Here is a 72,089-nt window from a genome sequence, read left to right on the forward strand (position 1 = left end):
TGATTGCATACAATTGTATGTACATTGTTACATTATGTACGTACTTGACAACTCACTGGAACCCTGACAAAATGGTTTTATTGGGAAAACAATACTACTGGAAGTCATTCTAAAAGATAACTTCCCAGGTAAACCAAAAATGTCAAGTCTGTCCAAAGCACTGCTCTGGAAAGCCCAGTCATACCTCTGCTGGGCGTTTCCCCTTCCATAGGCCCTTTGAGGTCTGGCAAGTGGACTCGATTCAGTTTCTCCTTTCCCAAGGATATAAATATGTGTTTGTGATGACTTGCATGTTTTCTCATTGGGTGGAGGCATTCCCATGGCACAGAACCACAGCCTCCACAGCCCCTACACCCTTCTAGAGCAGACCTTCCCCACTTGGAGCATCCCCATAGGGCTCCATAGTCACTGAGGAATTCACTTCACAGGACAAATTGTGCAATCTCTTTGTAAGATCTCACTGATTTTGCAATATTTCCATTGTGCTTATCATGCCCAGTCTGCCAGCCTTGTAGAACTAATGGGGCAATTAAAACCCAATTGACAGAACTGGTTGAGTCTTTTAATTTGCTTTGGCCTAAGGCTCTTACCTTGGTATTGCTCAATCAAAGACCTCCCTTCCACAAACACAGATTGTCTCCTTTTGAAATGATTACTGGCAGACCTATGAGATTAGATCAAGAAATTTATACCTGCACTACTGAGTGGAGCCATCCTGATTTACTGTAAAGAACTTATAAGGGCCCTTAAGACCAACTCCCAGTCAGTTCACAGAGCAATCATTGTATAGGCCCGTGATGGCGAACCTTTTTATAAAAACCGCCCACTTTTGCAGTGCTGGTCAACCTGGTCCCTCCTGCCCACTAGTGGTCGTTCCTGCTTTCATGGTAGGCTGTAGCACCAAACGGCGCAGCAATTGGCCCACCATGAAATCTGGAACGCCCACTAGTGGGCAGGAGGGACCAGGTTGACCAGCACTGCAAAAGTGGGCGGTTTTTATAAAAAGGTTTGCCATCACGGGTATAGGCACTCCCATGAGATGAAGGTCAACCTCATGATCTCCATTCAGACTTCATCTCCATATGGAAAGGGCTGTATGAGGTATTACTTACTAACCTTGTGCTGATATAAGGGTATTGACTCATGAATTCATGTTTTTCATATGAAAAGGACACCGACACCTGAGCGTTCATCTCAACCTACGGGAGATCATAAGCTGAAAGTCTTTGAACAACCGAAGACCACCACTAGAATTCTCATTCCAGGATCAAATCAGATGGCACTTGATGTAGATGGCTCTCCCAAGATCCCACACCAGGCCAGTAATATGTGATTCTACTCAGCAACCCTTACATTTGGTCTTTTCCCTTTGACCACCTTTCATTTACTGAGTATAAAAATGTATTATACTTTTTCATGTGATTGAGATGACAGCAAAATTCACACTTCAATCGGCCTTAAGTAACAATCTTACTTCTTATGATGTCTCCTTAATGTGGGGAAATGAAGGGAATAACATCACTCAATCCTGGAAAGCAGGAGTCGTTCCGCTCTAGAATTCTGCTGGGGGACTAGATAAAAACCCTGGTCTTTGGTGGAAAACAAAAACTGCTTGAGGAATCCCAGCCTGGAAAACTTGGAACAACCAAACCCATACTAATCTTCCAATCTTGACCCAAATACATCAAAATCCTGGGTGCTCTTTTAATCACTTGTGATAAATCACATGACTTTAATATCTTCAATGTTGACAACTATTATAATTGTCCAACAATTGGAGGATGTGAAGTCCCTGTGCTTGATAAACAGGACTTAATACTGCCCTCAGTATCTGTGATGAAGGGCCTAATAACAGGCTCTCACTTGAGGGCACCTGGTGTTTCTTCTTATGTAGGACCCAAATATATGTCATCTTGCCAAGCTGATGATGAGATGAAGTAAAAGTGGTATTGTTGTTAGTACCTAATGCTGTCACCAGAAAAATTCTTCCTCTGCCATCATCATCATCCCTAATTTTTTTTTTTTTTTTGGTTTGGTCTATAAACTTTGACCAAAACAAACTAAATGAAATTGGGATATTGAATGTGGTCTTTTTGGTCCTCTCCACCCCAAACTGCAAACTAGATAAGCAAGGCTTTGGGCGTGCCTTTGCTAGAACTCTCTTTGGTATAAAATAGTTGAATTAGAAAAGTCCATCACAAATCTATTCTTGGGCTTGACCAGTGGTGGTGCAGTGGATAAAGCGTCGACCTGGGATGCTGAGGTTGCTGGATCAAAACCCTGGTCTTGTCTGTTCAAGGCACATAAAGAAGCAACTACTGTGAGTTGATGCTTCCTGCTCCTCCCCTTTCTCTTTTCTCTAACACAGTAAATAAAATCTTTTAAAAAAATCTATTCTTGGAGGACAAACATGGAATGCTTCTGCCATGGCTCTTGATTGACTGAGTAGCTTGCTCTTGATTGACTATGTAGCTGAGTTAGTACTATAAAACTTTAAGGCTCCAGATGTGTTACCTGCCCAGCAATGTGGGACTTTTGCCCTACTGGAAGAGCAGTGTTGTTTCTATGTCAACAAATCAGGTAAAGTGATACAACAGCTTGAGGTTCTGAAATTAAACATTACAGTCCTTGGACAGAACATGAGCCCCTAAATTGGAATTGAATAGACTTATTTAGCTAGCTGCCTGCAGGAATAGGGAGCTGGCTTTGTTCTATATCACAGGCTCTTCAGTATAGTGGTTTTTATGATTATACTGTTTGCTACATTAATCAGGTGTCTTACCAGATGCATTGAACAACCAGAAATTGCCACTACCAGAATAATGGTAGCCCAATACCTAGAGATGTTACAACAAACATATCTGAGACCACCTATACCAAAGAACTTTCGATGTGAGAAATATGATTTAGCTGTACTTCCAACAAGCCTCCCTGTGGCTTAAATGTGGCCATAAGCTCTTCTATTGAACACTCAGGAAACTACTTTCCTTCCTATGCGAGACATGATATACTGGAAATGAGCCTTCATGGAGATGAGAGGTCAATGTTGCTTTTCAATGACAGATCAGTGATACTTCCTAATGGTTGATCATCAATGCTTTCTAAGAAAGATTTTGATAGAAAGTGAGAGAAAAACAGAAAAACGAAGTTGCTATTACTGTGAGCAATCTAAAATGGAGCTGGAAACCTCTGGGAAGCAGAGCGAAGACACCCCGCCCTTAAATACTCAAGGTACTCTCCAGTGGAAACCTATTTCTAACGAGCTGAGGCCATGAAGTTACACTGATTGGTGGAATGGCTATAATATATGTAAAGTCATAAAAAGCCCAACTATGATGTGGTTTCTTAAATTTTGTTTTGTGACAGGCCATGGTACCTGAGCCCGGTTATTGGCTACTTGAGAAAGCTACTCTAATTTCTTTAGTTATGTACCTTCCTGACCCAGGCTGGCTCCTTATCTTACTCAGCAGGTTTGGATCAAAAACATTTACTATTGCAAAACATTTAAAGGTAATCTTTCCTTACTGAAGCTATTAAAAAAAAGTTGATTATAAGCTCTAAAGCCAGTTCCAGAAACACTTTTGAGAAACAATAGCCCTACTAAGTGAAGGATGATGTTCATCGGATAGAAATATTACATAGCTTGCATTTATTATTTTATAGGCACAGCTTATGCATTAACTCCCTACCTCAATTCTACTATTTTAATACTCTGAATATGGTTTTTTTTCAATACGCTAACATGACTTTTTCTTTTGGATGTAGCATTCATAGGTTGCTCTAGAATATAAGCACCATGTTTGTTCTAATTTTGACTACAATCTGGATCTAAAATCTCAACATAATTAGGTTGTGACATTGGACTATTCAGATTTTGTGTTGGATTCCCATTAAAACAAAAACAAAATATATTGGCTGATTCAAATGGCAGCTGTAAGAAACTAATACAATATGTAGTTGCAAAAATAGTTTAAATTATGGAAAGACAAAAATTGTCTTTGATGATCAGAAAAAAATTTACGTTCCAACTCAAAATTATACTTGAGATATACAGACCCTTCAAGTTTTTTAGAGCAGAAGTACAGTACTCAAAAGTAAAATATACTTGATAAATGTGCATCAAAATTTACTATACCACCTGACCTGTGGTGGTGCAGTGGATCAAGTGTCGACCTGGTTTGAAGCCCTGGGCTTGCCTGGTCTAGGCACATATGGCAGTTGACACTTCCTGCTTCTCCCTCTCCCCCTCTCAAATAAATATCTTTAAAAAAATTAAAATAAAAAATTTACTATAGCCCTGGCCGGTTGGCTCAGTGGTAGAGCGTCGGCCTGGCGTGCAGAAGTCCCGGGTTCGATTCCCTGCCAGGGCACACAGGAGAAGCACCCATCTGCTTCTCCACCTCTCCCCCTCTCCTTCCTCTCTCTCTCTTCCCCTCCCGCAGCCGAGACTCCATTGGAGCAAATATGGCCCAGGTGCTGGGGATGGCTCCTTGGCCTCTACCCCAGGTGCTAGAGCGGCTCTGGTCGCAGCAGAGCTATGCCCCGGAGGGGCAGAGCATCGCCCCCTAGTGGGCAGAGCGTCGCCCCCTGGTGGGCGTGCCGGGTGGATCCCGGTCGGGCGCATGTGGGAGTCTGTCTGACTGTCTCTCCCCGTTTCCAGCTTCAGAAAAATACAAAAAAAAAAAAAAATTACTATACTTGGAGTTAAGATCCTACTAATGTATTAAAAAAAATTCTAACAGGGATCTAGGCCAGTTGTTATCCTTAGAACTAATCACAAGCCTTATTTCATGATGTAAAACAAGACTCTAATTAAAAGATTTTAGACAATGCTGGGAGAAAAGTCGTGAAGTTTACATTTTTATCCTAAGCTGGCATCTTTCACATGCTTCTCTAAAAACTGAAGCAATAGATCCTATCACAAATAAAGGTCAGCAGCACATAAATATGTACCCAGATGAATGCAAAGTGGGGAGGCAGAGAGACAGACTCCCACATGCACCCTGACTGGGATCCACCCAGCAAACCCTCTATGGGGTGATGCTCTGGCCATCTGGGGCCCTTGCTCCATTGCTGGGCAACTGAGCTATTTTAGCACCTGAGCATCCTCAGCACCCAGGGCCGACTTGCTTTGCTTGGATGAGCCATGGCTGTGAGAGGGAGGGAGGGAGGGAGGGAGAGAGAGAGAGAGAGAGAGAAAGAGAGAGAGGGGGGGAGGGGAAGGGGGAGGGGGAGGGGGAGGGATGGGGAAGCAGATGCCCACTTTTCCTGTGCTCCCTGACCAGGAATCAGGAACTAACCTGGAACTTCCACACACTATGAAGATGCTTTACTGCTGAGCCAAATGGCCAGGGCTTAAAATATTGTCTATTAAAAATGACTGTAGGGATCCAGTACTAAAGAGGGGAAAATCTAATTCTGATGCATCTGGGTCCTCTGAAAGACATAAACACAAAGCTTATAGAACAGTTTGATGATTAAGACTGTAAGTTCTATCCCAAAGCAACTTAAAAATGTCCTAATTATGGCTCTGGCCACTTAGCTTAGTCAGTTAAGAGTATTGTTCCAAAACAACAAGGTTGCGGGTTTGATTCCCGGTCAGGGCACACGTGGGAAGCAACCAACGAAAACACAGCTGAGTGGAGCAAATGAATGCTTTCCTTCCCTTCCCCTCTCTCCCTTCTTTTCTGGTCTCTCTGAACATCAGTAAAAACTAAGCCCTGGCAAGATGGTTGGTTGGAACATCATCCAGAGCACAAAGGTTGCCAGTTCAACTCCCCGTTCATGGCACACAGGAGCAACTTGATGTTCCTGTCTCTTTGAAAAAACAAACAAAAAGAACTTGGGTGCTCCTGGCCAGACAGTTTGGTTAGAGCATCATCCTAATACTGAAAGGTTGCTGGTGTGAGCTCCAGTTAGGGCATGTACAAGAACAGATTGATGTTTCTGCTCTCTTTCTCTCTCTTCCCCTTCTCCTTTCTAAAATCAATCAATAAAAATATATTTTTAAAAAGTGTAGCCTGACCTGTGGTGGCAGAGTGGGATAAAGCTTCGACCTGGAACACTGAGGTCGCTGGTTCGAAACCTTGGGCTTGCCTAGTCAAGGCACATATGGGAGTTGATGCTTCCTGCTCCTCCCCCCTTCTCTCTCTATTTCTCTCTCACTCCTCTCTCTCTAAAAATCAATAAAAAAAAAAAAAAGTGTGGGTGGGGGCGTACCAACTAGGGAATGTGGAGGAAGAAAACCGAACATTCCACAGGGCATTAAAAAACGTTTTAGATACATGAAATGGACAAATAAATTACATATGCACCTAATTCAGGATAAGTTAACTAAATTAGAGGATGAATGAAAAATGAGTTTCAGGTTGACCTGGCATTACATATACTGGCATGAAAACAGCACTTAACTTTCTCTTTATATCAACAATTACTGATAACCATAGCTGAAGTTGCATTTTTTTTGTCAGCAGGCAATAGAATCGGTAAGAATCCTAAATTAATCTAGTTAATACATTTAGTACTGATGTGTAATACTTAATGCCCAATCAAGAGCAGCAAAAGGCCCTGGCCGGTTTGCTCAGTGGTAGAGCGTCAGCCTAGCGTGCGGGAGTCCCGGGTTCGATTCCCGGCCAGGGCACACAGAAGCGCCCATCTGCTTCTCCACCCCTCCCCCTCTCCTTCCTCTCTGTCTCTCTCTTCCCCTCCCGCAGCTGAGTCTCCATTGGAGCAAAGATGGCCCAGGCACTGAGGATGGCTCCATGGCCTCCACCTCAGGCTCTAGAATGGCTCTGATTGAGGCAGAGCAACGCCCCATATGGGCATGCCGGGTGGATCCCGGTCGGGCGCATGCAGGAGTCTGTCTGACTGCCTCCCCTTTTCCAACTTCAGAAAAATACGAAAAAAAAAAAAAAAAGGAGTAGCAAAAAGTGAAATGTGTATGTGTTTAAGGGATGCAGCAAGAAAGCCATTTTCTCTTATTTATAATTCTACAATCTAATCACCAGTAATATTGTAATCTTGAATTTAAGCAACATCCATAAACACAGTTTTGTTTGCTCATAAAAAGTGGTAAATATCACCCAATAGATGTGCAATTTCCTAATTCCCTAGATGTGAAATTAAGGCCTGGTGACTTGTTCAATATTACATTGGCTAATTAACTCAAGATATCAGACTTTCTAACTCTCATTTGGTGCTCTAATAATATACCAAAATACTTCTGGGCGAATATTTGTTTAAACAAACCATTAGGTACAATATTTAAGAGTTTATCCCAATAAAAATATAAAACTTTAGCACAAATATGACTGATCTGAAATTAAACCACTTATATATTGCAACTAAAATATCATATAATCGATGGCATCTATTGATTTCCAGATAGTCTTATCAAACTTAGATATAACCAATCAGAATATCAATTAAGCACTGCTAAACTGGGGTACATCCAAGCTTTGTTAATTTGTATGAAATTTCCTCTATATAGAAATTACTAGGATTTTTTTTTTTTGTATTTTTCCAAAGCTGGAAACGGGGAGAGACAGACTCCTGCACGCGCCTGACCAGGATGCACCCGGCACGCCCACCAGGGGGCGCCGCTCTGCCCACCAGGGGGCGATGCTCTGCCCCTCCCGGGCGTCGCTCTGTCGCTACCAGAGCCACTCTAGCGCCTGGGGCAGAGGCCAAGGAGCCATCCCCAGCACCCGGGCCATCCTTGCTCGAATGGAGCCTCGCTGCAGGAGGGGAAGAGAGAGACAGAGGAAGGAGAGGGGGAGGGGTGGAGCAGACGGGCGCTTCTCCTGTGTGCCCTGGCCAGGAATCGAACCCGGGACCCCTTGCATGCCAGGCCGACGCTCTACCACTGAGCCAACCGGCCAGGGCACTAGGATTAATTTAATCGCTCTTCAACCTTTTCTTTTTGTGACAGAGACAGAGCGAGTCAGAGAGAGGGACAGATGGACAGGAAAGATGAGAAGCATCAATTCTTCGTTGGGGCTCCTAGCTTGTTCATTGATTGATTTCTCATATGTGCCTTGACCGAGGGGCTATAGCAGACTGAGTGACCCCTTGCTATAGCTAGCAACCTTGGGCTCAAGCTGGTGAGCCTTGTTCAAATCAGATAAGCCCGCACTCAAGCTGGTGACCTTGGGGTCTGAAACCTGGGTCCTCTGTGTCCCAGTCTGATGCTCTATCCACTGCGCCACCGCCTGGTCAGGCACTCTTCAATCTTTTTTTGGGAGGGGGGTATTTTTCTGAAGTTGGAAACGGGGAGGTAGTCAGACAGACTTCCGCATGCGACCAACCAGGATCCACCTGGCATGCCCATCAGGGGGCGTTGCTCTGTTGCAACCAGGGCCATTCTAGTGCCTGAGGCAGAGGCCATGGAGCCATCCTCAGCACCCGGGCCAACTTTGCTCCAATGGAGCCTTGGCTGCGGGAGGGGAAGAGAGAGAGGAAGGAGAGGGGGAGGGGTGGAGAAGCAGATGGGCGCTTCTCCTGTGTGCCCTGGCCGGAAATTGAACCCGGGACTCCTGCACGCCAGGCCGACGCTCTACCACTGAGCCAACTGGCCAGGGCCACACTCTTCAATCTTGAACAGCAATTTCATCTTATCTCTCAGTATACAGTATTTGTACTAATTTGAAATAATAATTGATAAACTTAGCAAGATGACTAAGATGACAGGTCCATGAACAGCAAGATGTCTCTAAACATATCTCTTTTAATATGAGCCAAATTTACTGCTTACAGCAAATTGTATTTCTCAATATCAGTAAAATTCTTCTAAAGGGGACCGTTACCTGTCAACAATTGCACAAAAGGTAAGCAATCTGGAAAGCAATAAATAATCTTGACAGTATAAAAATGAAATATTAACTGAATTAAAACAAAGGATTTTGTGGTAATACTTTCTGTGCAGAAAAAAGTATCGAGGAGACTTGCCCATACTTTAAAAAGTAAACTAAATTACCAAGTGTCAAAAAGCCGGTAAAAAAGTCTCAATGCTATATAAAATCAACTCTTAAATTTAACCAAATAAAAATCTCTGCTATTCAATCATATGGCAAGATATCCTGAAGCAAATAGTTTCATGAATCCTCAGAAAAAAGAGAAAATTAAGGCTAAAAAGATCAAACACCAAGTGTTCATCAAACCTTTCAGTCAACAGAGCCTTTATTAACATGCAAGTATCATTTGCCACAAGATATACAAGTTTTCCTAATCTTTCGGTTCTTTTTCAATATTTTAACGTGAGGTCCCTTGTGGATCTAACAAAAAGTAACCTACTAAAACCGGTCAAAGTCAAACTTGATTCTAGCTATCATCTTAGCCTTTAAGATCATTATTTAGGTTTATAATTGGCATTATTTGTCCTCAAGTAGCAGAATATAATTCTTGTACTTGATAATCTTCTATACTAAAATATGTACCAGTATGTTTTAAGAAGTTACTAAAATATATGCAATTAACATATATATATATATATATTTGCTTTCCATAAGCTGGAAAGTACAATGTTAAATCTTCTAAGAGGAAAATTATTTATTGATCTTGGTTGTTTATGGTTTTTGCAGTTTCCAGAAAAACTGGTCTACATTAAACCAGTCCTGAACAACTAAGCTGAAAACTAAATTCACAGACTCTGACGACAGCTTTGATTTACTAAGAGAAACAATAATAAGCCAAACGAGTGCTTTTTTTCCCATGCCTAAGCAGAGAGGCTGTAATAGTTATTGAAAAAATTTTTAATCTGCTTAGCATAAAAGCTGAATGACCTCTTTAGAAGTTAAGATTTCAGTAGAAGACCCACAGATGATGGGCATATTTATTGGGACACATTTTAATTAATAGAAGATAATTCATAAACTATATCAAAGTGCATTATAAGACTTGCACTGCATCTCTCCACGTTTGTCATATTTTATAACATTTCAGTTGGATGCAGGAAGACTGGAATAATTCAGAAAAGTCTAGCTTTTAAGATCTTGGTAAAGTTCATAGTGAGTCTTTTAAAACTTTTAAAGAACCAGAAGTATAATCACAACAGAAGACTATGTAAGAAGAATGAATATTGCAAAGGAAGTTTTATAGTCAATGAAAGTACAGTACTTTGGATTGGCCAAAATGCACAGTACACATGAAATCAAGTCATGTAGTTTAGTTTTTGACCGTGTGGCTACAGTTCAAAAAGTCATTGCTCCAAAAGCCGTACCTAGTAAACCTTCCAAAATTGCTTTTAAATAAAGCTCTTAAAATGTACCAATAAACAAAAAGACAAGATACACTGAAACAATACTGAAGTTTATCAAAAGACAGGTAAGAAATTTCAACTCTTATGTCTTTGACAGTTATAAAAAAAATCATTATTTGGCTAAGTTATAAACATGTTTATAATGTAATTATTTGCATAATTCTAGTAATGCTTATGACGGCTCGAAGACCAGAATAGGTAAAAAAAAAAAACACACTAAAAACATAAAAATATGTAGCCCGAATATTTTACCTGTAGAATATGTTCATTTATGACTAAATTGCAGCATTTACTATATCACCATCACTCTAATTTTAAAAATCACATCCAAAGGATAAGGCAAAACTACCTATGAACTGGCATATTTGTTTATTTCTTAATTTGTGAAAGTGTCCTTAATTTGTTGGTGTAGCAAACAAATTCCAACTTTGCTATGCAAAAGAAGAGAATAATCTGCTTGGCAATGAACTTTAAAGTTCAGTAGCACACAGGCAGCATGCTATAGATGAAAAATTACTGACTGAACTACAGGTATTAAATACTGAAAAAAGTTAACAGTTTATTATAATTTATTTTATTTAACAATCTAGGAAGTTCGCGGCCATCAGCAGTTCCAGTGCAATTTCTGGTGCAATTGGGAATTCAGGAATCTCCGTGGAGCTGTTAGTGTAGCGAACCTTGTAAGTAAAATACATGCATACTTTTGATAGCACATGTGAAGGGATCTCTCTAAAATTGACTTCATTAGTTTCGTTCTCAGCAAACTGACCTATAAAAGAAAAAAAGGTATGTTTGTTATGGGTGGGTTCCAAAATTCCTATGTTGAAGCGCCCCCTCCCCCCAGTACATCGCAATGTGACTGTATTTGGAACTGGGTGTTTTCTTTCCTGTTCAGGAAGCATTTTAAATATGGAACGTTCCTACAAATTAGCATGTCATCCTTGCACTGTAGCCATGCTATCGTCCCAATTTTAGTATACGTGCTGCCAAAGCGAGCATCGAGGCAGGGTCTTTAAACTGGTAATTAAGGCACAACAGGGTTGTTAGGGCAGGCTCTAATCTCATATGACTGGTATCCATACAAGAAGAGGAGATCAGGTCACAGAAACAGAGGGGAGACCATGTAAAGACACAGGGAGAAGACAACCACCTAGGAGACAAGCCCAGAACTTCTACGGTCCAGGGCCAGGAGAAAACAACGTTCTGGGGTTGAAATCACCCAGCAGCCTACAGTAGTGTGTTATGGCAGCCCCAGCAAACTATTATAGCATGAAAAAAATACATATACCCAACCAGCATCAAACAAACTAACTCTGATTTTTTGGTATAACCATAAAAATCTTATATTAAGATAGCATTTGAGATTCACTAAGACTGCATTTTAAAACTCTATCTCCGAGAACTTTGAACACTTTGGGAGCTTTTTCTAAGACTGTTGATGGTGGGATCACTGAAGGGTAAGTAGGGGTCAAGTCTTCACGGGCCACCAGGAGAGCCCTGTGCTATACGGAATTGCCATGAAACAGTATTTTAGAAATCTTTTCAGGAAAGTAAATCTACTGTTGCCCCCTTTAGCTTTTAAAAATATGATTATGTTAATGAAATCTCCTTATAAGTACTTCCCTTTATTTCATAACACTTCACGAACAATTTTTAGTAATTCCTCACAATTTTTTAGCTATATAAAGGTTTTATCACTTAGCTTTTATTATAGGGATAAAATATTTTCTTAGGAGTCAAGGAGTAGTACTATGACCTGATTGCAAAAGGCAGAGAAACATACTTTTTGAGAATGTAGTATTTAAATTTTTTTTTTTTTTGTATTTTTCTAAAGTTGGAAACGGGAGGCAGTCAGATAGACTCCCGCATGCCCCCGACCGGGATCCACCCGGCACGCCCACCAGGGGGCGATGCTCTGCTCATCCGGGGCGTTGCTCTGTTGCAACCAGAGCCATTCTAGCACCTGAGGAAGAGGCCACAGAGCCATCCTCAGTGCCCGGGCCAACTTTGCTCCAATGAAGCCTTGGCTGTGGGAGGGGAAGAGAGAGACAGAGAGGAAGGAGAGGGGGAGGGGTGGAGAAGCAGATGGGCACTTCTCCTGTGTACTCTGGCTGGGAGTCGAACCCGGGACTCCTGCATGCCAGGCCAATGTTCTACCACTGAACTGGCTGATCAGGGCTAAAAGTTTTTTTAATAATTGTGTATTGGTTGTGGGGAGGGGTGAAAGAAAGACAAGCAGGCTTCAGCAAGTAATTCACAGTAATAAGGGTTTGTTTTTTTTTTAGGTAAAATTCACATCATAAAATTAACCATTTTAAAGTGTACAATTCAGTGTATATTCACAATGTTGTGTCACCACCCCATCTATCTTGTTCCAAAACAGTTTCATCACCCCCAAATAAAACCCTGGACCCTTTCAGCAACTACTCCCGCTTTCCCTCCCCCAACCTCTACTTCCTACCACACCAATCCACTTTCTGTCCCTATGGATGTATCTACTCTGGTATCTCACAGAAATGCAATCACAGCATGCCCCCTCTGTGGACGGCTTCTCTCACTCAGCGCGGTGTTCTGGGGCTGCAGCTACATCGTAGCTTGTATCAGTACTTCACTCCTCTCTACGTAAACATGAGTTTTGGGCTGAAAGTTCGGTCTTCAAGATAAAAGCTCTTATTTTTATTTATTTATTTTAAAGATTTTGTTTATTCAGTTTTAGAGAAAGAGGAGAGAAACAGAGAGAGAGAAAGGGGGGGAGGAGCAGGAAGTATCAGCTCCCATATGTGCCTTGACCAGGTAAGCCCAGGGGTTCGAACCGGTGACCTCAGTGTTCTAGGTCGATGCTGTATCTACTGTGCCACCACAGGTCAGGCCAAAGCTCTTATTTTTAAATTAAAGGAGACCAAGCTCACAAAAAAACAAAAATCCTTTAATTTTAATTTTTAATTAAAATTTTCTTGGTACCCATGATTGTTCCCCCTAAAGTATGTCCTCGCTCTGTCCAGGAGAAAAGTTTAAAAGCAACTCAACCCAGGAGCACAAGCCCTGTTAACACCCAGACTGATGTCCCCTAAGTACCATTTCCCATGAAAAGAAATCAGGGCTCTTTGGAAAAATGGCTGTTTCCAGGATTGACAAGTAATGTACAAAATGAGCCTGAGAACTCTTGTTATTACAGAAAGTAGTATAGCTATCCAAGATTAATGGGGCCCATCAAAAGAACACAGGAGCCAACCTAATGTGGCTCCTTCTGGCATAAAAATGGAGCAATTTGAGTACCAGTGAGAATGACTGCACTGGATTAGAAGCTATCATATATATAAAGCCATGAATTGATAATGACATGCAAAGACAAACAAATAAACAAACATACAAAACACTGCTATTGGAGGATGCTGGAGAACCAATTCATTATTTTATTTTATTTTTTTATAGAAAGATATGAAAGTCTCCTGTCTTACAAGGATGACTAGGGTCATTTGGTTTTAATTTTTTTTTTTTTTATTTATTTATTCATTTTTAGAGAGGAGAGAGAGAGGGAGAGAGAGAGATAGAGAGGGAGAAAGAGAGGAGGGGGGAGGAGCTGGAAGCATCAACTCCCATATGTGCCTTGACCAGGCAAGCCCAGGGTTTCAAACCGGCGACCTCAGCATTTCCAGGTCGATGCTTTATCCACTGCGCCACCACAGGTCAGGCTCAATTCATTATTTTGAAAAATTATATGTAAAGGAGGGGACAATCAAGCATTTAATCTTTTCTTTCTTGTACAGACTATTATTTCAGGGTAACCAAATAGCTCTTTAATGGAGAATTCTAATTAATAAATTCAGAATAAATTATGCAATTAGAAAATCACTGTTTTATAATTCCAATTGAAGTATATCTCAGCAATAATCACAATAAATGCTAAAACCATTGTTTGAAAGTCAGTCTAGAGAATTATTCATGGATGAATCAGCTTAATAACCCTGAACTACTAATTGATCTTGACATTGCTAAAAGATGTGATACAATAGTAACACCTATGAAGTCTTGCCTAGTAAAATGAACCAGATTCGATTCAAGTCTCTGGGGTTCTAATTATGAGTTGAGAAGATGTAACATTAAGTCTAATCAGGATGTGGAAATTATAGAAATAGCCTTGTAAATCTGATGGTCTGGATAAAAGGGAGGGGGCAGGGGGCTATCAGAGATTTTGTAAATGAAATGACAACACCAGGGATTTGCTTGAAATACTTGTTAAAAAAAGTGAGAAGCAAAATGTCCATAACTATTTACACTGCACACATGGAAGTGTGTTATTCTCTACCTCCATGTATGTTTTGAAATCTCCATAGTAAAAAAAATCAGAAAAGACATTGCAAGGGACCCCAAATAGCCAAAACACTCCTGAAATGAAAAAGTCGGAGGCCTCACATTTATCAATGTCAAAAACTTACTATAAGGCTGCAGTAATCAAAACAGTTTGGTACTAGGACAGTATAGATATGTAGATCAATGGAAGAAAAATTAAGAGTCCAGAAATAAACCCACACATCTGTGGTCAACTGATTTTCTACAAAGTTGCCAAGACCATTCAACAGGGTAAAGAATGGTCTCTTCAACAAATGGTACTAGTATGCCCACATGTGAAAGAATAAAAAACTATTGGTTTACACCATGTACAAAAATTAACTTAAAATAAAAAACCTAGCTGTAATAGCTATAACCATAGAACTCATATAAGAAACATAAGGGTAAATCTTCATGACACTGGATTTAGCAATGGATTTTTAGACAGGACTCCAAAAAGCACTAAAAGATAAATTGGGCTTTAACAAAATAAAAAAAACTTGTCAAAAGACACTATTAGGAAAAAGATAACCTAAAAAATGGGAGAAAATATTAGCAAATCATGTATCTGATGAGAATCTACTATCCAGAATGTATAAAGAAGTCTTACAACTCAAAACAAAAAAGATAAACAACCCAATTAAAAACTGGGTGATAGACTTGAAGGGACATTTCTCCAGAGGATACACAAACAGCCAGCAAGCACATGAAGAGATCCTTTAGTCATTAGGGAAATGTTAATCAAAACCACAATGAGACACTAGCTCATGCCCACTCGGGTGGCTAGAATATAAAAAGGCAAATAAAAAGTGTCAGTGAGGATGTGGAGAAAACCACAGGGGGAAACCTCATACATTGCTGGTAGGAATGGAAAATGGTTCAGTCACCGTGTCAAATTTGGCATTTCCCCCCAAATTACCCTACGTTCCTGAAATTCCACTTCCTAGGAAAAAATTTTTTCTTGTGTTAAAATAAATCACCTCAAAGAAAATGTTACTAGCAGTTTGGGAAGTGGTAATTTCTACAGATAAACTTTAGAAGTCGGAGCAGAAATGGAAGCAGGAGCACAGATCAGCAGTGTCCTGTGTTGAAGCTGACCCTGAAACTCACCTGGGAAATGAGCCTTCCTATTACAAAATCGCCAGTCTGGCCTCACTGAAACTAGGGTCAACACTAAAAACAGGATATGGCAGAAGCCAACTTTTCCCAATGCAACATAATATTGCAATGTTCAAATAGTTATTGTCTTTTAAATGTTATGAGTCATTTAATTCAACTTAAAAATATATTCATCAAACACTGAAAGTGAAGTTACATGAAGAGCAAATAGCATTCCTACCTGGGCCACTCAACATGGCTTTTATTGTTCCTGATGTCAGTGCATGTTCTCTTTTCACAATAAATTCGTGACCATCCGAAGATATCAATTTGACATACATGGCATCAGGGCCTTCACAGCCACCATAGGTTTTCTCTTCTCCATCTAAAGTCAAGTAGTAAAATGGTTTTGAATCACAAAATTTATTAACAACAAATAGGTTTACCAGGGTCAATATTTGAAGAACTTAGACCAGCAAGATTTCTGAAGGGGAATAACTACCAAGATTTGAAAGTTTTTTAACATCTTATTTATTATTCTCTACACATTTTCCAGTATCAGAATAAACTCTACACTCAAGAATGTTGTCTTAGACAAAAATTTACCAGCATTTCTCAAAAAGTATTAACAATATTTTTGTGACCACAGCAGCACATTCAAATTTGAAGACTAAAACAAATTATCCAAATAGTAAAACTTTAATTCTATCACCTGAAATATGCATTCTACAAATAAGATGCATAGTGTGTTTACAAATGAATGTTTACGTCATGTGAGCTCAATTTCTGACAAGTCCAAATTCTAAATGTCAGGGCTTCCTTTACTTAGCATTTTACTCTGGATCCATAATTTGATAACAATTATCAAACTTTTTATTGCTTAGTTTAAATGACTGCACAATGAAAGTAATGAATACTGACAATACCTGAAAGTAGAGGAGAGGGGACAGGGAGAGTGTGCAGGTGTCACTCTGCTCCTGGCTTTGGCCAGTGACTAGCTCATAACTTTCTGGGGGAGTATATATTTTTGTATATACCTTTACGATCTTTCTCACACATGTAATTTTATAGTACTGAACTGGTGGAAATTTAATTTTTATGGTTACCAATATCTGAAACAAAGTTTCTTCTGGATTACTCTAAAAATTTATAGTGTCCTAGAGAGAAGTACAGAGGATGAGACTGAAGTAGTGTTCAGCTACTAACACCCATTACTCATTTATTTTTTAATAATTTAGAAACCTTAAAATTAAGATTAATAAATATCAATATCACTTATGTACTACAGCTGCTCAAAATGTTTAATCTGAATGTAATAGGTGAAAACACTGAAATCTAAATTTAAAATAGCCATGGACGACCTCCCTCCCCACCCCCACTCCCAGGTAGGGAACTATTTAAAGGAGACTAGAGACAAATTAATGCAGTAAATGATCCCTAATCAGTTCCTGGATTTAAAATAATAAACCTGTTAATAAAGAACACTATTGAAACAACTGAAAAACTCTGAATATGAACTGAATACATGCTGATATATTTAGATGTGGACAATTAAATCTTAAATGGAGAAAAAGGTATTTCTTAAGTTTATGTGTGTGTGTATATATATATATATATATATATATATACACACACACACAAGTATATGGGTGTATAAATAACATACACACAGAGGGAAGGCAAATGTGGCAAAAACAGCATTAGCTGGTAAAAGCCATATAGTATATTACTCTTGCAATTTTTTGTTATAAAAAGCTGGGCAACTCATAAAGATGCAAGTAACTTCTACATTATAGACTATCCAAACATAAAGATTCTTAGCAGTTTTTGCCAATTTCTCGAACAAAAACAATTATCAATTATTTAAACTTACACTTCTAGTACTTTTTGCAAGCTGAACCATTCTGTATGTATGTTGGGAAAGTTTCTAATATCTTAAAGTACAATTTACTCACTAGGAATCACAAATTTTATTTGGTACAATAACGTTACTGTTCTGTCTTTCAAGAATATACAGTAAATATAAGCTGTTAATTTAAACAACTACTTTTGGTGTACTCTGATCATTTAATAGCTTTCACTCACTGACATCGAAGGCCTGTCTTTGAGAAGAAAAACCAACTTCTACTAGTTGAAATACTTAACCTGTTATTTTTTTATTATGAAACTTACCCATTATGTTATAAAATCCTACTCGCTTCCACAGGAAGTTTAGTAGTTTCCTGAAAATATAACAATGCTATATTAAGACTAATGCTGAAATAACATGTTTTCACCCATTATTATTTAGTATGTCTTTGGTATTACAAGTTTAAGAACTCTCTGTGCTAACCAAGTATTTCCCAGCCATCGTAACATGCAACAGTACTAGTTTCTGAACACTGGAGAAAAGATGATCACCTCCAGGACAATGAAGTCGACATAAAGATTTGTTCTTTTATTTTTTCTTTTAAGGCAACTATTCTGACAACAGTTTAAAATACAGAGACTGGACTCTCTCTTCCTGGAGCATGCCTGCACCTTTCCCTTTCTTTTCTTTTCTTTTCCCCAGTTATGTTTTCCTTGTCACTCTCCTAACCTTTAAGGAGCCCCAGGAGACTTGCATCCAGTGAGCAGTGGGCAGAGGCAGCTTATCCTGGGCTAACCCCCTGAACCTGTCTCCAGGGTTCCCTCTTCTCCTACACGAACAGTAAGTACTGTCTTTACTAACTTCTTTCTCTTAAAAAAGACACAAGAATCGAGGTCATGTCACTCCCTCCATAACATCTCCATTATTACTTGTGCACATTCTTTTGTCTTTCATTTTGAAAAAACAAAAAACAGATGCTGTTCCTTAGGACCTAAACTGAACTTGAAGGGGATCCTTGGCCTTAATCATCTTTGAACACGGTACTACTTGATACTGGTAGACATGAAAATATCTGCTCAATGAGGCCCTGGCCGGCTAACTCAGCGGTAGAGCATCAGCCCAGTGTGTGGAAGTCCCGGGTTCGATTCCCGTCCAGGGCACACAGGAGAGGTGCCCATCTGCTTCTGCACCCCTCCCCCTCTCCTTCCTCTCTCTCTTTCTCTTCCCTTCCCGCAGCCAAGGCTGCATTGGAGCAAAGTTGGCTGGGCACTGAGGATGGCTCCATGGCCGCCGCCTCAGGTGCTAGAATGGCTCTGGATGCAATGGAGTAATGCCCTAGATGGGCAGAGCATCGCCCCCTGGTGGGCATGCCGGGTGGATCCTGGTCAGGTGCATGCGGGAGTCTGTCTCTCTGCCTCCCTGCTTCTCACTTCAGAAAAATACTACAAAAAAATAAAAAGGAAAATATTTGCTGAATGAATAACATGATAAATCCAAGGACATGGGGTAGCTTTCATGAGAACAAAAGACAAAGCAAATGTGTACATTTATAACACATTTTACTTTTTCATCCCTTCAGAATGCAGGCTACCAAAGTTCTGATATGTAACAGAGTGGTAAAAATTTATAATTTTAGAAAAATTTAAGAAATTTTAAATATTACAAAATAAGGCAATTGCTAAATGAAAAGGGCTCATTTTTACAATAGTTTTTATTTTAACAGCATTTCCTCAAAGGAGGATTTTATTTTATTAATACCAATATTATTTTTTGTGTCACTATCAGGAAAACAGCATATTCTCATTATCTTTTTCTCTAAGAAATTCCTGACCAATAAATGTTTTAATTCTAGCCTTAAGGAAAGGGTCAAGAAATAAACCATAAAATTTTAGAAGAAGAAAGGAATGTGGAGATAACCTATGTCATCTCTCACCTTAAGAAACGGTAACGTCACTGATGTACAGAGAGGATGAATGACTTACTCCATGTGGTGACAGAGCAGGAGCAGAAATCAAATCTGTTAGTCTAGAACACTTGCTAAGCACAGACAGAGATATTTAAAGTACCATTTCTAATGTGAGATTAGGGCTGCAGTGCTGATGTAGCATTGTTACCAGAAATCCAAGGGCCTGGTAAGTGATAAACATTGCATGAAATACCTTACACACATTATCTTATTTTAAAATGACACTTTCTCAAGAAAATAATTGCTCACATTTTAAAGAAGAGGAACTACTGTACTCACAGGCTGCTCCTTGTTCAAGAATTCTACAGCTTCAGTGGCAGCCTGAGGATTTGAACCTAGGTAGGTAGGGTTTTATGGCCCATACTCCCTTCCACTATTCCATATCGTAAGGGTAAAAAAAAATCCTGGCTCCAGTTAAAACTGCTCATTCACTACTGCTGAGAGCTGTTGACACATTTCCTTAGAACAGTCTTTACAATTAAAAAACAGCACTATGTCATTTTATATTAGTAGGCAATTAAAAATATATCAGTTATTTTCTTCTGTTCATACTATTTTGTATCATTCTTCTAAAAAACAAAACAAAAGAACAAAATCCTAGAAGAGCTAGAAGAACAAGCATTTCAAGGGCCAACTTTTCTATCTGGAAAAATTTTCAGAGCTAAATACGAAAATGTTTACTTAACTCGCAGTAGCTAGGCAACCATGCAAAGTCACATCATAAAAGCCCTTTGGGTAGCAACAGTTTCTCCACAGACTTCTTAATATAGTAAATTAATTCCACCATTTCTACAGGGTTAAAGGGGGAGGGGGAAGATTCCCCATCACTAACAAAGAAAGAGCAAAGCTATAGAAAGAATTTAGAACAATTCTAATTCCCAGATAGAAGCTAAAAATATTTGAAATAAGATTCAATTTGGACTTAACCCACTAGAAACCTAAGTTTGGGGCAGCAAAAATCTGTTTGAATACTTGAGCATCTACTCCATAATTGGAATAGTTACTCCGAGTTCTGGAAATATGAATTAGGCAGGTAAAAGCTAGTGGTCAAGGAGCAGTGAGTGGGTTGAGTACGTACAGGCAGAAGTCACAGTGAACAATGGGCTGACCGAGATGTCATCATGCTCTTAGAGTATTATATGTAAACATTACTCTTTCACAATTTTTAAATTTTTGGTAACAAATACAGTGTGTCCGTAAAGTCGTGCACTTTTGATCGGTCACAGGAAAGCAACGAGACGATAGAAATGTGAAATCTGCACTAAATAAAAGGAAAACCCTCCCAGTTTCTGTAGGATGATGTGGCAGCATGTGCGCATATGCAGGTGATGACGTAACACCGTGTATACAGCGGAGCAGCCCACAGCCATGCCAGTCGAGATGTGAACAGTACAGAGGAAAGTTGTGTGTCCTGTGGCTTGCTAAGTTTGAATTTGTGACCAAAGTGCAACGTGAATATCTGTGCGTTTAAAATGAAGCACCATTACATAGGAATAACACTACTCGGTGGGATAAGCAGTTGAAGGAAACCAGCAGTTTGGTGGAGAAACCCCGTTCTGGTAGGCCATCAGTCAGTGATGAGTCTGTAGAGCAGGGGTCCCCAAACTACGGCCCGTGGGCCACATGCAGCCCCCTGAGGCCATTTATCCGGCCCCCGCTGCACTTCTAGAAGGGGCACCTCTTTCATTGGTGGTGAGAGGAGCATAGTTCCCATTGAAATACTGGTCAGTTTATTGATTTAAATTTTCTTGTTTTTGATTTTAAATATTGTATTTGTTCCCATTTTGTTTTTTTACTTTAAAATAAGATACGTGCAGTGTGCATAGGGATTTGTTCATAGTTTTTTTTTATAGTCCAGCCCTCCAACGGTCTGAGGGACAGTGAACTGGCCCCCTGTGTAAAAAGTTTGGGGACCCCTGCTGTAGAGGCTATATGGGACAGCTACCTAAGGAGCCCTAAAAAATCTGTGCATGAGCCCACATCGAACTGCACTGGATAGGTATAAAACTGGGAGTTTTCCTTTTATTTGGTGCAGATTTCATATTTCTATCATCTTCTGTTCTTTCCTGTGACCAGTCAAAAGTGCACCATGACTTTATGGACACACTGTAGAAATTCTAACCCAGGGTGTACACTGAAATCAGTTTTGAATCTAGTATCATCTAACACTGAAAAGATCTTTGAATAGCCTGTCCAATTCCTGATTTGAAATTTTACCTGTTTCATATACTGCTGTTATTTCCCCATGTATAAGATGCACCCTTTCCCAAAAATTTGGGGTCTAAAATCTGGGTGCGTCTTATACAGTGGTTGTAGCTTTTTTTTTTAAAGTTGCATTTCCCGCTTTTTTGTGCAGATGAGTTGTATGAATTTTATGATGAATACAACTTGAGTTCAATAACTATGTAATACATTTTCCCCTAAATTTCAGGCCCCCAAATTAAAGTGCGTCTTATACATGGGGAAACACGGTGTATTGCTACACGGCTTTCTAGACTATATTCTGTTCCATCAACCTGCTGATGCCTGCCTAATTTCCCCCCCACTGTTTTAAAATAGAACAGCCTGATAAAATATGTTTTGCTAAATGGTTGGACAATTCCCTTTTTGTTATTACACATTTCTTATTAGGTCTACTTTTGGGTTTATTATACTTTCTGAAAGGTTATTGCTCATGTTTTTTAAAAAAAGGTTTTTAATTCAGTAAGTTGATTTTCAACTGTACCATCTTTGGAAAAGTCTCTCTTATTTTTTTTGTGACAAAGGCAGAGACAGAGAGAGGGACAGATAGGGACAGACAAGAAGGGAGAAAGATGAGAAGCATCAATTCTTTGTTGTGGCACCTTAGTTGTTCATTGATTGCTTTCTCATATGTGCCTTGATGGGGGAGGGAGAGTAAGGTGGGGCTAAAGCAGAGCCAGTGACCTTGGGGCTCAAGCCGGATGAGCCCATGCTTAAGCCAGCAATCTTGGAGTTTTGAACCTGGGTCCTCTGCATCCCAGTTCAGCGCTCTCTCCACAGTGCCACCGCCTGGTCAGGTTTGAAAAGTCTCTTAATAGTTCTAATGGTTTTTCAGTTGATTTGCTTGGATTATTTAAGTAGGATTATTGCAACAGCTGAAAGTAAATCTACTCTTTGTATTTCTCTCTCTCTCTCTCTTTTAAAGTGGATATTTACTTGAAAAAAATGTTAGATGTCTGATGTCCTTCACAAAATATACTACAGATTAAAGTAGCAAATGTAAAAACACCATTCTGGAAAAATAGCTGGAAAAAAAATACAAATGGCTCAGAGAGACCTGCAAAAATATGCTCAGTCTCAATGTAATCAGTAAAATGCAAACTTAAATATTCAAACTTGCTAAGAATCAGTATTGGAGGGGAGGGAAAATGGGAGATACTGAATAAATGGCACACCGCAAAGGCAGCAGTTCTTCTTGCTATCTACTTTAAAGATACCCTAGCACACACAGTGTGCAAAGGTAAGAAAGCTCTTTCTTCACTGTGACATGCATACAAATGAAGAACTGAAAATAATATCTGTATTTGTAACAATTCAGAAATCCCAAGATAAACCTTTTAAATTGTATTTTTCAATTACAGTTTACATTCAATATTACTTTGTATTAGTTTCAAGTGTATAGCATAGTGGTTGGAAAATCATAAACTTTACAAAGTATGCCCCCAATATTACCAGTCAGTACCCACCTGACACCATACATAGTTATTACAATTGACTATATTCCCTATCCTGTACTTTACATCACTGTACCAAGAGAAACTTCAGTTTTTAAAAAGCAGATTAATATTTGCTGCCATTATGTAAAATAAGTGACTTCTTGTCTATTAATCTAGTGTTTTCTGAAGATCAACAAATGAATAAAAATACACCTTCAAAAATGTAAATAACTAGAAAACTATGGGTTAAAACTGATTTTTAAAAAACAACAGGTTGGCCCTGGCCGGTTGGCTCAGTGGTAGAGCATCAGCCCAGCATGTCAATGTCCCAGGTTTGATTCCTGACCAGGGCACACAGAAGAAGCACCCATCTGCTTCTACACAGCTAACCCTCTCACTTCTCTCTCTCTCTCTTCTCCTGCAGCCATGGCTCAATTAGAGCGACCTGACCCCAGACGCTGAGGATGGCTCCATAGCCTCCACTTCAGGCACTAAAAAAATGGTTCTGGATACAAGGCAGCAAGGCCCCCAGATGGACAGAGCATTCACCCCCTAGAGGGCTTGCTGGGTGGATCCCAGTCAGGGTGCATGTGGGAGTCTGTCTCTGCCTTCCTTCCTCTCACTAAATAAAAGAATAAAATAAAAAAGCAACAAGTGGCCCTGGCCAGTTGGCTCAGTGGTAGAGTGTCGGTCTGGTGTGCAGGAGTCCCGGGTTTGATTCCCAGCCAGCGCACACAGGAGAAGCGCCCATCTGCTTCTCCACCCCTCCCCCTCTCCTTCCTCTGTCTCTCTCTTCTCCTCCCACAGCCAGGCCTCCATTGGAGCAAAGTTGGCCCGGGTGCTGAGGATGGCTCTATGGCCTCTGCCTCAGGCGCTAGAATGTCTCTGGTTGCAACAGAGCAGCGCCCCAGATGGGCAGAGCATCGCCCCCTAGTGGGCATGCTGGGTGGATCACGGTCGGGCACATGTGGGAGTCTGATGCCTCCGTTTCCAACTTCAGAAAAATACAAAAAAAAAAAAAAAAAGCAACAAGTAAACGTGTAGAACCAAGCAGCACATTAAAGGAACAATGGTCAGTCAGCCTGATGCTTGGAAAGCAAAGTAAATCACATTAACCAAGAATTACACAATGCTCAGGTCTATTTGAAGAGGCTTCAGCCATATTATACAAATTGACAGAAGTTATGACACAATTCCAATTTCTAATAAGACATCAAAATATACTGTTTCACCCTGGCTGGATGGCTCAGTTAGTTAAAGCATCTTCCCGAAGCACAGAGGTTGCTGGTTCGATCACCACGGGGTCAGGGCACAATACACAAACAGCGCGATGTTCCCTTCTGTCTGTCTCTTGCTAAACTCAATACAAAAAAAAAAAAAATCCTGCGTAGAATGTGGCTATAGTCATTGAATCCATGTCTGTGACGATGAGTTAAAATTCTCATTCTGGCCATTCACTTATAACAATGCTCTTATATTTAACTCTAAGGTAGATAGATAGTCTTAATACTTTTAGCAAACTGTGTCCTTTCCCATCTTCTCCTCCACTGTGAAATTTATAGTTCTCACTATTAGACACAAATGTTTCACAGTAACCTGTAAGTGCGTCTTTTTAGATCTACCTGTCACCCTACCTTAGCTGTTAAGTTTCCACAAGGCCAAGTTCTTTATTTTTATAATCCATATATTAAACACACAATGGTAATTATGTGGTCCTGTTAACAAAGTCTCATACAGTAATGTATCTGCCACAGACACAGGTAGTATTATTTATCCTGAGCTTTCCAACAAAATAGTTATTCAGGCCTTGGCCGGCTGGTTCAATGGTAGAGCGTCAGCCTGGCGTGCAGGAGTCCGGGGTTCGATTCCCCGCCAGGGCACACAGGAGAAGCGCCCATCTGCTTCTCCACCCCTCCCCCTCTCCTTCCTCTCTGTCTCTCTCTTCCTCTCCAGCAGCCAAGGCTCCACTGGAGCAAAGTTGGCCTGGGCGCTGCTGAGGATGGCTCTGTGGCCTCTGCCTCAGGTGCTAGAATGGCTCTGGTTGCAACAGAGAGACTCCCCCCCCCCCATGGGCAGAGCATCGCACCCTATTGGGCGCATGTGGGAGTCTATCTGACTGCCTCCGTTTCCAGTTTCAGAAAAATACAAAAAAAAAAAAAAAAGTTATTCAATAGCACCAAGCTTTTGACCAAGATTGATTCTTTTCATGTTTTGTCCTCAATGTTGGTCTTTAAGAAACGTAGAACTTTCAGACAACCACAATAAAAATGGTTCTTTCTAGGAAACATCTATTTAAGTTTGAAATATTATGGGTTATATTGAGGGAAGAGAGTGCCTAAGGAAGGAGATGGTATTCCATCTTTCATAATAGAATTATGTCAATATGAATTTTAATTCTTTATTTTAAAGATTTCCAGGGCATGGACATATTTTATGAAATTATGATAATCAAAACATCAGTCTCACAATATTTTACCCACTACTATATTCCTCTATGTGATTTCTGGAATTTATGTTTCCTAGAACTAATTCAGTTATCTTCACATTTCTAGCTTGAGACCCAAATAGATTAAGTGATAAGACTTCTGTTTCTTCACCTCCTAAATTAAAAATGGGCTAAGTCGTATCTTCAAGTCCCTTTCAGCTCTACCATTTCATGACTGAACCCACTGGAAATTCATCCTCCCTCTACAACAAATGCCTGGAACTCCCACTTTCCCATCTTTATAAAGCAGAGCTGTGTTCCCACTGAATCTATCCCATCCCTGTAAACTACCTAACCTCCCTTAGGAAATGATCTCCAAACTCCTTTGCTTAGGTTTAAAAAGTATGAGCAAATATTCCCACTCTATAGTATATATTTAAGTAGTATAGATTCTTACATTATTAAATGATTTAAAAGAATCTTTAAAATGCTGGGCTAAAAATAAATATATAGAAAATAAACATTTAGGATAGGTTAGCTAGACGGATTAAGTCATATCAGTGTAACTGCAAAGATTTTTCCAGATTATTTTCTAGTACTGAAAATATCTACCAAAACCCTCCAAACAAGCCTTTTATAATATTAATTTAGAGCCTGATATATAAGGCTAATTATAATTCTGACTACAAACTATTACCTGATTATATTACACAATTACCATAAGGTAATGAAACTGTCATCTTCCATTCAAAATGGATTTATATATCTTGATATATACTATATATATTTTTTTGAATGGCAAATAATTATTTTTGTTCTATGCATGTTTTATTTATTTATTTATTTTAGAGAGGAGAGTGAGAGAGAGAGAGAAAGAGAAGGGAGGAGGAGCAGGAAACATCAACTCCACTATGTGCCTTCACCAGACAAGTTCAGGGTTTTGAACCAGTGACCTCAGCATTCCAGGTTGACGTTTTATCCACTGCGTCACCACAGGTCAGGCCCATGCATGTTTCACTGCCCTTATATCCCTAACTCCCTGCCCTCCCCTCTGACGTATGTATCCCCCCATTCCCCTCCCAATCCCAACTCTACCAAACCCAATTCCCTGCCAAGCTCAGGCCTCAACCAAAGAGCTGAATGTGGCTGGAGAAAAGACACAACCACTTTGGATGATCTTAACTTTAAATTTATGCCCACATACTTTAAGCAGGAACTTGGCATTGTATTGATCCTCCTAGCAAACAGGCTTTTCTACTGTGAGAAAATTTACAGCTTCCTCGAAACCTCCAACATCCCTCTCCTCCCTGCCCTAACTACTTATTTCATCAAGAAAATGGAAACAATCACTTCAATTGCTTGTCTTTCCTCCTTCATTCTACCTGCATGTATATAGCATATAGTATCTACCCTGTTTCAAAAGTTAAATAGAAACCATCCTTGCATACAAGGCCAACCTTTCCACTTAAGCACATCTATACTGTACAAGGATTTTGCTGCCATTATTCCTATCCACACATGAAAATGCAGTAACATCATCACTACTATCCATTTCTTCATAATCCACTCTGATCACTTTTGGCCCACTAGTTCATTGAAGGGTTCTAATCAAATTTCAACTACTTGATCTGGTATCATGATCAATTTTTTTTTTTCATTTTTTCGAAGCTGGAAATGGGTAGGCAGTCAGACAGACTCCCGCATGCGCCCAACCGGGATCCACCTGGCATGCCCACCAGGGGGCGATGCTCTGCCCATCTGGGGAATTGCTCTGTTGCGACCAGAGCCATTCTAGCGCCTGAGGCAGAGGCCACATAGCCATCCTCAGCGCCCAGGTCAACTTTGCTCCAATGGAGCCTTGGCTGCAGGAGGGGAAGAGAGAGACAGAGAGGAAGGAGAGGGGGAGGGGTGGAGAAGCAGATGGGCACTTCTCCTGTGTGCCCTGGCCTGGAATCAAACCAGGGACTCCTGCACGCCAAGCTGACCCTCTACCACTGAGCCAACCAGCCAGGGCTCAATCCATAGCTATAAATACCATCTATAAAATCTGACTCCCAGATTATCTCCCTTGCCGGACATCTCATGGATCTCCAACTTGGCTCCTGCACATATTCTGAGCTGTATACTAGGGATCAGACTCTTTTACAGAGCTCCTGATTTATTCCTCAGAAACCAGTGCACCCTCCTCACTTCTCATTTCAGTAAATGGCACTACTGTTCACCTACATGCTCAGAAAAACAGCTGATTTCTGAAAAAATAAATAAAAAAAATTTTTTTTGTCCTAGACGTAAAGGCATTTGCTCCATCTTCAAATTACATTTCCAATCAAACCACTTCTCACTAACTTACAAGTCTGTAGTTCCAGTTCAAGCCACCATTTCTCAACTGGACTACCACAAGCCTCCTTAGGAGCTGGTTTCCCCACTTTCTCTGAACTGTCCATTCTCCACCCAGCAACTAGTCATCAAAAGCATAAATCAGATTTCACTCCCCTGCACAAAATCCTCTAATGGCTCCTCATTAAAGACAGGAAAAAAGAGTATCAAATTCCATCATACTTAGTCTCTGTTAATCACTCTTCCTTCACAATGCACCAGCCACATGGGTGTCTTTAGAATTACAATAGGTCAAGTTCATTCCTCCCTTAAGGTCCTTGAATTTGCAGTTACTGCTATCTTAAATTTCTTCCCTCACATCTTCCTCATTTAGGTCTGCAGGTAAAACAGCAACTCCTTAGAGAGGAAGATCTTTGTTCATGTCCCCATCAAAATTAGACATGCACCCGGCCACTCTAACTTAATCTGACTCTACTCCTGCTATGTCATCTTTACATTTATCACCACTTTGCTCACTTACTGTATATCCTTTCTCTTTCTTTAAGCTCCAGAGGGCAGGCCTAGTATAATGCCTGGCATATAGCAGTTGCTCAGTAAATGTTTCTGGAATGAATGGTACCATTTTTTTCCTTAATAACCAAGGCCTAAAACTTCAGGCATCTCTGGATGAGTTTGTTCTGATCTTATGAACAGTAAACGTTTTACCACAGGTTTGCTAAAATGCATTAACACATTTTCCAGATTATTTTCTAGTACTAACCCCCCCAAAAAACCCCCCAAACAGCATTTTTTATAAGACATAAACTAATATTACTTTACAACTTGATGTATAAGGCTAACTATAACTTCTGACTACACACTATTGCCTAATGAAACTGGCATCTTCAGCTTGAAATAAATTTATATATGTATGTAAAATGTTTTTTAGGGTGGTAGATAATTAGATAAATCTCATACATTAGGAAAAAAGAATAATCATTTAAAAATTAAGTGTGAACCCTAAATCACTGGCAATAAACAATATCCATGATGACTAGGATCACAGCTGTTTCCTTGCCCTTGTTACTCCAGAATGAATGAATCCACGTGTAAACTGTGATCTTTCAGCATTGTGAATTACAAAACGTAAACTAGGTCAGAAATTTATCATTTTAGTCCACTAAATTGAAAAAGAAACAACTCTTAGGGGATCCAAAGGCAAACGTGGTAGTTTGAAAATGAGGTTTTAAAACTCTAAAAAATGTCGGTTGTTTTCCACGCTGAAAACGATGCAGAGTAGAAATGCTGGCGTCAATGACACGAACTCCACAGCTATAGTTTACTAAAAAGGTTTTAGTTCCCCAAGAGAAACTCAATGGCCACTGTACTTGACACTGGATACCTCCTTTCAGACAAGACTGGGAGGCAGGTAGACAGCCTCAAACCACCAAGTCGGCACTGATCGCCCAGTAAGTTGCCCAGAGGTAAACTTCTCGGGGTCCCGCAGCAAAACGAGGGCCTCTCCTATCACTAGGGACTGCCTCCTAGACAGAGAAGGACGAATCTCAGTGCACACGGGGAAAGCAAAGAAGAACAGCGACAGGGCTGCCATGCCCCTAACTCCACCCTCCCCGCGCTCAGCCCAGAGAAGGCCCAGTCTCCCCGGCCACCGCCCCTCCTTCCACCCTTTTCCGAGCCCCCCGAACGGCTCCGGGAAAGGTCCCGCCGCCCTCTTCTCCCCTCCCCCAAACTAGGGGCTGAGGAGGCTCGGGGAGGATGGGAGCTTCCGTTCCTTCCCCGCCCAAATGGGAAGAAGTGGGCAGTTTGGGGCAGCGAGCGCGCCCTGGACAAGCCCCCGTGTCCCACGCGGACTCAGAGCTCCGTCCCCACCCCAGCCCGAGACTCACTGGTCAGCCCCGCAGCCACCGCGCCAGGTCCCCGCGCACCGCCACAGCCCCCACTCCAGGGCCGCCCCCCCACCCCTAGAAGCCTGCCGCCGTGGGTTCCGGGGCAGTTGGAAGAATCACTTCCGTCGGGTCACGGACCCTTTCAACGACGCGCGGGAGATTAGTATCTGGTGAGGCGGCACGCACTGAGTCTTTCGCCCACTTCCGTCCTGAGGAAGTGCACAGCGCCCCCTTCCCTTCTCCCTGTACCACAGTACCCCAGGACAGCGTGGGGGACAGAGATCTCTGGCAAACCTCAACCAATCTGATAAGTCTTCTGATTCTCAGCAGACAGCGCCGACCCTCATCCAATTTCTGCGGGGACAGCCGCCTCAAAGAAGAGCTCGTGGGTCCGAGGCCGCACTGCACCCTGGGATTTGTAGTTTCTCGGGCGGGCCTGTTGTTTGGACGAGGTAGCAGTGCATCCTGGGACTTGTTGTTTCTCAAGCTGGGTGTTAAAATTTGGGCGATTTTAGAGGTTGTCCCTACCTCTCGTTTAGGATGGTATGCGAGGAGGCCGGAGACTGTGTGCAGAGGAAAGATCGAAAGGTGGGAGTGCGGTTTCTAAGCTAACAAGATAGTGTACTCGAGGAGGCAGTGTCTCTGTCTTTTGTGAGAAGTTGCAGTGAGTGTTGAAAGCATAACTGCTGGAGCGATCGGCCGGCCTCATTTCCTCTCTTCCCGGTACCGTTCAATGTTTTCCGAAAACTAACCACGCCTCACCTCTGCCCTACCCCCCTCCCCAGCCCTAGAGTTGCGCAGCCCTTCTCGATTCTGAGGTCATTCGTAGAAATTCCAGGCGACTGAATCAGTGCTCAATTCTGAGACCATCTTTGTCACTCCACGCCCGCTGTGCCCCCGCACCCTCTCTTGCTGTGTCTCACTTGCTCTCTCTCGACCCGCCTATCCTTTTTACTTGCTTTCCTGTGGTTAACATCAGGCACCTTTCCAAGAAGGCTGAAACAGCTAAATATTCACCCTCTTTACAGGACTGTGGCATGTAGGGAACGCAAAGCCAAGAAGCTCACCATTGCAAGTTGCTCAACGAGGCACTGTTGTGTAACGATGTCCATAAAGGGAAACATACAACTATCCAAAGTTTGTTGACCTACTTAATGACTTTTGCCTGGAAGACATTTTTAGTTGATTTGGCAGATAAACTGTATTGCTTTTTACAGAAAGACTGCCCTGGATTAATTTATCAAAGCCTTTGCAAAAACTTAAAATTTTTTTGGTTGTAACGGTACTCAGTTTGGTGGGGAGGAGATGCAATGGGGTGAGAAGAGGAGGCTGTGGGCCTATTTTAAATAAGACTTTTTCTTTTTTTTTTTTTTCGTTTTTTGAGAGAGAGTAAGGGTAAGAAACGTATCAACTCGTTCCACTTAGTTGTGCACCCACTCATTGCTTCTTATGCCTGCCGATTGGGGCTGGTGCTGGCGACTTCAGGGTGGAGCCAGCGTCCTCGGCGATCCGGGAGGATACTCTTATTTACTGTGCCACGGGCCAGGGCCCTTCTTTACTTCTGAAGCGTCCTTTACTCTCCTACATTGCCCTATTTCCCACGCCTTTTTTTTTGCCTCTAAAGGGTGAGAGTTGTCTAGATGATAGAATTTTCCAAGTGAGGTTACTGAGGCTAGCTAATGCCTGAGTCAAGGCAGGAATCTAATCTAGGACTTTTTATAAAAATAAAATTTTATTTTAAAATTTAGTTTATGTAATCAATATAATACATGCTTATTATAAAAATGCAGAAGTTGCAGGTAAGTTTTTTTTTTAATGAGCTTTTTCATAGATAATGCACTTGAACATTCTGATGTGTAGCCTATCCTGATAGGAAGCCACTGCCAGGGTAGAATATGGAGAGACAGATGGTTTCCTTATAAGCAAAGGTGTCAGACACAGTGCATTTTGTCTCCCTATTGATTTAATCTGTATGAAGACCATATCAGATGAAAAAGTGTGCTAGAGTCAGAGGAAGGAGGAGTAAAGTTGGTAAAAGAAGTATCAATAACTTAAGATATGCAGATGACATGACATCATCTTACTGGCAGAAAGTGCAATGATTTGAAATGACTTTTGGTAAAAGTGCCAAAGCTGGACTGCATTTGAACATACAAGAAACGACTACAGAAAAAAAGACACAACTTTAACATAGACAATAGAGACATTGAAATTGTTAGATTTTGTTTACCTTGGTTCTCTCATCAATTGAAATGGAGACTGCAGCCCAGAGATAAAGAGAAAGCTGAGACTTGGAAGGGCAGCAATGAAAGAATTTGAAGAAATCACCCCGAATAAAGATGTGTCATTATAAACCAAGGCTAAGACTATTCACACCCTTGTATTCTTAATTTCTAAGCCTGATTGGAAAAAAATTGATTCTATGAAATATGGTGTTGGAGCAGAGCTCTATGGATACCCTGAATTGCCAGGATGAACAAGTGGTACTAAAACAAATTAAGCCTGAAACATCACTGGAGGCAAATGACAAACCTGAAGCTGTCCCTGCCTTGGGCACATCATGAGAAGGCTGGGTTCTTTGAAAAAGATAAAAATGCTAGGGAAAATAGGAGACAGTGGTAACAGAGGAAGACCAAACAGGAGATGATAGATTGATTCCATAAAAGAAGCCATCGGCTGAGTCTACGGGAGCTGAGCAGGGCTGCTGAGGACAGGACATTGTGTATGTCACTTATGCATGGGATTGCCAGGAGTCAGAGCTGCCTTAACAGCATGTAACACACACTATATATTTATATATAGAAACATATATATAATATCTAAATAATATATATGGTTCTGTATACTGTTTACTTTTCAACTTAACAAATCTCAGAAACCCCCAAACCTCTGTAATCAAAATCTCCATGAGCATCATTTTAAAAGTCTGTATTGAATTACATTACCTAAATGTGCCATGATCTGCTTAAGTCTTTCCTTAATGTTGGCCATTTATCTTATTTCCATTTCTAAGTAATTTTAAGTAATGCTGTGTTCATTATCTCTGAAGAAATATTTGACTATGTTCCTGAATATTTCTTTAGAATGTGAACATTTTAAAAGATCTTGATAAGTTATTAACAAATTCTTTTCTAGAAAGATTCTCCCAGTACGTGCTTTAAACCAGTAATGTATAAAGAGGTATTTAGGGTTCTTATAAATATACTAGCTTTACCAAAATGTTTCTTTTCTTTTTTTCCATCATGCCTTTCTACCCTTAGTCTTACCTTAAAGAATGGAAAGGGAATTGGAGGATGGGGAGGAAAGACAACTAATAAAAATTACATACAGTAGTGATGGCCATACAGTCCACAAGTGATACCCATTTTCAATTTTTCTATCAGCCTCCATTATTCGTTTTTGTTTTTAGTTTATTGGGATCAGACTTCTTTTTTTTTTTTTAGCATAAGAGAGAGACAGAGAGGAAGAGAAAGAGTGAGATAGAGACAGGGACAGACAATATAGGTGAGAAAGAGAAGGGGGGACAGACAGAGGCAGAGAGGAAGAAGAAGAGAGAGAAATAGAGACAGAGGAAGAAAAAGAGGGACAGGGACAGACAGGAAGGGAGAGAAATGAGAAGCATCAACTCATAGTTGTGTCACCTTAGTTGCTCATTGATTGCTTTCTCATACTATGTGCCTCGATGGGGGGGCTCCAGCCGAGCCAGTGACCTTGGGCTCAAGCCAGTCATGTAGGGCTTCAAGCCTACATGACCATAGGGTCATGTCTGATCCCACGCTGAAGCCAGCGACCCTGCACTCAAGCTGGTGAGCCTGTGCTTAAGCCAGATGAACCCACACTCAAGCCAGCAACCTTGGGGTTTTGAACCTGGGTCCTCAGCATCCCAGGCCAACACTCAGTCCACTGTGCCATCACCTGGTCAGGTCAGCCTTCATTTTTAAATAGAACAGATGATACAATTGGGGAAATCAAAGCTTTTATTTATTGGGGTGACACTGGTTAACACACTTATATAGGTTTCAAGAAGCCCAATTCTACAATACATCTTGGTACACCACATGTGTTAGATATTATATATATGTTTCTATATATAAATATATAGTGTGTGTTACATGCCGTTAAGGCAGCTCTGACTCCTGGCAATCCCATGCATAAGTGACATACACAATGTCCTGTCCTCAGCAGCCCTGCTCAGCTCCTGTAGACTCAGCCGATGGCTTCTTTTATGGAATCAATCTATCTCCTGTTTGGTCTTCCTCTGTTACCACTGTCTCCTATTTTTCCCAGCATTTTTATCTTTTTCAAAGAACACAGCCTTCTCATGATGTGCCCAAGGCAGGGACAGCTTCAGGTTTGTTATTTGCCTCCAGTTATGTTTCAGTTACCATCCATCACCATTTATTCCTGCTGTACCCTCCTTCACCTCCACTGGCAATCACCACACTTGTCCTGAACATGAATAGGTTTTTGTTTCTTTCCTCTATCCCTTATTTCTCCCTTCAAAGCTTATTTTTTTAAACAGCCTTAGTATTCTAAAATCCCATTCAAGTAGTTTACATTCAATAAATGTCTCAGTTACTAGATTTCAAAAATCCATTGAACATTGTATAAAAATTCCCTATGATTTTATAGCACAGTTTTCAAAATATGATTTCATTTTACCTATTTAGAAACTTTGAGTAGACCAAATGTTATTTTTAGTTGCTGATTGTATCTGTAGGAAGAAACTAAGCTTAACAGAAGATAAAAATGCAGGTTTTCTCAGTATATAGTGGAATAAAGTGAGAAGGCCATTTTAGTCTGAGATTACTCTCATACTTGGTAGCCTAGTAAGCAAACCAAAGCCTCAGCCAGAATCAATTTCTGTAACTGTCTCAAGGATAAGGACAACCAATCACAAACAGCCAACTAGGCTTCCCCAAATAACGTAATGGCTTAAGTTATAGCCAATAAAACAATTTCTTTGCTTTGCCTGTGCGTCTTCTCTATAAAAACCTTGCCATTAGCCCTGTCAGTTGAGCCCTCCTAACCACCTCCAGTTTGGCACTGCCTGATTTAAATAAATTTTTACTCAAACTCAAAATTTTTAATATGCCTCAGTTCAATTTTTAATAGCATTAGAGAAAAACACTATATGAGCTGCAAAAGTTAAATATGTAACTGAATCAAGTAAAATATTGGATATTTGATGTTGTATACATATGAATTACATGTTTAGAGGGTTTTTTTTTTGTATTTTTCCGAAGCTAGAAACAGGGAGAGACAGACTCCCCCCTCCCCCCCCCCCCCCCCCCGCATGCGCCCCACCGGGATCCACCCAGCACGCCCACCAGGGGGCGACGCTCTGCCCACCAGGGGGCAATGCTCTGCCTTGACCAGAGCCACTCTAGCACCTGGGGCAGAGGCCAAGGAGCCATCCCCAGCGCCCGGGCCATCTTTGCTCCAATGGAGCTTCGGCTGCGGGAGGGGAAGAGAGAGACAAAGAGGAAGGAGAGGGGGAGGGGTGGAGAAGCAGATGGCTGCTTCTCCTGTGTGCCCTGGCTGGGAATCGAACCTGGGACTTCTGCACGCCAGGCCGACGCTCTACCACTGAGCCAACCTGCCAGGGCCATGTTTAGAGTTTTAAAAATGTAAATGGAAGATAACTTTCAGTATGAAGTTTTTCATAAAGATGTAGTATAATTTTATCCTTTTGGGTACCTAGAAAAAGGTAGACAGGATTCGGAGTTGCCAAGGTGATATTATTTTAACATATTGAGGCAAAAACGGTTCTTCAATAGTAAACAGAAAGTGTTTTTACTAGTTGGATGTTAATCCTTCAAGACTAAGCTGAACATTAGGCCTTTAGACATTCTGAGGCCAAATGAATCATGTTTTATGGGCTTTGTAGCATTTTGTGAATTGGTTATTTTAATTATATTACAGCATTATATTTTAGCTTATTTATAGATGTTTCTATACTATGTGAGTACTGTGGATTCCCAATTATATTTGGTATCTGCTTAGTCTTGATAATGGATGCTTAATACCACTTTAACAAGTGAACGAGTGTGTATGTGATTCCCTAAGGCAAATTTAACAAGTATCAACCTTCTGTGAATGAGTTCCATTTATTTTCTATCAACCCACTGGTTGCATTACATTACCATTTCTGTTCCAATCATATAAAGTATTATTCTAAGGTGACCAACTTTTTTACAATGAAAAGGAGCACAAAAATAAATTAAACAATATCGTAAATAGAAGAAACATTTTATTCATTGCAACAATACACTATGATATATGCATAATGAAAACATTTGTAATATTTTATGCTTACATGCCTATTAATTTTTTAATAATTATATAAAAAAAGTATTCATTTAGATACAAATATGTCACTTCACACGCAATGGATCAACTCTGCATCGATCGAATACGGACATTTGCAGATTAGTCTTCCAATATCAAAAAGGAGAACATGTAGGAGGACACTTTTCCAGGGAGGACGGAACTTACAAAAGAAGGACTATCCTCCCTAAAGGAGGACGATTGGTCACCTTAATTATTCCTCTCTACCAAGAGGTTAGAATCATTTTCCGCAAAGAAAATAGTTTTGGGGGCCTAAAAAATGACGCCCACGAGAATGAAAGCTTTACCCCTGCCTTCCAGTCTTTGTCTTTTGTGCATGACTTTCTCCTCAGTCCTTTCACACGGCCACGCGGAGCGTCGGACCGGGAGGGGGAAGCCCCGTGCGCTGACTGGGAGCTCTGGCGGGTTGCGGTAGGAGGGGGCGGTGTAGCGGGTTCAGAACTCCGCGGACAGGGAACGCGCGCTACCGGGGAAGGTTGCCGGCGGGCCGCAGATTCTGCGCACGGGCAGTGGCCAATCCCGCCCGGTGGGCCTCTAAGGGACCGGGCATGCGCGACTCACCCAGGCCGGCCTTTGGCATTCCCCGTGGCTGCCGCAGCACCGTTCGTCCCCGCTTCTTTTGCGCGGAATGATGCTTCTGGCAGTGGGCGGCTCATTGGCGGCTGGACTGCGGCTCAGCAGGAAGAGGGCGGTGCCATGGGTGGCCACCGTGCTCCGAGGCCCCAGGGCGGCCGTCTCAGGGGCGGCTTCGTGCAGCAGACCCTCAGGCCCGGTCCGCTGCGGGAGCGCTGGGCTGCGGGGAGCCGCGCTTTTCTGGCGTCCGGTGCCCCCGCAGGTTAGCCGTGGGAGGGCTTGCGGGCCGCAGTAAGGGTGGGAGGTGGGCGTAGCGTCCACCTGGGGAGCCCCGGCTTCCCGACAGCTCAGGCTTCACTTCGGAAGGAGCCCTCTGCGGGGTCCGCAGGAGCAGGCCTCGGCTGGCGGGGGTAGCCCGTGGTCCCGGGGGACACGGCGCCCGCTTGTCTAGGAGCGTCCGCTGGAAAGCAGTTGTTCTCTGGGTGGTCCCAAGCACTTGACAGGTGGTTGCAAATACAGCGGGTTTATCGAGATTTAGTTCCTCTAATGCCCGGTAGCAGAAGCTGGGAAGGGTCAGTTTGCAACAAAAGTGCGTGCATCATCTGGAGCCCAAACTGAGAATTTGGATAACCTGACTTCGAGTTCTATTTCTTGGTTAAGTGGTTCTGTTTTTAGGAAGTCTTTTGCTCTCGGGTGGAGGGAATGGAGACGTTAGCCCTCTCATTTTAATCTGAATAAATTGTCTTCTAATCCTGTCTTGTAAAATGTCAGGATTAGCAGACATGGTTGAAATTTTGGAAGAAATGCCTAACATGGGAATTGAAATCTAGTTATATTTCAGCAGAAAGGAATTAGGCATGCCTTTTGAAGTGTATGTGCTGTGAAATTTATTTTCAGATATTTGGGGGAACTCTTGTCCCGTGAAATTTGATGTTGGATTTCAAAGAAAATTTCCTTAAAAAGAACAAGGGACGCAAGGCCTTTAGGGAAAGAATTACTCCTTTTTTTTTTTTTTCTTTTAGAATCTTTTTAAAATGGTCTGGACTTGACACCGTCTGGTTTTTCAGTGTGTTACTTATATTATTAAAATTAATTTTAGTTTTTGAAGAGCAGATGAATGTAAATCTTTGACAATCAAATGAGAGTGATGTTCTTGTTAACAGTGGAATAGAAGAAACTATGCCAGTAAACTTTTTACATGTTTAATGTCACACTATTTAAAAAGCTTGGAGCTGGGCTCTGGCTGGATAGGTGGGTTGGTTAGAGCGACTCCCTGAAGCACAGAGGTTGCTGATTTGATCCCCGGTCAGGGCACATGCAGTAACAGATGAATGTTTCTCTCCTTCTCTCTCCCTCTCTCTCCCTCTCTCTCCCTCTCCCTCCCTCCCCCTCCCTCTCCCTCTCTCTCTCCCCCTCCCTCTCCCTCTCTCTCTCTCCCTCTCTCCCTTCTTCTCTCTTTAAAATCAGTAAAAAAATTAAAATAATAAAAATAAGTTAAAAAAAGAAAAGGCTTGGAGCTGGGATTCAAACCTAGGTTTTCAGACTCCAGCTTAGCATGTGTCTACTTATGACTGGAATTGAGGAAAGCCATTGTGTTAGCCAGTTTGATTTATTTTCTCTTCACTTTTTGAAAATTGATTTTTAGTGAGAGAGAAGGGCAGGGGAGAGAGAGAGAGAGACAAGAATATTGATGTATGCGTCCTGAGAGGGGATGGAACTGGCAACCTCTGTGCTTCTGGACCATGTTCTAAACAACTACGCTATTCGGCTAAGGCGCCAGTTTGATTTCTTGAGCACTGTAGATTATTTGGGAGAATTCCTTAATTTATCTCATGTGACAACTTCTGTTTTTTTTTTAATTTTTTTTTTTTTTTTGTATTTTTCTGAAGCTGGAAACGGGGAGAGACAGACAGACTCCCGCATGCGCCCCACCAGGATCCACCTGCCACACCCACCAGGGGCGAGTTCTGCCCACCAGGGGGCGATACTCTGCCCCTCCGGGGCATCGCTCTGCTGCTACCAGAGCCACTCTAGCGCCTGGGGCAGAGGCCAAGGAGCCCGGGCCATCTTTGCTCCAATGGAACCTTGGCTGCGGGAGGGGAAGAGAGAGACAGAGAGGAGGGGGGGTGGGGTGGAGAAGCAAATGGGCGCTTCCCCTATGTGCCCTGGCCGGGAATTGAACCCGGATCCCCCGCATGCCAGGCCGACACTTTACCGCTGAGCCAACCGGCCAGGGCCAACTTCTCTTTTCATTATCTTAATTTGTTTAAAATTTATAATTATTTGTTGATTTTAGAGGGAGAGGAAGGGAGAGAAAGACAGGAACATCAGTCTGTTCTGTATGTGCCCTGACCTGGGATTGAACCAGCAACCTCTGTACTAACAGGACGATGTTTTAACCAAGTGAGCTACCCAACAGGGCTTTTTTTTTTTTTTTATTTAAAAGTTGGACTAAATGCACTTTATTATGTACTTACTTATAAAGGTCTCTGTTTCAATAGATACCTGTTTGTTTGGAAAGATGTGTTCGATGCTTACATACACAAGTTAAAAAAACAGAGGATGGAAGGCTGATTTATACTGGGAATCTGGCTCGAACAGTGTTTGGTGGGTAATCAGAAATGAGGATATTTTCTTTTTCTTTCCTTTTAATTGTAAAAGAATGCTCTTAGCATGTGTTACCATGTTAGCACCTCTTAATTACAAGACATAAGGAAAAATTAAGATTATAATTTTTTTCCTGTGGCTTGTTGTAAGATTTAGAGGGTGAGATCTTTGCATTTTTAGATTCAAAATAGATTTTGAAGTCTGTTATGACTTTGTGATGTTATGGCTGGGTGGTAAAGCTTTCTTCCTTTGGTCACCTCTGGGGATGTTTAACAACAAAATAAAACAACAGAAAGTGTGTATTTGTGTAATGTTTGAATATCTGGAGAAAAAAGAAAGAATACCTCTAAAGAGTAGTTATTTGAGAAGAACAGATGTTTATTTCATATTTAAAAATTTGGCAATTAAAATTTAATGCATGTAATACTTTTCTTTACATTTTCAGGTCATCTTAGAACTTTTAACAAACATGTTTATTGTGGCTTTTCCAGGTGGTAGAGTTATGGAGAAGGAAAAGACAACATGCTAAACTACTACAAGTTTAAAGCTTCTCTTTCCTTAGATTATAATTTAGGATTTAGTATGGAACAATTTAGTAGGGAAGGTCCAGAGAATTTGGGAATCTCCTTATAATCTTAAAAAATGTATAACTACTGTACTATCTGCATGATTATTTTTTGTGACCAAGTCTGCCATAGGATTTCAGCGCCTACATCTGCATTTGTGTGTTTAATCATGCTGGTCCAACCGGTCATCTCAAATTTACTCTGGAAATCTATAAGTTCTCAAGCGTGTAACATGAACTAGAGTATGTTTAAAGTACAGTTTTAGCTATTTAAAACTTTCTAGGAATAAGGACTGGTTATCACTATTGAGTGGAGTTCTAAAGTTATTGCAGTAATCAATTTTGAGTGATTAGAAATTTCTTCAGAAGTTAACACATGCTTAGGCCATTGACACAGGTTACGCCCCTGGCCTGGCGCACCTTGATGCATGCCACTGAGCTGTTTTAACAGTGTCCCGTCGTGCCCTTCCTTCTGAACAGACACTTCCTTCAAATGCGGAGAAGGCTTATCAATTTTTCTCATGTTCCCACTTGAACTCCATTCTAGAAGAGAATATTAATAGGAATTAATTTTGGTGTGGGAAGGATGTAGTATTTGTGGAAGAGCTTAGCTATCCAGGGTATTCAAAGTTCTTGAATTATAACTTGTTGAGGAATTTAATGTTCTTTCAGTATTATAATAGAAAGTTACTTTCTATACTTATCATGGGTTAATATTCTATGTAGAAACTGAGGGAAAAGCATTTATTTCTGTGTAAAACTAAGCGAGAGACATTAAGATATCGAGATACCAAATGGGTCTTAGTTTAAAGATATTTGAAGGCCTTTTAGTTAATAGTTTTTGATAATTCACCAACAAATAATCACTGATGTCATAGTATCCCCATTTTAAGATGAGTAGAATTTAAGCATGAAGAGTTGAGAAAGAAGGGCATCCCAGGCATGGAAGTAGTATGAGCAAAGGCAGGAAGATGGGAAAGCCTAGTATATGTTGGAAAGATAGCAATTACTTCAATCCAGGCAAGATGAAGTATATGTGTGTATTAGATTACTAGGGCTCTTGTAATAAGTTTTCATGAACTTGGTTGCTTAAAACAATAAAAATTTATTCGCACAGATTTAAAGGGTAGAAGTCTGAAGTCGGTATTGGCAGGACTGGGCTCTCTCTGAAGGCACTGGGGAAGTGTTCTTCCTTGCTTCTCCCAGCTTTTGGTAGCTCCCAGCAATACTTTTGTGTTCTTTGGCTGTGGCTACGTAACTCATCTCTGTGTTCCACTTCACATGGCTTTCTCTGTGTCTGTTTGTCCTATTCTATTCTTATAAGGATACTCTCATTGGATTTAGTTAGAGTCCACCCTAATTCAATATGGTCTCATCTCAATATTTAATTGTCTGCACAGACCCTATTTCTAAATAAGTTCACATTTTGAGGTTCAGGGAGGACATATATTTTTGGGGGATGCTATTCAGCCTACTACAATGTGACAAAAGTAATGGGGAAAAAAGAAGTAGGTAGTTGGAAGGGCCGAAGAGGCTTTTATGTAGGAGACAACTTGGTCCACATAGTATCCCGTGTATACCAGTGGCATGGCAACTGCTGTGGGAGGAAGGAATTATTTTTAAATTACTGATGCAAAATAATTAAGCCTTCAACCAACAGCAGTGTATAAGATTGTCTGCTTTGTTATGGCCTTACCAACAGAGTATGTTGTCAAATTTTTGGTTTTTGCCAGTTTGGGGAAAAACTGTGGTTATTATCGCATGTTTCATATGATTGAAGTTTACCATCATTTCATCTATTTAAGGACCACGTGCATTTTTGTTTCACTGAACTGTCTGCTTATATTTCTTTTTTCATTTTTCTGAAGCTGGAAACAGGGAGAGACAGTCAGACAGACTCCCGCATGCGCCCGACCGGGATCCACCCGGCACGCCCACCAGGGGGCGACACTCTGCCCACCAGGGGGCGATGCTCTGCCCATCCTGGGGGTCGCCATGTTGCGACCAGAGCCACTCTAGCGCCTGAGGCAGAGGCCACAGAGCCATCCCCAGCGCCCGGGCCATCTTTGCTCCAATGGAGCCTTGGCTGCGGGAGGGGAAGAGAGAGACAGAGAGGAAGGCGCGGCGGAGGGGTGGAGAAGCAAATGGGCGCTTCTCCTGTGTGCCCTGGCCGGGAATCGAACCCGGGTCCTCCGCACGCTAGGCTGACGCTCTACCGCTGAGCCAACCGGCCAGGGCTGCTTATATTTCTTGCATGCTTGTCTAGAGTTGTTGTTTTTTTTCTTCTCATAAACTAGAAACCTTTTATATATTGGGAATGTTAACTCTATGATTCAAGTTGCAAATATTTTTCTCATTTGTCTCTTTGCTTATGGTGTTCATATCTATGTATATTTTAAATGTAATAGGATTTATCACTCTTACCCCCAGTTGCTTCAGTAATAGAGTCATAATTAGAGAAGTTTTCCTATTCTCAGATTATAAAAGACTTCGTAGATGTTTTCTTCTTATACTTCTTATCATATTTTTTATATTTAAGTCTCTGGATTATTTGGAATTTTTCTGGTATGTGGTGTGAGGGATGGGTTGAATTTTCTGTTTTTCTGTATGGTGATCTAGTTGTTCCAACACCACTTTTGCCCATTTATTTTAGATTGATCTTTATTCTGTATTAAATTACTGCATACAAAGAGGTTTATTTCTAGATTTTTCCATTTTGTTCCATTGATCTATCTGCTTTTTAAAGCACCAGTGACATGCTATTTTAATTATAGTCTTGTGTTTTAGTATCTAACACCTCCCTTTTTATTTTTCTCCTTTTGTTTTTCTGAATTAACTTTATAATCAATTTGTCTAAGATCTCAACTTGTCAATTTTCCAAACAGATGGTATTTTTATTGGGATCATGTTAAATGTATAATTCAAACTAAGAAATTTACATATAAAGTAATTTATTATTGTGGTAAAATATATAACAAAATTTGTGATTTTAATCATTTTTAAGTGTATAGTTCAGAAATCAGTGATTTTTAATTTTTCTAATATGATGATTTTCATATATTTGTTATCCACTGGTGTCATTTTTTATTTTTGTTAATTTGTTGTTTTAATAGGACCTTAGCTTGATAAAGTCAAACCCACATTTGAAGATTTGATATTAGATATGGGAAGTACTTGTTAATAGAGTTTTATTTGATAATCTGCCAACTGTATTGATTTTTATAGTAATCATAAGAACCTTTGAATAATATTAAATCTTTTACTGGGGAGCTGGGGTAGAGGCCAGTTAACCCTAAAGCAGATTTCCCATTTGGAGAGGCCAACAGCCTGGACTCGAGTCTCATGGCCTGGGTTGGCGCCTCAACACACTGCCTCTGGGTAGCTATGTGACCTGAGCAAGTTCCTCCTTCTTCTCATCTCTTAAATTACCTCATGATAATGATTATGTATATATCTTATAGGGCTTTCTATAGACTTTGTGAATAAAATACATAAAGTGCATAAAACAGAGCCTGAACTGTTACAACATGTATATGTGTTTTGATTTTGTTGTAGTTTTAACATTGATATAGTAAGAAAGGTCAAAAATTAATTGGATAGCTTGATTCTTTTGTAAAATTTAAAAGTATTAATCCTCTCCCTTGTTTTTCTGTTTAGGTGTGAAATGTTTCTCTTACTCTACAAGTATGATCAGCCTTGCATTTCTACCGTACATTTTTGCACAAAATAATATCATATTCGGAAGTCTGCCTTTGCAAATCTTATTTTATGGCATCATAGGAAGCTTTACAGTGATCACTCCAGTACTACTTCACTTTGTTACGAAAGGCTACGTCATTCGATTGTACCACGAGGCCACAACAGACACTTATAAAGCCATTACTTACAATGTCGTGCTTTCAGAAACGAGTACAGTGTTTCACCAGAAGGATGTGAAGATTCCAAGCAGCACGCATGTCTTTACCACATTTTATGCTAAAACAAAATCACTGTTAGTTAATCCAGGTCTCTTTCCAAACCCCCAAGACTATGACCATCTAATGGGTTATGACAAGCCATTCACTTTTGACATGGAAGAAACTAGTGAAAAGAAACACCTTAAAGATGAGAAATGAGTCTCTTGTTTTTATGTCTGTGTTTAAATGTGATTTATTTTCTCATGTATAATAATAAAATTGCCTTTCCTTTTTTCTGTTAGTGACTGATTATTAAAAATAATTTGAAACTGTAGCAAACTTAATTTTTAGAGAATTATGTTCCTTTATAATAACAAGCTGTGCTTGAAAAAAACGTCATATTTCACCATTTGTGTTTTAAAAAGGTGTGAAAATACATGTACATGCAGGTGTGAGCATGTGCAGTTGAGTAATTGTGGTTGCCTCTCCGCTGTGGAGTGGGTTAGGGGGAGTTCTTTTTCCTTTGTGTGGGGATCAGATGTCAAAGGGGGGAAATTATTTTCCCTTTGTGTCTGGATTTTTCTAAGTGTATAGAGACTATCTTCTCTCACAATAAAAACTATTTTAAAAAATTTATGAATTCTGGAAAGCAGAGTTAATCTGCTTCCTTTGGTTCAGCGCACAGTTTGTTCCCTAGGTTCTCTGGGTGGGTGGCCCATAAGAAGGCTCTCCACGTGCTGTCAAGTGTGCTCGGCTGTGGGGGAAATGGTGAACCAAGTAGTGTCTTCTGTGGCCCTGTTTCTCCCTCATGCACTCCTCCCTTGGTGCACCCATCAGTAGGAAAATCACATGTAGTGACTAGGTGGACAGTTCATTTTATAAAACAGCAATCTGTGCTACTTACCAAGTACAGTGTTCCCTTGTCTATCACGGGGTTTAGGTTCCAGAACCTCCCGCAATAGGTGAAAACCTGCAAAGTAGCAACCTTGTATTTATTTATTATTTATATTTTAAGGCTTTATAAACCCTCCCCTCTTATAAACCTTTCCCACACTCTTATAAACACTTCCTATGCTCTTAAACACTTTCTACACTCTTAAACCTGTCATTTTAACAACATAAAATTCTATATGGGTACTCACCAGTGAATACCAATGTTTTAATTAATATTTTTATTTATTTTTAATTTTTTAGCCTAGGAAATGCTTATTTTATCACAAAAATAATTAAACTAATAAATATATAAAAATACCTATATACCGCAAAATCCTGCGATATAGCAAAAAATCTGCGATACAAAATTAGATATATGCAATTTAAAAATCCACAATACAGTGAGACCGTGAAAAGTGAACCGTTATATGGTGAGGGACAACTCTATTGGCATATTAGGATTTTATCTGGGCCTGTCTGGTTGGCTCAGTGGTAGAGTGTCAGCTGGTGTGTGGATATCCTGTGTTTGATTCCAGATCAGGGCACACAAAAGAAGCAACCATCTGCTTCTCCACTCTCCCCTCGTCTTTCTTTTTCTCTCTTCCCCTCCTGCAGCCATGGCTCAATTGGTTTGAGTGCATCAGCCCTGGGTGCTAAGTATGGCTACTGCTAAAAATAGCTCGGTTGAAGCATAGCCCCAGATGGGTACAGCATCAGCCTGGAAGGGGGGGGGGGAGCTGCTGTGTGGTGCCTGGTTGGGCGCATGTGGAAGTCTGCCTTTATCTCCCTTCTTCTCAGTTGGAAAAGAAAAAAGAATAAAAAGAGATTTTTACCTCTTATTGCAAAATGAATGTTGGTTCCTGTGGAGGATTTTCAGCTGGGAACAAAAGGCCTCAAACCATGTTATTTACCGTACTTCCCCATGTATAAGACATACCTTAAATTTGGGGCCTGAAGTTTGAAAAAAATGTATTACATAAAGTTATTGAACTCAAGTTTTATTCATTATAAAATTCATACAACTCCTGAAGCAGGAAATATCATACAAGTAAAAAAATATCTACAACCACTGGATAAGACATACCCAGTTTTTAGACCCCAGATTTTTCAGAAAAGGGTGCATCTTATATATGGGGAAATACGGTAAATCGGAAGATACTTATCAAGCGCCTAGAGTGTGTCGGGTACTATGCTAGTTGCCAGTCACTGTTAAGAACAAAATACCCACACTGTATGCAGCTGCCTAACATCTTAATGGCTTGCCTAACTGATAAATCTAATCCTCATGGTTTACCTCTGCATAAGGGAGGTTGATGGGGAAGTAGCAGGGCCATCACTAGTTCAGAAGGTCATTTAAATCTGAAGGTGCCTGAAGCTTACAGTTCAGTGTAGAAGCATGCTTATTTTGCTGAGATCCAGAGCCTTCAACCTAGGCTCAGCCAGCCTGTCTGGCAGAGGGTGGGCTCCAGGTCTCAGAAAGATGAACGAGCTGGTGCTGTCTGCATCCTCAGTTTGGGTCTCTGCCTGCCTGTTCTGCCCTACATTACCTGGATATATACCTGATGCTGTCTTAGCAGTTACCGTGATATCTATCTTTTTATAAAAAATTATTATATCATCAAATTACTCATTATAAAATATTGGAAAGTAGAAGCAAGAAAAACTTCTAGTTATAAAAAAACAACAACCCAGCATTGTTAACATTTTAAAGTTTTCTTCTAAGGGTCGCATTCATCATAATTTGTTTTTAGTACATTATATCTTTCTTTAAATGTCCTCTATCCATGTAACCATCTTGTCACCTGTGTAATGAAGTGAAAATCTATTTTTAAAAATTTTTTTAAATTAATTAATTTATTTATTTACAGAACATTTGACTTTATTGAAAATATCTTTAGCAACAAAATTAGGTTAATCATAACAAAATTTATTCATTTTTTAGAGAGAGAGAAGAGAGAGAAGAGGGAAGGAGCAGGAAGCATCAACTCCCATATGTGCCTTAACCAGGCAAGCCCAGGGTTTTGAACCGGCAACCTCAGCATTTCAGGTCAACACTTTATCCACTGCACCACCACAGGTCAGGCTGAAAATTTTTATTAGTATCAGAATAATTCTTCAGAAGACAAGTTGGTTGTTCAGGGAAAGAAGCTTAAAAGACAGCTAAAAAGACAACTTCTTGAATGGGTCAGCATGCAGAGGATAACATGATGAGTCATCATTGAAGTAAGTCAGCAGAAACAACTCTGGCCAAGGGGAGGAGGAGAAAGTATATGTATATCTCTCCACGCTGCTTCACTACCCTTACCCCAGGCAGAGTGATCTTGCAAAGATTGGGAAAGTAGCCCTGGCTGGTTGGCTCAGTGGTAGAGTGCTGGCCTGGCATGCAGGAGTCCTGGGTTCAACTCCCGGCCAGGGCACACAGGAAAAGTGCCCATCTGCTTCTCCACCCCTCCTCCTCTCCTTCCTCTCTGTCTCTCTCTTCCCCTCCTGCAGCCAAGGCTCCATTGGAGCAAAGTTGGCCCGGATGCTGAGGATGGCTCTGTGGCCTCTGCCTCAGGCGCTAGAATGGCTCTGGTTGCAACAGAGCAACGCCCCAGATGGGCAGAGCATCGCACCCTGGTGGGCATGCCGGGTGGAACCCGGTCGGGCGCATGCGGGAGTCTGTCTGCCTTCCCGTTTCCAACTTCAGAAAAATACAAAAAAAAAAAAAAAAAAAAAAAAAAGATTGGGAAGGTGATGAGTCCCTCCCCTGTGTATGTTAAGGATATTGGGTCAGTTTTGTATGAGCCTCAAAAGGCAGGGTGATCCCAACTGACATCTGGGTTACATCAGATAATACACCCTTGGACAATAAAATGCATTGTAATACTTTTAGGAAAAGGATTTCATGTTGAAAGACTGAAGCCTTTGAGAACAAAAAGAATAAAATGGTCTTCAGTATGAATGATAGCCTTAGCTTGGAAACAATTGGTAAAACTGTATTCTGACTTTTTTAGAGCTGGTACTTTTATTATTGCTTTTTGTTAAGAATTTCAAACATTCAGAAGTATAAGAATACAAGGAGCTAACATGATCAAATTTGGTCAATATTATTTCATCTGGACTCCAACCACTTGCCCCCTGCTTTTATTTGGAAACATCTCAGATGTCATAACCTTAAATATTTAATTTTGTAACTCTACAAGATAAAGACTTAAAAAATTTTAATTACTATACCATTATAATACCTCCCCCCAGTTATCAAATATTCTGTCCATTCAAATATCCAATTGTTTTATAAGTACCCCCCCCCCACACATGCACATTTTGTTTGGATTAAGATCTAAGCCAGGGGTAGTCAACCTTTTTATACCTACCGCCCACTTTTGTATCTCTGTTAGTAGTAAAATTTTCTAACCACCCACCGGTTCCACAGTAATGGTGATTTATAAAATAGGGAAGTAACTTTACTTTATAAAGTTTATAAAGCAGAGTTACAGCAAGTTAAAGCATATATCATAATAATAATTACTTACCAAGTGTTTTATGTCAGATTTTCGCTAAGTTTGGCAGAATAAATCTGTATAAAATAACTTACTATAGTTAAATCTATCTTTTTATTTATACTTTGGTTGCTCTGCTACCATCCACCATGAAAGTTGGAATGCCCACTAGTGGGCAGTAAGGACCAGGTTGACTACCACTGATCTAAGCAAAGTTCACATCTTAGTCATCAATTTTTTTTTTTTTTTTTTAGTGAGAGAGGGACAGAGACCGACAGGAAGGCCAGAGAGATGAGAAGCATCATATTGTAGTTGTGGCACTTCAGTTGTTCATTGATTGCTTCTCACATGTGCCTTGACTGGGGGCTCCAGCCAAGCCAGTAACCCCTTGTTCAAGCTAGTGACCTTGGGCTCAAGCCAGTGATCTGGGTTCATGTCTATGATTCTACCTCAAACCAGCAACCCTGTCCTCAAGCTGATGAACTGGTGCTCAAGCTGGCGACATTGGGGTTTCAAACCTGAGTCTTCAGAGTCCCAGGTCAATGTTCTTATCTATTGTGCCATCACCTGGTTAGGGAGTCACCAATTTTTGACATGTCTTTTAAGACTTCAAATTATGGGCCTTTGCATTTTTTCAGTTTTTTTTCCTTGCAAATTATCTGTTGAAGGAACTGAGTTGTTTGTCCTTTACAAATTTTCTTTTTCTTTATTATTAAGCGAGAGGTGGGGAGGCAGGGAGGCAGAGAGACAGACTTCCACATGTGCCGTGACCAGGATCCACCGGGCAAGCCCCCTACAGGGCAATGCTCTGCCCATCTGGGGCCGCTGCTCTATTGCTCAGCAACTGAGCTATTTCAGCTCCTGAGGTGAGGCATGGAGCCACTCCCAGTGCCTGGGGCCAAACTGCTAGAACTATTTGAGCCATCGCTGTGGGAGGGGAGGGGAGAGAGAAAGAAAAAGTAAGAGAGAAGGGTGAGGAGGAGAGGTGCAGAAACAGATGGTTACTTCTCCTGTGTGCCCTGACCAGGATTTGAACCTGGGACTTCCACATGCCGGGCTGATGGTGTAACACTGAGCCAACTGGCAAGGCCCACAAGTTTTCATGGTTTGGATTTTTTTATTCTATCCCCAAGGTATAATTTAACATTTCTGTCTTCCATATTTCCTATAAATTGGTAGTTAGATTTAAGCCTTTATCAGATTGAGGTTTGATTATTTTGGACAACATTAATTTATAGAGTATGTTGTTTGTATTATTGATTGTTGAATAAAAAAATTACTCCTTAAACTTAGAGGCTTAAAATCATAAACATGCACTCCTGAATGCCTGTACAACATCTGCTGGTCAGACACTCAGGAGTGACTTAGCTAAATGGTTGTGGCTTCGGTGCACTCATGAGGTTTCAGCCAAGGTATCTGGTGCTGCTGTCATCTGAAGGCTGAGTGGGGGCAGAAGACATGTTTCCAAGGTGACTTACTCACATGGCCTACAAATCGGTGCTGGCTTTTTGGCAGTAGGCCCCCTGTTTCTCACCACCTGGCTCTCTCTTTAGGGCTATTTGCTTTCCTCAGAGCAACTGACCCAGGAGAGGGAGGCGGAAGCCACTTTGTATAATTTCCCTTGAATGTTGCACATTGTTCTTGTGCAATATTTTATTAGTTACACAGTCAGCATTATTCATTGTTGGCAAAGGCTCCACAGGATTTGCATATTGGGAAGTAATGAGCATTGGGAGTCATCTTGGAGGCTGGTGACCACAAAGTTCATCCATCAAGAGGTACACAATGTCTTTCTGTCTGTGACGTTCAATACTCAAGTTCACTAATTCACAAGGTGTTGCAAAATGGTTATTTATATTCTATTTATTAATTCTTTTTGATGCATAGCTGAAATACTTCTAAAAGTAGAGAAAAGAAGATGAGAAGGCAAGGAAAATTTGCTATGATTTGGTTATCAGTAGTTCATTTTCTGCAGAAAAGTCAAGGTAATGCTAGATTCTTTTCCTTTATTTACCAGTTTCCAAAATAGAGTTGCTTTCCTAGTATCATCTGATGGTTAATTAGACTTTAAGAAATTATGATGAACTCATAGACTTAAATATATTTAATGTATTTTCAATGCATTTCAGATAGGCTGAATAATGAAAGCTGTGAATGTTACATTACATGGCAAAGGAGATTTTATAGATGGATCTTGAGTTGAGAAGATTAGCCTGCATTATCCAAATGGTTCCAGTGTAATCACAGGGAACCTTATGAGAGAATGCAAGAGCTTAGAGGAGAAGGCTATGTGATGATGGAGTGCTGAGTTTTAAAGATGGAGAAATTGAAGGATTATAGCGCTTAAAGCTGAAAGAGGTAGAGAAATGGATTCTTCCCTTAGTTTCCAGAAGGAATCAACTCTGTCAACTTCAGCCCAGGGAAATTGATTTCAGGCTTCTAACCTCCAGAACTGCCAGAGAATGCATTTGTATTGTTTAAGCTACTGAATTTGTGGTTGTTACAGCAGCGACAGGAAAGCCATCTTTGGTCAGTGGGGCTGTCTTCAAATTGGTTATCTAGATGATAAGGGATTTCAGGCTCATCTTGTACATTGCCTGCAATCAGAAATTTCTCCTGTCTTTGTTCCTTTTAGTGGGAAATGGTATTTTGAGAACACTAGGGGCATTCATGGGGCTTTTCCTCCATGAGACCCGCCACTTTATAAATATATTTTTAAATTATGCTAAAAAATTTATCATCTTAACCAATTTTAAGCGTGCAGTTTAATACAGTTCCGTATAGTATTACCTCTAGTTAATAGTGCAACAAATCTCTAGAGTGTTTTTATCTTGCAAACCTGAAACTTAGTAGCCATTGAACAACTGCTCATGTTCTCATCCCTGTGTATTTTTTTTTTTTTTTTTCTGAAGCTGGAAATGGGGAGAGACAGTCAGACAGACTCCCGCATGCGCCTGACCGGGATTCACCCGGCACGCCCACCAGGGGCGACGCTCTGCCCACCAGGGGGGATGCTCTGCCCATCCTGGGCGTCGCCATATTGCAACCAGAGCCACTCTAGCGCCTGAGGCAGAGGCCACAGAGCCATCCCCAGCGCCCGGGCCATCTTTGCTCCAATGGAGCCTTGGCTGCGGGAGGGGAAGAGAGAGAGACAGAGAGGAAAGCGCGGCGGAGGGGTGGAGAAGCAAATGGGCGCTTCTCCTGTGTGCCCTGGCCGGGAATCGAACCCCGGTCCTCCGCACGGCTAGGCCGACGCTCTACCGCTGAGCCAACCGGCCAGGGCCCCCTGTGGATTTTTGCTTTAAAAAAAAGGGGAAAGTCGCACAGTTCTTTAATGAAACCTTTTACCAACGTATGCTTATTTTCCTCTAAACTTGTAGAATTTTAGGCGCCAACTCCATGCCATTGCAATCCCAAGCTATATCCTACCTATAATGATTTCAAAGCAGCAAAGAATTTAAAGGTTTTTCTAGACTAGAGTAAGTTTTGAAATGAAATACATGCCACACATAAAATAATGACCATTTTATTATCAGGGCTCAGAATACTTCCTGGAGCTGCAGTTTGCATAAGGAAGTGCATTCTCAAGCCTGGCAGGGCCCCAGCCCACAGTGCAGAACTTCAGCTAGTGTCCCGACTAAGGTCTCGCCCAGCCAGGCTCTGCCCCATGGCCGAACCTGTTGCTGAGCAGAACTACTTTGCATTGAATATTCAGTTCATATCTCTATGCCCAGCACTCTGGGCCATGAGAAATTGTCTAAAGAGCCTGAGCGGGTGCATAGCAATGCAGATGGAAAAGGGGGGGCCGTTTGTTGGAATCCTAAAGGAGACCTACAGACTGGCTTTGCTACTGTTGCCTGAAAGATACCTTGCTTTGTTTTTAAAGCTCTGTGCTCTCATTTGTGTCAAGTGTTGGAAAAGAGTACATTCTGAATCATTTTATTCTCTCCTTTTGCAAGAAGTGCTCAAATATTTCACACACGCACGCGCACACACGAGGAAACAGTTGGATTGGAATTTAGAAATCATGTGACTGATGACTAAGTTCAATTTTCTCAACTTGCTAAAGGGGAAGAGCCTGCTGATGAGTTACTGACGCTCTTTGCATTTTTAAAGTTTTGGGTATATGAAATCATGTTCTCATTTATGCTTTTCCCCACCTTGTTTTCTTCCATATTTATGGAACCCGAGGAGCAACACTGGGTCTGCAACTCCTCTGATGTGAGTCTGTGGCGTACCTACTGTGGTAAGTGCAGCAGCGACAAGCAGTTGTCGCGTCATCTACTTCGGGGTGTGTTTTTACAAGAACCTCACTCTGCTGTGGCAGCCGGTACACAGCGGGTGTTCCAGCTGCTGCCGGCAGCAAGAGTGATGGCTGGTGACTTCCTTGTGTGGGTTATCTTGACTTTTACAGACCTCACCAGTCTCTAAACTGTTGTGCTTGACCTCCCAGTGCTTCTGTTGTTCCCTGTGGTCAGATTTCTCCATCTTAAGCTCAGTTTCAGATTCCTTCCCTTTCCGGTGTAACAGTAGGCTTCTGAGCTTCTGCCTCAGCCCCAGTACTGGTTGTTCTGGACAAGAACGGTCCTACCTGCCTCCTGGAACAGATTATTGCTCTAAGCCAGTGATTTTCAACCTGCAAGAATTTTTAAAACATACAGTATCTGACTATTTACCTAGTTAGGGGCACTGACATCTTTCCCCTTAGATTGTCAAATAGAAAAATGACAACATCCAACACAACAATAGCTTTCTGGTGTGAATGACTCAAAATTATACCTTTTTTTTGGGTCAAATTGGCAAAAAATATTTTTTGGTGTTCTGCAGAGTTTTAGTAATTAGTTTATGTGTACCATGAGATGAAAAAGGTTGAAAGTTGCTGCTCTAAGCTACACACACACACACACACACACACACACACATTTAGCACAGTGCTGGCATGTAATGTGTGCCCTATAAATGTTCAGGGTATGATTTTTGAGGACTCCTAATTGGATGTACGTGTGGTTCTGCCACTTAATAGCTTTGTGGCTTTGAGCAAAATACTGAGTCTTTCTGTGCCGTAGTTTTTTAATCTGTAAAACAGAAGTAATTTTAAAACCTATTTTACAAGAATTAGTGTGAGATAAAAATTTTACCACAGGGCCACATAGAGACAATATTGATTACTTTTTAAAAAAAATTAGCCATACCCTAAATCTATTAACTGGTTCTATCACTGCTGCTCCCTCCCACCCTCATTTTCTGAAATCACAGCTTCAGGCTTGAGCAGTTTTTCTTCGGTACTTCCCACTATGTTGTTCACCATGGGTTGGATGGTATAAGTTAAGGGTCCAATTTCATTCTTTTGCATGTGGACATCCAGGTTTCCCCAGCATCATTTGTTAAAGAAACTATTCTTTCCCCACTGTGCATACTTGGATCCTTGTTAAAGCTCACTTGACAACATATGTATGGATTTGTTTTTGAGACCTCTGTTTAGTTCCATTGATTTATATGTCTGTCTGTACTGTACCATATTGTTTTGATTACTGTTGCTTTGCAATATAGTTTGAAGTCAGAAAGTGTGACACCTCTAGATTTTTTTACCTTCTATCTCAGGATACATTTGGCTATTTGTGGTCTTTTGTACTTCCATGTGAATTTTAGAGTTTTTCTATTACTGTAAAAAATATCGTTGAGATTTTTTTTTTTCATTTTTCTGAAGCTGGAAACAGGGAGAGACAGTCAGACAGACTCCCGCATGCGCCCGACCGAGATCCACCCGGCACGCCCACCATGGGGCGACGCTCTGCCCACCAGGGGGCGATGCTCTGCCCATCCTGGGCGTCGCCATGTTGCGACCAGAGCCACTCTAGCGCCTGAGGCAGAGGCCACAGAGCCATCCCCAGCGCCCGGGCCATCTTTGCTCCAATGAGGCCTTGGCTGCGGGAGAGGAAGAGAGAGACAGAGAGGAAAGCGCGGCAGAGGGGTGGAGAAGCAAATGGGCGCTTCTCCTGTGTGCCCTGGCCGGGAATCGAACCCGGGTCCTCCGCACGCTAGGCCGATGCTCTACCGCTGAGCCAACCGGCCAGGGCATCGTTGAGATTTTGATAGAAAATGCATTGAAACTGTAGATTGCTTTGGATAATATGGACATTTAATAATATTGAGTTTTCCAGTCAATTAACACAGAATGTCTTTCTATTTGTATCTTGTTTAATTTTTTTCATCAGTGTTCTGTAATTTTCAGGATACAAGTTTTTTACATCCTTAGTTAAGTTTAATCCTAGGTATTATACACTTTTTGGTGCTATTGTAAATGGGATTATTTTTCTAATTTTCTTTTCAGATAGTTTATTGCTAGTGTATAGAAATGCAACTGATTTCTGTGTGTTGATTTTGTGTCCTGCAATTTTATTAAATTTGTTGGTTAGTTCTAATAATTTTTTTTAATGAAGACTTTAAGTTTTCTATAAAATTACGTCATCTGCAAACAGGGAAATTTTACTTTTTTCTTTCTGATTTAGATATTTTATTTATTTTTCTTGCCTAATTGATCTAGCTAGGACTTTCAATACTATTTGGAGAATGGGTGTCCTTGCCTTATTGCTGATCTTAGAGGAAAAACTTGCAGTTTTTTATCCTTTAGCTATATGGGCTTTCTATAGATGGCCTGTATAATGTTGAGGCAATTTTCTCTAATACTAGTTTGTTGAGAGTTTTTATCATGACAGGGTAGTGAATTTTGTCAAATGCTTTTTCTGCATCTATTGAAATTATCATGTAATTTTTATTTTTTATTCTATTAATATGTGTCTCACTGATAGCTTTTCATTTGTTGAACCGTCCTCGCATCAGAGAACTAAATCCCACATGGTCATGATCATTTGTAATGTATTGCTAGTATTTTGTTGATGACTTTTTACATCTATATTTACAAGGGATATTGGCCTATAGTTTTATTTTCTTGTGGCATCTTTGTCTGGCTTTGGTATCAGAGTAATTCTGGGTTTATAAAATGAGTTTGGAAGTGTTTGAAAAGGATTGGTACTAATTCTTATTTAAATGTATGGTAAAATTCGCCCTGGCCGGTTGGCTCAGCGGTAGAGCGTCGGCCTAGCGTGCGGAGGACCCGGGTTCGATTCCCGGCCAGGGCACACAGGAGAAGCGCCCATTTGCTTCTCCACCCCTCCGCCGCGCTTTCCTCTCTGTCTCTCTCTTCCCCTCCCGCAGCCAAGGCTCCATTGGAGCAAAGATGGCCCGGGCGCTGGGGATGGCTCTGTGGCCTCTGCCTCAGGCGCTAGAGTGGCTCTGGTTGCAACATGGCGACGCCCAGGATGGGCAGAGCATCACCCCCTGGTGGGCAGAGCGTCGCCCCTGGTGGGCGTGCCGGGTGGATCCCGGTCGGGCGCATGCGGGAGTCTGTCTGACTGTCTCTCCCTGTTTCCAGCTTCAGAAAAATAAAAAAAAAAAAAAAAAAAAAAAAAAAAAAAAAAAAATGTATGGTAAAATTCACGTATGGAGATATATTGTCCTGGCTTTCCTTTGTTGGAAAAACTTTCATTACTTATTCAATCTTCATGCTAGTTTTAGGTGTGTTTCAACTCTCTGTTTTTTTCAGTCCTTTGGGGATCCCCTTGGAAAGTTTTGGGTCTAGATTCATGAACAAACCTCTTCCCTCTTGAGTGAAGTTGGAGGATAGGGACTGTTTTCCTGAATTTGTTATGCCAGGCACAGGGTCTTTGTTCAGAGGGTGTCCTGAATCTCCCTACCAACTTCAGTGAGTCTGGATTTGAGTTTTCCTTTGACACAGGAAACTTTCAATTAGTTTCTTATTTCTCACCAAGGGAAGTTGTCCATGAATTGCTCTTGAATTTGAATGTTTCTGGGGAGAAGACAGGTGTCAGACCTCCTACTCTGCCATCTTCTTGATATCACTCCTATGGGGAAGGAGATAAAAAATTTTTTAGTTTATTGATTGATTAATTTGAGAGAGAGAGAGAAAGAAAACATCGATTTTGTTGGTCCACTTATTTATTCATTCATTGGTTGATTCTTGTATGTGCCCTGAGTGGAGAAAAAACCTGATTTTTGGCATATCAGGATGAGGATACTCTAACTAACTGATTTACCCCACCAGGACCTGGGGTGGGAGATATTTTTAACCACCCTCAATTTTTATCATTATATACAATTTTAATGCTAAAAATTTTGTTTGGGGGATGAATTACAGAATACTTTACTTATTGGAAATAATTTATTGACATTATCTTCATTTCATTTAGATAACATGAAATATCCTATTTTATTGACCCCTGAACCCTGTATAAAGCTGGAGGGAGCCAAAGGATTTTTGCATTTTTCCTACATTCCAAGTAAGTTCAAAGTTTTATGTTTGTAGATCAGTTAAAAGAGTTCAAGAAATATCAGTGACAAATGATTATGTTCCAAATGTATATGTATTAGTTTTCTATTGTTATGTAACGAATGACCACAATCTGTTTTTTAATTGATTTTGAGAGAGAAAGAGAGAGAGAGGGAGAGAAAGACAGAGACATTGATTTATTGTTCCACTTATTTATGGATTCATCGGTTACTTCTTAGATGTGCCCTGACCAGGGATCGAACCCATAACCTTGGCATATTGGAACGATGCTCTAACTAACTGAACTACTTGGCCAGGGTCAAATGACCACAATCTTAATATCTCAAAACAGTACACATTTATTATCTCATCGTTTTTCTATGTCAGTAGTCTGGGCATAGCTTCGCTGTGTCCGCTTCAGGATCTCCCACAAGGTTGCAGTCAAGCTGTCTGCCAGGACTGGGGTCTCTTCTGAAGGCTCAAATAGAAAAGAATCCACTTCATTTCTCATGTCACTGCTCACAGTATTCAGTTCCTGGCTAGCTTTTGGTCAGCCTCAGTTCCTTGCGATATGAGCCTTTTCAACATGGCTTCTTGCTTTATCAAAGCCAGCAAAGGTAACAAGATAGAGTCACAATCTTATGTGGCCTGATCATGGAAGTGTCACTCTATCAATATTGCTTTATCTATTCGTTAGAAGCAAGTCACTAGGCTCACACTCATGGGAAGGGCATTACATAATGGTATGAGGGTAAAAGTAGAAATAAGTTGAGACTTCTAACTATCTAATAGGTATCTCTTTTGTCGATTATTAGCTATTTAACTGATAAGTAAAGTTGAATTTTCACTAGTTAAAGATTTGTGTATGAACAAGACAGGACATTTTTTTTCTTTTAAAGATGACCTTTCTTAAAAAAAATGATGATGCTATGATAAAAAACACAATGTATTTTATTTTATGTTGTCTTGTACGTTTTCTCTCTGTGGTTTTAAATATCAGTTTAGTAAAAACTAAATTGGGTGATGGTGATAACATCGGGCTGGATCTGAGTATTTGGGAAAACACATAAAACTTTTATTGTCTCTTACCTGTCAGCTTTGTTGTGTGTAAGCCCTAGGATCCCAGAAAACTTTAGCTCTCATCATTCTCATTACCATTATTGTCTTCATCATCAATTTACATGCTAGCTTATATTTGGAGCTTATACAATACTTTACAAAGTGCTCTCATATAAGTAAGCTTAAATAAAGATTTCCCCCTGTTTTTTGTTCTCCAGTTTCTAAGAAAAGAGGTAAGAACCAGAAATAATAAAAAATAAACTTGAGCTTTAATATTTCTGAATTTAATTGTTCAACCTGCATTTGGATGCTTTGTTTCTACATTTATTTATTCATTGAAAAATGCATAGTATATTTAAAGTATTGTGATAGGTACTGTGAATTCATTGATAATAAAACATTCTCTTGACCTTCAAGAATCTTTTAGTGCAGCAGGAGGGACAGACCTGTAGGTAACATGGAAGGATAAGTGAGGTGATATTAGTGAGGCTTAGTGATAACACAAGGCAAAGAACAATCAACCTCGTTCCCTCCACTGTCTTGGCCAAGGGTAAAAGAAATAATTTTTTTCTCTCTAAATTTTTGCCTTGCTAAGGCTCTACAATTTCTTCCTCTTTTCTCAAGTTTTGTTTTCTGGTTTCTGTGGTGTGCTTTACCCCTCAATGTTTGGCAGAAGTAATTATTGACATAATGAGTAACCTAATTTTCAAGCAAACCCCTTGCTCTTACACAGAGGAAGCAAGTGGTATCCTTCTAGGCCCAAGTAATAATACAATATGGTATCATTCAGGGTTCTCTGAAAAGCAGATAGCAAGAAGGAATGAAACATATGAGATTTACTGGGAGGAAGTGCTGGTGGACAATAAAGGGAAGAGGATGCCTGAGCAGGCAAGGAGAGGGTTCCAATGGAGGTGCCGATCTGATACTTTTGAAAGGAGAGACAGAAGGAAGGAGAATCTGGTATGATGGTCATTAGACCAAAATACATCTCTGAGATCCTCTCAGCCAGGTCAACGGGGAGCAAAGATTGTCTGTCACAGTGTCTTGTGATAGGCAGAAGTAAGCTGGCTCTAGTGTCCTTGTAGTGCTCAGTCATTGGAGGAGGGACCCGCTTGGAGGTTGCATGCGATGGAGCAGCATGGGAAGGTGCAGCAAGGGCGCTGTCTGCCAGCCACCTTCCTCCCACTGGGTTCTTTGGAAGGAAAGTCTGAGTAGCTTATCTCTGTGGCCGCCACCGATACATTAATCATTCACTAAGTATGACATTTATATCACATTAGATTAATTTACTAACAAAATAATTACTCAGTTATATTTTTAATAGAGCTTTGCAATTATGACCTGAGTTTCCCTAGAATATACTAGATGTCTCTGTGTATAGTGTGGGTCACATTATAGAAAACCATATTCTTATGGTGCTATCTCGACTTCTATTCAGTAAAAGCTATGAGTATACGTTGAATCAAAGATAGGTTGGGAATGGAAATTATTTATTTTGAGACATTATAGCCTTGTGAGTAAATTATTTGTATACAATTAACTGATTGAGAAATAAAGCTGGACCATAAGCCTCCCTGAAAATTATTTTTGGTAGTTCCTGGAGTTGTCTTAGGTGAGGTAAAAAATAGTCTTTGTTGTTACCACATAACAGCCACCAGTTTCTTAGGTCTCACTCCAGCATCCACATTATTATTTCTGGCCTGCTGAGCCATGCAAGTGGTAGCTCACATTGACCATTTTTCTTGTGCCCAACATGACCACAGTGATGGCCAAGGGCAGGAAGCTTCTCAAGATGTAAACTGTTGAGATGTCAAAATAGCTCTTCCTTTTCCTGGAGTCATTGAAGATGGGGAACATGCTGTGTACCATGCAGAAATGGAAGAAGTTCCCTTGTCCTGCCTTGTCTGTGGACACCACAGTAGTACTGCTGTGTGCCTGTGTCTCAAGGGATTTCTCATGCAAAGAGCTCTTCAACTTCTGCCACATCCTGCTTTTCCACAGGGTCAGGCTAAAGTCCGTGGAGTAGACCATTGGACCGGACCACTCTTTGAAGCAGACCCTATTATGTTCTTTATACTTTACCCTGTAAGTTGAGAAGTAGCACAAATTAAGAAATTTGGTGGTCCCTTAGGCTCAAAGCCATGAAGGCCTGCATTGAGACTGTGGGAATGGGGATGAAATGAAGACCAGTAGGATTTATTGGGACTGGGAATTCCAGTGCTGATTTGCTGATGAAGATGAGGACATCAATTTAGGATCTGTAGGGTGAGGTGAGGAGCAACATTCAAAAAAAGATATTGAATGCTTATGTGAGATGGTGCTCAGGAGAAACGTTGGGATGAAAGATGATTATTTAGGAATTAGCATCCCATGTGGCACTGAAAGCTAGGGAGAGTGTGCAGGGTAAATATTGAGGACAGCTGAGGCTACAACCCTAAGAAAGAGGAGTCAATAAACTCGACTGAGAAGGAGTCAGAGAGGTTGAAGGACAACCAGAGGTGAGTGGGAGCAACGCCACCAAACGAAGGAGAGGGTTTTGAGGAAGGAACTGGCAGTTCTGTAACACATAGCCAAGTTCAAGTTAAAGAGGGAAAACCTTTCCTTTGATTATGGCTACAGTGAGTTATGGTGATCTTATTAGGAAAATATTTCTAATGAGGTAGTGGTTACAATCAATTATTTTCATCATTAAAAAGACTGTATGTCTTTTGAGTTGGGCCAATTGAGTAACTTATAAGAATTGAGCAAAATGCACTGTTCATTGGATTTTTCCATGTTAATTGGTGATAGGCATAGCATCAGGAAATAATAAATAGCTCATACACCTAATTTTTAACCTAAAGGTTTAATTTTGTTCTTCAAGAAGTCTTTCATCAAAACTACTAAAACGTGGGCATGAGTTGATTCTCATTACGTCCTTTCTTTTCTTTGAACTTCCTACCAGAACTGTAACTAGGACAGAAAATTTTAGATTTTCATTTGATAGTTTTCTCAAAAAGAAAAAGTTTTCTCTGTTTTAGGCATAGAACATAATTCATACTGTGGAATATTCTATTTGATTACAGTCTATTACTTACTGTCTCAAAACCTCCATTTTCTCATCTATGGGACAAGGATCTCAATACTCATGTTATAGAATGCTGTGATGAGTAAATAAAATAATTCTGGAAAAGCACAGAGCATATTTTAAGTATGTAATAATAAGTGTTAATTATTACTTATAAAATAATCTCTTATTTGAGGGACTAATGGGATTTTTCTCTTTTTAAGGAAGAGACATAAAAAAATTATATTTCAATCTGTATATTTCTTTCAACAAGATGGATTTGCCCATGCGCAAAGAAGTTATTTGCCGAGGATTTGATGATGATTATTCTTTTTGTAGAGTGCTAAAGGGAGGTAAGAATTTTATTTACATTATCTGAGAATTAAATAGAATATTCTAGGAGAAAGTCATGAAAATGAAACACTGAAAATGTGAAGTTCCTCTTCTGATAATCTTTTTAGTTCCATTAAGTTTTTGCATTTAGCAGTTTAAACAACATTTCACAATTATGTTACTGAGTTATTATTATTTATTGATTGTAATTTATTATGTTTACATAGATTCAAGTGTCCAATTAAATATATCTCTCTCCCCACTACCCCTAGGTTCCCCTTGATACCCCGTTTACTCCCCTCCCCCATTGCCTTTCTCCCTTCCCTTCAGGATTTGCTGTCCTACTCTCTTTATCTTTGTGTTATGTATATATCATATAATTTCACTAATCGCTTTCCCTTCTATGATCTCATCCTCTCATTTCCTTTCCCTCTGACAGCTTTTCCTCTGGTCCCTTTGATCCCTCCTCTGTCTCAATTTCATTCCTCAGTTCACATTGTTCATTAGATTCCTCATATGAGTGAGGTCATATGATATTTTTGCTTTTTTGCCTGGCTTATTTCACTTGGCATAATAGTCTCCAGGTCTATCTATGTTGTTGCAAAAGGTAAGATTTCCTTCTTTTTCATGGCTGCGTAGTATTCCATTGTGTATATGTACCACCACTTTTTTTTTGTACCACCACTTTTTAATCCACTCATCCACTGATGAACACTTGGCTGTTTCCAGTTCTTGGCTATTGTAAACAATGCTGCAATAAACATGGGGGTGCATGTCTTCTTTTGAATCAGTGATTTGGTATTCTTAGGATATATTCCTAAAAGTGGGATAGCTGGGTCAAAAGAGAGTTCCATTTTTAATTTTTTGAGGAAACTCCATACTGTTTTCCACAGAGGCTGCACAAGTCTGCATTCCCAACAGCTGTGCAGGAAGGTTCCCTTTTCTCCACACCCTCACTAGCACTTATTATGTATTGTTTTGTTAATGAGTGCAATTCTGATAGGTGTGAGGTGATATCTCATTGTGGTTTTAATTTGCATTTCTCTAATGATTAGTGATGTTGAACATTTTTTCATCTGTCTATTGGCCATCTGTATGTCCTCTATGGAGAAGTGTCTGTTCAATTCTTTGCCCATTCTTTTTTTGTTTGTTTGTTTGTTTTTTGTTGTTTTTTTAAAGGAAATTTTATTATATTATTATAATTTTTCTTGTGGGAGAGACAGAGAGAGTCAGAGAGAGGGACAGATAGGGACAGACAGACAGGAAGGGAGAGAGATGAGAAACATCAATTCTTCATTGCTGTTCCTTAGTTGTTCATTGATTGATTTCTCATATGTGCCTTGACCGGGGGGCTACAGCAGACCTAGTGAACCCTTGCTCAAGCCAGAGACCTTGGGCTCAAGTTGGTGAGCCTTGCTCAAACCAGAAGAGCTCATGCTCAAGATGGCGACCTTGGGGTCTTGAACCTGGGTCTTCCACATTCCAGTCCAAAGCTCTATCCACTGCACCATCGCCTGGTCAGGCTCTTTTGCCCATTCTTTGATTGGATTGTTTACCTTTCTAGTGTTGAGTTTTACAAGTTCTTTATAAATTTTTGTAATTAACCTCTTATCAGACGTATTGTCGAATATCTTCTCCCATTGTGTAGTTTGTCTTTTTATTTGTTCATAGTATCTTTAGCTGTGCAAAAGCTTTTAAGTTTGATGTAGTCCCATTTGTTCATCCTGTTCTTTATTTCACATGCCCATGGAGAGAAATCAGCAAATATATTGCTACAAGATGTTGGAGAGCTTACTGCTTATGTTTTCTTCCAAGATGATTATGGTTTCCTGACTTACATTTAAGTCTTTATCCATTTTGAGTTTATTTTTGTGAATGGTGTAAGTTGGTGGTCTAGTTTTCAATTTTTTGCATGTACCTGTCCAACTTTCCCAACACCATTTGTTAAACAGACTGTCCTTACTCTATTGTATGCTCTTACCTCCTTTGTCAAATATCAATTGGTCATAAAGGTGTGGGTTTATTTTGGGTTCTCTGTTCTGTTTTGTTGATCTGTATGCCTGTTCTTATGTCAGTACCAAGCTGTTTTGAATACAATGGCCTTGTAGTATAACTTGATATTAGGGAGTTTGATACCCTCCACTTTATTCTTCTTTTTCAAGATTGCTGAGGCTATTCTTGTTCTATTTTGGTTCCACATAAATTTTTGGAATATTTGTTCTATATCCTTGAAATATGCCATTTGCATTTTAATAGAAATTGTATTGAATTTATAGATTGCTTTGGGTAATATAAACATTTTAATGATGTTTATTTTTCCTATCCATGAACATAATATATGCTTCCACTTGTTTGTATCTTCCTTGATGTCTTTTATCAATGTTGAATAATTTTCAGATTAGAAGTCTTTAACCTCCTTAGTTAAATTTACTTTTAGGTATTTTATGTTTTTTGTTGCAATAGGGAAGGGGATTGTTTCCTTAATTTCTCTTTCAGACAGTTCATTGTTGGTGTATAAAAATGCCACTGATTTCTGAATATTAATTTTATATCCTGCCACCTTGCTGAATTCATTTATCAGTCTAGTAGTTTTTTGACTGAGACTTTAGGGATTTCTCTGTTCAGAATCATGTCGTCAGCAAATAATGATAGTTTTACTTCTTTTCCAATTTAGATGCCTTTTATTTCTTCTTCTTGTCTGATTGCTGTGGCTAGGACTTCCAGCACTATATTGAATAAGAGTGGTGAAAGGGGGCACCTCTGCCTTTTTCCAGATTTTAACGGGATTGCTTTTATAATTTTTGCCCATTAAGTATGATGTTGGCCATGGGTTTATCATAGATGGCCTTTATCATGCTGAGGTATGTTCCCTGTATTTCCACTTTGCTGAGAGTTTTGATCATAAATAGGTGCTGGATTTTATCAAATGTTTTTTCTGCATCTATTGATATTATCCTGTAATTTTTATCCTTCATTTTGTTTATGTGATGAATCACGTTGATTGATTTGCAAATATTGTACCAGCCTTGCCTCCCAAGAATAAATCCTACTTAATCATGATGTTTGATTATTTTCATGTATTGCTGGATCTGGTTTGCTAATATTTTGTTGAGAATTTTAGCATCTAGGTTCATCAGGGATATTGGCCTATAGTCTTCTTTCTTTGTAGTGTCTTTGCCTGGTTTTGGAATGAGGATTATGCTTGCCTCATAAAAGGAGCTTGGAAGTCTTTCCTCCTCTTGAATTTTTTGAAATAACTTGAGAAAGATAGGTGTTAGTTCTTCTTTGAATACTTGTTAAAATTTGCCTGTGAAGCCATCTGGCCCAGGACTTTTGTTTGTTGGGAGTTTTTTGATAACAGTTTCAATCTCATTTGTTGTAATCGGTCTGTTAGGTTTTCTTATTCTTCCAGATTGATTTTTGAAAGATTATATGTTTCAAGGAATTTTTTTATTTTGCCTAGGTTGTCCAATTTTTTGGCATACAGTTCTTTATAGTATTTTCTTACAATCCTTTGTATTTCTGCTGTGTCAGTTGTTACTTTTCCACTCTCATTTCCAATTTTATTTATTTGAGTCCTCTCTCTTTTTTTCTTGGTGAGTCTGGTTAAAGGTTCATCAATCTTCTTTACCTTTTCAAAAAACCAGCTCTTGGTTTAATTTATCTTCAGCATTGTTTTTTTAGCCTCTATGTCATTTATTGCCTCTCTGATCTTTATTATTTCCTTCCTTCTACTTCCTCTGCTTTACTTGCTCTTCTTTTTCTAGTTCTTTTAGATGCAGGTTTAAGTTGTCTATGTGAGCTTTTTCTTGCTTCTTAAAGTATGCCTGTAATGCTATGAACTTTCCTCTCAGGACTGCTTTTGCTGTGTCCCATAAATTTTGAATTGTTGTATGTTCATTTTCATTTGTTTCAAGGAAATTTGGGATTTCATCCTTGATCTCATTGTTAACTTATTTGTTATTTAATAACATGCTATTTAGTCTCCAAGTGTTTGAATGTTTTTTAGTTTTTCTATTGTAACTGATTTCTAGTTTCATGCCATTGTGATCAGAGAAGATGCTTGATATGATTTCAATCTTCTTAAATTTATTGAGACTCGTTTTGTGTTCTAACATGTAGTCTATCATAGAGAATGTACATGAGCACTTGAAAAGAATGTATATTCTACTGCTTTAGGGTGAAAGGTCCTGAAGATACGTATTAAATCCAGTTGATGTAGTGCAGGGGTCGGGAACCTATGGCTTGTGAGCCAGATGTGGCTCTTTTTATGGCTGCATCTGGCTTGCAGACCAATCTTTAATAAAAAATAAATAACATTAAAAATATAAAACATTCTGCCTGACCTGTGGTGGCGCAGTGGATAAAGCGTCAACCTGGAAATGCTGAGGTCGCCGGTTCGAAACCCTGGGCTTGCCTGGTCAAGGCACATATGGGAGTTGATGCTTCCAGCTCCTCCCCCCCTTCTCTCTCTCTGTCTCTCCCTCTCCTCTCTAAAATGAATAAATTAAAAAAAATAAATAAATAAAAAGAAAAAAAATATAAAACATTCTTATTTATTACAATCCATTCATTTCCTACTGCTTATGTTCATGATTGCGGGTGGCTGGAGCCAATCACAGCTGTCCTCTGGGACAACACTAAATTTTTATTGGATAATGCATAATGTACACAGGTCATTGTGAGGTCAGGAAGTAAACTTCCCTCCTTTAATCAAGTAGTCAGCTAGCTAATTGCAGAAATCCTTTTGATGAAGAAGATGGCTAAAAGAAAAAAAGATGAAGAGTATCGTACTTTTCAGCAGGAATGGACAGAGAAATTCACCTTTGTGGAGAGAGCATGTTCTGCAGTGTGTCTAATATGCAATGATAAAATTGCATCAATGAAACGGTCAAATATAAAGCAGCACTTCGACACACACCATACTACATTTGCATGGAAGTATCCAGCACGGGACAGCAGGAAGAAAGCATGTCAAGAGCTACTGTGCGGAGTGCAATCTAGTCAGCAGCAACTTCATGTTTGGACCCAACAAGGTGACTGGAATTTGGCTAGCTTTGCTGGTGCTTTAGCAATTGTGAGAAACGGAAAGCCATTCACAAATGGGGAGTATGCCAAAACATTCCTGCTTGATGTTGCCAATGAACTTTTTGATGACTTTTTGGATAAAGACAAGGTAATCAAATGAAGAAAAGACATGCCTCTGTCAGCAAGAATTGTTCATGATCGTACCATCATGATGGCAAGTTAAATTGAGGCAACACAAGTGAAGGAAATAAATGCAGCACCATTCTTTTCTCTTGCTTTGGATGAGTCAACAGACGTAAGCCATTTATCCCAGTTCAGCGTGATTGCAAGGTAGCTGTCGGTGACACACTGTGAGGAAAGTCTTGCTGTTTTGCCCATGAAAGAGAAAACAAGAGGGTAGGATTTATTTAAGTCTTTCACTGAGTTTGCTAAAAAAAAATTTTACCAGTGGATAAATTTATTTCAGTGTGTACTGATGGTGCTTTGTGCATGGTGGGGAAACACAGAGGATTCGTAGCGCTTTTTTGTCAACATGAAAAGAGACCATCCTAAACTTTCACTGCATCCTACATCAGGAGGCACTTTGTGCTCAGATATGTGGCAAGCAGGTTGGTGAGGTGGTGACACTGGCCATTTGGGCGGTCAACTTTATTGTTGCCTGAGCTTTAAATGATCGCCAGTTTAAAACACTGCTGGATGAAGTTGGGAATAATTATCCTGGTCTGCTTCTGCACAGTAATGTGCGTTGGTTGTGAATAGGGAAGGTGCTCAGCCATTCGCGGCTTGTCTGAGCGAAATCCAGACTTTTCTTGAAATGAAAAATGTCAAGCATCCTGAGTTAGCTAACACTGAATGGCTCCTGAAGATCTACTATCTCGTGGACATGACTGAACATCTGAACCAGCTTAATGTGAAAATGTAAGGCATTGGAAATACAGTCTTATCCCTTCAACAAGCAGTGTTTGCATTTGAAAACAAGCTGAAACTCTTCATCGCTGACATTGAAACAGGTCGTTTACTACACTTTGAAAAACTGGGGGAGTTTAAAGATGCATGCACAGTAACTAACCCTGCTCAACATCTTGATCTCCAGCAGCTAGTGGGCTTCTAATCTCCTGCAGTCATTCAAAGCATGCTTTGGAGAATTTTGTGAGTGCACTCGTCTTTTTAAGTTCATCACCCATCCATACAAGTATGCAATGGATAGCACTGACCTGAGTTACATTCCCGATGTTTCCATCAGAGATTTTGAGCTACAAGCTGCTGACCTGAAGGCCTCAGACATGTGGGTGAATAAGTTCAAGCCACTGAATGAAGATTTGGAAAGACTTGCATGACAGCAAGCAGAGTTGGTGAGCAAACACAAGTAGGGAGAAATGAAAAAACTTCAACCCATGGACCAGTTGATTGTCAAAGCTTGGAACAAACTTCCCGTCACATACCACACACTGCAGCGTGTAAGTATTGCTGTACTGACAATGTTTGGCTTTATGTATGCATGTGAGCAGTCTTTCTCACATCTAAAGAATGTTAAGACCAACCTACGATCACGTTTAACGGATGAAAGTCTCAACGCCTGCATGAAGCTTAACCTCACCACGTATCAACCAGACTACAAAGCCATCAACAAAACCATGCAGCACCAGAAGTTGCATTAATGGTAAGAAGTAGTTTATTTATCATTGGTTAGCAACAGCATAACAACGTTATTAAAAAGAATTCAGAGATTTATTGTTCTTTAAAAGTGTGGGTCTTACATAAAATGCACGTTTACTTGTATTTAGTGTTAAGCATATTGTATGGCTCTCACAGAATTACATTTTAAAATATGTAGCGTTCATGGCTCTCTCAGCCAAAAAGGTTCCCGACCCAGGATCTATTGTGTCCTTTAAGGCTGCTGTTTCTTTGTTAATTTTCTGTTTTGAGAATCTATCCATTGATGTTAGTGGGGTATTAAAATACCCTACTCTTATAGTATTGCTGTTGATCTCGCCCTTTTTGTCCATCAAAATCTGCTTTATATATTTAGGTGCTCCTATATTAGGCGCATAGATATTTATAATGGTTATATTTTCCTGTTGGATTGCTCTCTTTGTCATTATGTAGTGCCCTTCTTTATCCTTTACTATAGCCTTTGTTTTAAGTCTATTTTGCATGATATAAGTATTGCTATCCCAGCTTTTTTTCCCCTTTCTTTTTGTGTGTGAAATACTTTTTCCATCCCTTCACTCTCAGTATATGTGTATCTTTTGTTCTGAGGTGAGTCTCTTGTAGGCAGCATATGAACGGGTCCTGTTTTCTGTCAAGGGGAGTGCTAACCTTCTCTCCTTTCATACAACACGGGTCCTGTTTTCTTATCTATGTAGCTACCCTATGTCTTTTAATTGGAACATTTAATCTATTTACATTTAAGATTATTATTAATATGCAGTTGTTTATTGCCATTTTATTCTTTAAATCTATAATCCTCTTTTTCTCAATTTTTTTTCTTTGCTCTTTTTACAGCAGGCCCCTTAACATTTCTTGCAGTACTGATTTGTTTGTAATAAATTTCTTTAGTTTTTGGGGTTTTTTTGTCTGGGAAGCTTTTTTTTCTTCTTTAATTTAAATGATAACCTTGCTGGATAAAGAAGTCGTGGTTGTAGGCTCTTGTTTTGCATTACTTTGAATATTTTTGCCACTCCTTTCCGGCTTCAAGTGTTTCTGTTGAAAAGTCAGATGTCATTCTGTCTTTTCTATGAAGGCTCCTTTGTAGGTAATTGACTGCTTTTCTCTTGCAGCCTTTAGTATTCTTTCTTTATCTTTTTTTAATTTTTAATTTTAATTTTTATTTATTCATTTTAGAGAGGAGGGAGGGAGAGAGAGAGAGAGAGAGAGAAAGAGAGAGAAAGGGGAGAGGAGCAGAAAGCATCAACTCCCATATGTGCCTTGACCAGACAAGTGCAGGGTTTTGAACCGGCAACCTCAGTGTTCCCAGGTCAACGCTTTATCCACTGCGCCACCAGAGGTCAGGCTCTTTCTTTATCTTTTTAACTTTGGTATTTTAATTATGATGTGTCTTGGTGTAGGCCTCTTTGGGTTCCTCTTTATGGGATTCTCTGGGCTTCTTGAAGTTGTGTGACTTTTTCCTTCATCAATTTAGGAAAGTTTTCAGCTATGATTTCTTCAATCAGGTTCTCTATCCCTTGTTTGTTCTCTTCTCCTTCAGGAACTCCTATGATGTGGATGTTATTTCTCTTCATGTTGTCGCAGAGCTCTCTTAGAGTTTCCTCAGATTTTTTGAGCCTCTTTTCTTTTTGCTGCTCTTCTTCCGTGCTTTTGTTTATCTTGTCCTCTAAATCACTGATTCAGTCCTCTGCTTCATCCAGCCTGCTGTTAATTCCTTCTAGTGTAGTCTTCATTTATGATATTTTATTTGTCATTTCTGACTGATTCTTTTTTATGATCTCAATGTCCTTTTTGATCCTTGCTGTCTCTTTATTTAGGTGCTCATTATGTCCATCCATTGTTGCCCTATAATCCTTGAGCATTCTAACAATCATTATTTTAAACTTTGCACCTGTAATTTGGTTACTTACTTCCATCTTATTCTGTTATTTTTCTGGGGATTTCTCTTGTTGATTTATTTGGATTGCATTTCTCTGTCTTCCCAGATTTTCTGTGTATAGACTCCTCCTTTGGAAGTGCTGTTTGAATAGCTACCTGAGTCTAGGGGTTTAAGTTGTTTGCCTCTAGCTATCAGTTGTGTTGTTTCTAGATCTTCTCAGGTTGGCATCATCTGTTGTTTGTAATCTGCTGTGTGCTACTTGTCAGCAGCTACTCCTCTTTTTGCTGTTTGTGTTGGTGATTTCTGTGCCTGGGTAGTGTGGAAGAGGCCAACTATTCTGTAAGGATCAGCTTCCTCCTGCTTAGAGCAGTCAACAGCTCTGTACAAGCTGCAAACTCTGAAAGATTTGCTTCCACTTTTTAGCTGTTCCAGCTCCTCTTGCAGCTGCCTCGTCTTTCCAGTGTCTTTCATTGATAGACTGTAGTGTGGGCCTGTCTGGCCTCACCTAACCAACCCCTGTAGAGAGTGCAAGCTTGTTGGGTCAGGGCAGCTGAGATTGGGAATATAACGTTAGTGGGACCCTCTACTTCAGGGATCTCTTGGGCAGTAGCTCAGTACAGGGATTGTGCCCCCCTACTCCAGGGCCTACTTTCTCAGCCTCTGCTGGATACTCAAATTTTATTTCTCCCCAACAAGGTGAGCTGCAGAAAAGTCTGAATTTCCCTGAGTTCTTTCTGCTGCCTCTGACTGCTGGCTGCTTGCTGGGCCCAGCAGGGAAATCCAGGGATTAGGATGGGTAGTGGGCTTGGCTTGCTCCTTGGCCCCAGTTGTCATTCTATCCAGACTTTTTTTTACAAACCTCAGTATGGTGTTGCCACAGGAGTGTGGTGGGTGTGGCCTCTGAGATCCATAGGTGTGATTTGTCCACCCACTCCCTGGGGGCATGTCGCATTCTCAGCAGTGGAAGGTGGTAGGTTTAGCTCAGGTCTCACCAGAAACCTGAGTCACTGACCTGGCTCCTGCTTCCTCGCCTTTCGAAAGACCCTTTGTCCTGGCTGGATCTGGAGAGATTTCCGGGGATGGGGCAGCTGCCTTTCCCAAGGCTGGTGCAGGACAAAGGGAGTGCTCCTCCCATGGAAATGGCCACTTTTGCACTGGAGAATGATTCAGTGCAGTTGTTCCGGTCACTGTCACTGTATCTCTCTCTGTGCCTCCAACTTTACACTCTCCTCATGCAACTCTAGTCTTCTCAGCTCTCCCGCCCCTGTAGCCCCAGATAAGTGGCTGTGAGTGAGGTTTTCTGCATGGACCCTTTAAGGCAGAATCTGTGTCTCTGAAAGCTGATTCTTTCTAGGAAACAGAAACCCTGCTCTTTTCACCACTCAGTGCTGTCTGGTTGCCTCTTCTAGTCACTGGGGCTCTAGGCTGGGGCTCCAGGCCTGGGGTTGAGGACCCCCACCTCTCAGGGTCCCTCTCCCTGCAGTGAGAGTCCCTCTGGACGCTCCACCGTCCCTCGTTTCTCAGAACCGGGCAGCACCCACCACGTCTCTGCCCTTCCTACCAGTCTCGGTGTGGCTTCTTCTGTGATCTTTGGTTATAGAGTCCTCTTTGTTTAGTGCAAAGTTGGTTTTTCACGATGATTGTTCTTAAATTAAGTTGTAATCTAATTTGGTCCTGAGAAGTGGCAGTTGGAACGTCTGCCTACTCTGTTGCCATCTTGGAATCTCCTGTTACTGAGTTATTATTAAGATGACACTTGAATGTGTTTGAAGAGATATTAAAAATTTTTACCTGGTTCAGGTTAATATTGTACATTTACCCTTGGTGATGAGTCTCTTTTTCTAAACATTACATTTATCATTTTTCATAGAAACTCATTAATTTTACTATGCAACTACATTGGTTTCACCAGTGTCTTCACTTCTTTTACCTCCACCCTGGAATTTTTCACAGAATCATAAAATTTCAGAGTTTAAGACCTTAAGGTCACTTATTGCAAACTCATGAATTTTTTCTTAATTTTTAAACTAGTATTTTAAATAGCTTAAAAGATTATAAATATCATGTTGTCACATTATCAAAAATTAGAAAGTATAAACAATAGAGAAGTCACAGAATCATCTATCTGAAGTCATTTGGGAGTATTTACTTTTCTTATTTTAATCTATACATATTGTTTATGTAGTTGTAAACATACTTAATTGTCATTAAAGACATTAATTCTTTTGACTAGATAACCACATCCATGTGGTTCAAAAATCAGAGTGTAAACATTTCACAGGGAAAGCTCTTCCTTAGTAGGCTATGCCCTGGTTCACTCAACCATTCTCCTATTGGACATTTAGTGTCCTTCTGGGATTTGTACTAGTATAAGTACTATTATAATCCATATGTTTCTGCATATAACTTTTCTCATATTTTAGATTTGAATATTCCTATGTTTAAAAGAAGGAGTTACGGATGGCTCCCAGGGAGATTTCTAAGCTTAAATGGTTTGAGT

The 72,089-nt window shown here is 40.3% G+C and overlaps 3 protein-coding genes and 1 pseudogene across 6 annotated transcripts in view; 2 read left to right on the forward strand and 2 right to left on the reverse strand.

The window, feature by feature from the left end:
- Positions 1-9,159: 9,159 nt before the first annotated feature.
- On the reverse strand, positions 9,160-30,465 carry ELOC (elongin C). Of its 4 annotated transcripts, none has more exons than XM_066266338.1 (4): positions 30,351-30,465; positions 17,855-17,904; positions 15,924-16,067; positions 9,160-11,024 (listed from the first exon to the last, which is right to left on the reverse strand). In XM_066266338.1, the coding sequence occupies exons 2-4, from the start codon at positions 17,856-17,858 to the stop codon at positions 10,834-10,836; spliced, it is 339 nt and encodes a 112-aa protein (XP_066122435.1). In that variant the 5' UTR covers positions 17,859-17,904; positions 30,351-30,465; the 3' UTR covers positions 9,160-10,833. The 4 variants fall into 4 exon arrangements, with proteins under 4 accessions (XP_066122435.1, XP_066122432.1, XP_066122434.1 ...); XM_066266335.1 differs by lacking the exon at positions 30,351-30,465 and adding an exon at positions 30,117-30,236; XM_066266337.1 differs by lacking the exon at positions 30,351-30,465 and adding an exon at positions 29,823-29,900.
- A 6,235-nt stretch (positions 30,466-36,700) lies between these two features.
- On the forward strand, positions 36,701-44,110 carry TMEM70 (transmembrane protein 70). The gene is made up of 3 exons (XM_066264690.1): positions 36,701-37,008; positions 39,248-39,353; positions 43,576-44,110. Exons 1-3 carry the CDS (start codon positions 36,802-36,804, stop codon positions 44,031-44,033), a joined length of 771 nt encoding a protein of 256 aa, XP_066120787.1. The 5' UTR covers positions 36,701-36,801; the 3' UTR covers positions 44,034-44,110.
- Positions 44,111-52,265: 8,155 nt separating this feature from the next.
- Positions 52,266-72,089, forward strand: part of LY96 (lymphocyte antigen 96) — a 24,222-nt gene continuing 4,398 nt past the window's right edge. Inside the window, exons 1-3 of the mRNA XM_066264691.1 lie at positions 52,266-52,475; positions 56,497-56,586; positions 60,906-61,034. Of these exons, the coding sequence (XP_066120788.1) occupies positions 52,364-52,475; positions 56,497-56,586; positions 60,906-61,034 (331 nt within the window). The 5' untranslated portion in view covers positions 52,266-52,363. The remainder of the gene's footprint in view (positions 52,476-56,496; positions 56,587-60,905; positions 61,035-72,089) is intronic.
- LOC136332453 (U6atac minor spliceosomal RNA) lies at positions 68,341-68,383 on the reverse strand (annotated as a pseudogene).

The sequence above is a fragment of the Saccopteryx bilineata genome, chromosome 3 (assembly GCF_036850765.1).
Source record: "Saccopteryx bilineata isolate mSacBil1 chromosome 3, mSacBil1_pri_phased_curated, whole genome shotgun sequence".
Classification (NCBI taxonomy): Eukaryota; Metazoa; Chordata; class Mammalia; order Chiroptera; family Emballonuridae; genus Saccopteryx; species Saccopteryx bilineata.

Coding starts and splice junctions, on each gene's coding strand:
- TMEM70 (XM_066264690.1), top strand. CDS start 36,802: ATGATGCTTCTGGCAGTGGGCGGCTCATTGGCGGCTGGACTGCGGCTC. Junction 37,009..39,247: donor GGCGTCCGGTGCCCCCGCAG/GTTAGCCGTGGG, acceptor CTGTTTCAATAG/ATACCTGTTTGTTTGGAAAG. Junction 39,354..43,575: donor TCTGGCTCGAACAGTGTTTG/GTGGGTAATCAG, acceptor TTTTCTGTTTAG/GTGTGAAATGTTTCTCTTAC.
- ELOC (XM_066266338.1), bottom strand. Junction 11,025..15,923: donor AGCCATGTTGAGTGGCCCAG/GTAGGAATGCTA, acceptor TTTCTTTTATAG/GTCAGTTTGCTGAGAACGAA.